This window comes from Enoplosus armatus, chromosome 6 (genome assembly GCF_043641665.1).
Source record: "Enoplosus armatus isolate fEnoArm2 chromosome 6, fEnoArm2.hap1, whole genome shotgun sequence".
NCBI lineage: Eukaryota > Metazoa > Chordata > Actinopteri > Centrarchiformes > Enoplosidae > Enoplosus > Enoplosus armatus.
The window spans coordinates 13,292,640-13,353,816 of NC_092185.1; the positions used below are offsets into that span (position 1 = coordinate 13,292,640).

Consider the following 61,177-nt stretch of genomic DNA (forward strand, 5'->3'; position numbering starts at 1 on the left):
GCTCAGGCTAAAGTCCAGCCAGACAGTGCACACACAACAAGGAGAAAACTACACTGCTTCTCCTCTACAACTCAGTTCACATGTGCATTTATCAACATTACATGTATTAATCTCAGTAGTGTAAATATTCTGTACAAAACAATTCCTATTCACTTTGGTAGAACGTCTTGACTGATACCTCAAGGAATAAAAAAATCACTTTGTCCCTGAAAAATGTTTAGATTTAGCATTTCTTTTTGGGTTGTCTAAATCTGAATATGATTGATGGGCGTGATTGGGAGTAAAAACTGACCTTTAGGAGTTTCCTCAGTTTAGCTTATCTGACTGCACCTGAATCTTACACTAACATTTGATGCTTTCTCCATTTAATGTGTTCACTGGAGAGCTGTCAGAGAAGCATGCAAGAGATGCATACAGATATCCAGGCTTCACTTTAGCATACATACAGTATGAGTTAACATCAGCAGCATCAAACAGGAAACACATTATCACACAAACTCGTGGTCCTTGAGTGTGATTAAGAAAACGGGTCAAGATGCAACTTTTTATCCAATAACACTAAATAATGAATCTGGAAATCACGTAGCTGTACATGAACAACATAGTCGGATGTTTGAAATTAGTCTGTACTGTACATATTAAGTCATATAACTAGGTGACACAAGAATGCAATGCACTACAAACTAGCTTCTTCTTTATAATGACAGCACTCAGAACTGCACAAAGGAGGAATGTGTGTCAAGAGGGGCTTGACCTCACAGCCCAGTGAAAGAGTAATTCACTTTCACTATGAGGTTTCTTGTTCTTGTAGTAGAGTCTGGAAAGTGAGACTGTGCTCATCTGTTGAATACTGGGGGTTATAATAGGCTAGGTCCCATGGAAGGGAGGGGCAGGGGGCATCCACTGGCAATGTAATGCTCCAAGCCCCAATTAAATAATATTCCAAACCTTCTGACCCCACGTTTGTGATCTGTGCTCAGCTGTCCCCTCCCTGGAAGTATCACACGGTCAGCTCAGATCTTCTTCGGCTTACGGCCCAGGTGGTAGTAGTAAGCCATGGTGACCACCAGGAAGAGCACTCGACTGAGGAGCAGGAGGATAGCAGAATTGGGCAGGATGCCAATCTCCACTAAGGTGACAGATGTCACTGAAACCACAGAGGAACATATAGTACTTTAAACATGATCTTTATTATAAGCAAAAAGGCACATTGCACATTATATTCCTAATATTATCACCCTCTGGAAAGTGGATCTTAAAAGGATAGGTTCATATTTTTTTTAAGTCTGTCCTAAAAGAATACTCACATGCCCACATGTAAGTTGAAAAAGTTATCTGTAGCTGCAATTGTCAGTCTGTGTTAGACAAATCCAGTGGATATCATTCAAAGTTGCAGTCTTTTTAGCACAAAATTTCCTGTTTGTGTTTCCTTGCTGAGCTGAGCGGAGGGATACTAACACAAAGGGGGAACGGTAACTTTGGAAGAAACCAACTTGATTTGCATATCTGACTGTCAAAGCTTCATATTAGCTTAGAAGTCATTTTTCCACAGCATCAAGACTGTGGAATTTGTCTTCCATCACTTGCAGTGAAATTGCTTTAGGATGGGATTTCGAGATCAAAAACTATTTCAATGTCTATATGGGCATGTGAGTGCTGTTTTAAGATAGGTATGAAAACATGTGAACCTATCCAATAGTAAAATACAAGGCTGTAAGTCCCCACTCTGAACACAAGAGGGCAGTATCAACATATACATTTGCAAAATTCTTGGTTTGTCTCAAACAAAGTGAGATAGAAAAGGGGGTCTCTGATAGTGCAACTCCAACAGCTAAATTTAATCACCTAGAAACTGGACAGCAAAGTAGCAGGCTTCACTGAGCAGAGTCCACTGGATGACGATCTTCTCTGCTGTGTAGAGACCGTTCCACATGATGAGGGCCAGGCCTGGAAAGGGATGTGATAAAAAAAGGAATTTATAGGTTCAGGGGCATGGGAATGAAAACAGAAAAACAAAAGCCAAAAAGAAGAAGCCCAGGAAAGAAGACTGCCAGAGTAATTCAACTAACAAAACTACTATGAGAGCAGTTTACTTGCAGCTGTACTTCAACTGTAATATGTGACGCCATGTGCACACAGTGATAATTGGCCTATTGATTCCGTTGAATGCTCTGACTCATTGATTCTGATAAAAGCCTGTGCTCAATCATTTCATTCCCCGCCATTCTTCCAGTTCATTTTCCTGCATTCCACTCCCACTCCCACACACACACACACACACACACACACACCAGTGAGGTGATAGAAACGAGCTGGGGAGGGGCAGAAAGGTGGGAGGGCTGATGGACTGTCTCCTCTCCCTGCCAGGTTCCATCTGTGTGGCAGATGAGACCCCATCCTTCGCCCCCTTTACTGCTCCTCGTCTTGTCAGACGTCATCCTTTCTCTTTGTAATCCCCACAGCCCCGCTGACATTTAAAATGAAGAAGCCCATCTCTTGCTGGCCTTATGAGATTGAGAGCTGGCTCATTCATATCTCCCTTCACAGTGCATGAATGTGTTTAAGGTTTTATCTCTCCTCAGGCAATGCAGTAATCATACAGAAGCTTATTTTTGATTTGATTTTGAGATATGCATACAATGTGTTCGAGTATAGTATGGGGTTTCTCCTTAGTATTCCCATAATCACGTAAGTGTTGTGAGGAAGGAGGAGGAGAATATATTAGATAGGAGCACACAATATTGGATCTATGTCTATATCGGGTCTAAGCTGACATTCTGACATATGTTATGACTTAGCCGAAAGTGACAACCTGGCAAAATGTATTGAATATATGCTAAGCCTTTGCTCTCACCATTCTTTATTTCCCTGCTTACTTTCCCACCAAGGAGCAACCTGTGTGCTACCTGCCTCTCTGTCACAGCCACTTTGTGCCTCTTCACAGAGCCATCACGAACCCTGCAATCACTTACTGAGTGACTGACTCACCGACTTGCCTGGCAGCCTTGCTTCAAACTAAGGCCATTAAAATAATCGCTTACATCTCCAGGATAATTTTTCTGTGAGAGTGAAGCAAAGCACACATGCCGTAATTACCTGGCATGTTTATGAGCATGGATTGTCTTGGATGTGGATGGCGAGGCACGGAAGAGCAAAAAAAAGCTCAAGATTGAGTGAGCGAGCAGCAAAATTTAAATGTAGAGTAATACACTGCCTCCTCTCTGATTTCTAGGCCAACCCACACACACGCAGTGCATGCACTGTCCTGCCATCCCTCACTGTGTTCCCACTGGATTTATAGCTGATATATGAGGCCACAGAAACAGAAGCAACTGGAGCCTTTGCTGTGAGTATTCTGAAGAATTGGTCTCTGTACCCGTCAAGCCCTCAGAGTGAACTGTAGACGCAAAGAACTTAATGAAATTATACAGCGTCCTCTGTTTATAGCCTGAAGGAATTATTTTGCACCAAGAAGAGAGCTTTTTGTACATGATCTGAATGTGTGTGTGTGTATCGTGATGAATGCATTAAAAGGCATTATCACAAGAGACCGCATGCAGTTGAGCAGCATATATTTTTAGCATGTAAATAAATAAATATTACATTGTTGTATGTTTGCATCATTGCAGCACAGTGAATGCACTCCCTCATGCATAGCTGTAGTATATATTGTACTGCAGCTATGCATGACGAAGCATGAATAGCTTTATGTACTTATAATCAGTGTGTCTTTCTTGCATCTTAGAAGCGAAGACTCACTAAGCAGTGCTCCTCCATAAAGGCGAACGGAGATGTTAGTCGTGGAAAGCTCCTCCTCGAAAACAACCTCATATAGCTGGTTTGGAAACACCAGGGCCTGTGTAGGAAAACAAAAGCACAACACAACTCTGTCATATCAACACAACAGCATTCTGTCCTCCCAAAATGCCCCCAAAATGGCCCTGAAATGCAGCAGCATTGACAAAGTCTTCCTGTCTGTGAGTTAGAATCACTGCATATGTCCTGAACACTGAGGATATTGAGCATTTAGGCGATATGGCCAACAAAGACGGAACTGTTTCTCCAGATGTCCCTGACTGATAAGATGGAAAAGAATCTACAGTAACTGCTGGGTTTGCATAACATGATTTTTTCCTATTTTTAAAATGTAGAGACTATTAAAATGTAATGAAGACTTTTTAGTCATGAATATGAACTTGAATTTAAGCAACACTTACCATCAGGGCCATAACTGTAAAGCCCACTGCTGAGATGAGTATCCACACCCTAAAAAGAGAGACACTGGATGACATACTATTTCCTTCCTGCAACCAAAACTGACTGTACATTTGTTTTCTCAGAGTTTACACGATGTTGAACTTTACTGGAAGTGTTACACAGCTGACCACACAGTCTGTGTTAACTGTGAGCTGTTCTGAGCAGTTGAAATCTCACCTCAGCCCGATGGGCTCTCGCACTGCAAACTTCAACTCATTTCCAAGCATCTGACTGATCTGTGAGCGAGCAAGGCAAGACAAAAGAAAAAGGAAATGAGTTATGAGAAGGGAAATGTAATAGCAATCATGTAATCTTAACAAATATCTATTATGACAGACTTCAACAAAGCACCACATAACCGAGAATAAAGTGCTCTCCACGGAGATGTATTTCCTGTTGTCATCACATCTGTAGCAAGTTACTGGAAAAAGGCATATTAAACAAGGCAGTGGAGAGAAAAGAAAAGAGAGGCAGAGTGTCTAAAGGTCCTATTAAGATGTTAATTAGAGACTGTAAATGTCTTCACCTCCTTTATCCCCCCCTGAAGATTAAAGAGGTATGTCATAACAACATCTTGCAGTGAATTATTCTGATGAATAACCAACTACCAAGTCTATGCCAGAAGAAAAGCCTTATTTGCTACAAATTAACTTAATCCTAGCAACACGAGTACCACGCAATACTAAATTTATAATCCTGAGAGCCCAAAGCATTTAGTGGGAGAACATTTTGACAAACTGAGAGCAATTGTTCATTTCAGTTGAGCAAAAAAACTGTTAATATTTCATGAAATGCCATACAGAATGAATCTTATAATTCAGCAATATTGAAAAGACACATTCAAGCGTTTCCCTAGTGATATCTCTTAGATGATAAGCATCTCTTATCACAAATGCAAGAATATGCTGGAATGGTAATTACTGGCAAATTGATTTTCTAACTCTGTTCCATCAGACCCCAATATATTCACATGAACCTCTCCCAAAAACTTAAATATAAAAGCATCCAAGCATACTCTGTGGCTTCATCTAGAACTGTCTGAGGGCTGGTATGATGTAGTGATGAAACAATAAGCCATTAGTCAATACACAGAAAATGGATAGACGACACGTTTGATAATCAATTAATCATGTAAGAAATTTACCAAAGAAAATTATAACATTTGCTGGTTCCAGCTTCTAAAATGGGAGGTTTTGTGCTTTTGTCAATTTGAATATCTTTGCATTTAACAAAACAAGCAATTTAAGACATCGCCTTTTGACTGCATTTTTCACAGTATTCAAATGAAAATGATCTCTAGACAAAACCAAAATCAGTGATCTAAAGCACCTCGCAGTATGCAATGTGTACTCTGCATTTCAGAGGAATTGTGGTGCTTTTAAATTCTAAAGCATCCCATATCCAAGTGCAAAGAAATACCTAAGGAGTTATATAAAATGGAAAGAGACAATCTATGTGCATCTGTGTGTATATGTCTGTAAATATATGGAAAAAAACAAAGGAGGTGGTTTAGAGAGCGAGAGCACTGATTATTTTTGCATGGGAGGAGGATATAACCTCAGAAATTCTGCTGACAAATTCAGATTCAAGTTCTTTTAATCCTAAAACCCACAAGGGCCAGGAGGTAAACAAAGTGTCCCAGATAAACCACACAGACGGCCAGAGAAAAAAACACAACAACCCAGTTTTCTGCCTCTGACAAAAACAGATAAATTTAAATTGTTGAATTTCTTCATCCAAAGCCTTCAGGTTCTTTCACTCCCCCAATATCAGTGATTTCCCTTCATCATCATACATCTCCTCCCTCAAAAACTTTTCTTGTATTGCAGTAAGACACAGCATCACTAAAACTAAAAATACACTGAAGCGTGAAAACAACCAAAATAGAGAAGATGAATCATTTCACAGTGTTTACAGGGAACTCACTATCAATTGGAAAGTAGTTTTCTGCTTGATGAGGCCGTGAAATGTCAGTGAATGAAACAAAATGATTCATATGATATACTAGAAAGACCAAGACAACGCTTTTCAAGGGTTTTGCCTTCTACCATTTCCCAACATGTAAATGTTACTGGGCACTGCATCTGGGGCATTTTCAAAAACAACTGTTGTTCCATTGAATGTAGTCAACATCAAAATGTCATGAGAAATGCCCTCATGAATTTAAGAGAGGTTAAGGTCTAAAATATAAAAAAATTATGCCAATATAATTGAGACATAATTTCACTTCAAAAGGCAAAAACTTGCAAGACATGCCATCATATGACTTTTCTTTCTGTCTCTTGCAAAGAGCTGAGATATAACTCTATTTTAGCATTCATCGACTTTCATCATGATGATATGATCTTATCATGTTATTGTTTTGCAAAATTCTGTTATCCACATTACTTTTCCCCTAGCAAGGTGTGAATTAAAAACAAAAAAAATAGCTGAAAGATTTATTTTACACATGAGAAGAGTCTCATTCAATGCAAAACAGTAGTACTCTGCTCATAGTTTTGAACATCAGTTAATTGATAAATTTATGTGAGTCTGCATACATTTACCATATTGTAATGTATATTAATATCTGAAAACATTCTTGTGGTGTGACAATGACTTCACCCACATCATCGCCCAGCCTTACTGTCACAGCTTGTTAAGTGATGCACACATCACTCAAAAGCAGTGAAACATATACCATGTATACAGAGTGAAAACAGATAGAGAAAACTAGATATTCTTGCATGTGTGCATTTGCAGCATACTACCATGCATTCACACACAAATGGAGTGATATTAATGGGCCAAAAGGCCTCCTTTAAGTAGCTTCATAGAACTGGCGTTTTATGATATAAAAAATAGATGAGAAGAAAGTATGAAAAGATTGAATGTGTCGTAATTGAAATGGAGAAAAAAGGAATCCAATTTTTTTAGTTTCTTGAACATTTCCTCCCGTCTATGGTTGCTGCTAGCTTTTATCTCAGAGCAGAGCCTTTAAAGAAAGACGCCCTTGAAGTTAAACTCCTAAAAATATTAAGATAAAGAGTTAAAGACTAGACCCATTACATCTCTCCTTGCACTGCAGATGAAGTGCCTGTACATGAATCCCGTCTGTGCCAGCTGTGATCATGTGATCAGGTGAATCAGCCTTCCTGTGCCATGGTTTCAGGGGCTGTTTTTGACAGGAACACATAAATATTCATGACTGGCATGAGAAATACTCAAAGGGAACTGAGCGTCAAATGATGGCACAGGGCTGGCCTGGAGTGGAATAGAGCGGAAGGGAGTTGAGGAGAGAGAGAGAAACAGGAAAGGGAAGAAAGACACAATGCTGTTTGTGGAAAGAGACGCTTAATCACAGCTGCTATGGCCTGGCCTTGTCATCAGTCACTCAGTCAGCTGCATTCAGTAAACAAAGGGCAACTTTGAGAAAGAAAAATATACAGGAGAGGTCAAATCTGCTATCCACCAACCTAAAATGTGTCATTTGACTGATAGCAGTTGTAAGTTTGTGCAGTCACATTAAGTAGGTGGTAATCACCATTTTGTATGTCTCTGGGAATCCTCTCGGACATAAAATATATACGCAGAACACTGTGGTTTGTCTTATTTATGAACGCTGTAAGTGCCTTGTAGTTGCTACTTGACCTATGCACTAATGCACTAAAGTAGTGTATCAGCAAGTTAAAGAAGCTGACATTGTCACAACGGGCAAGAAGGGCAGTATCTCTTGGCACAGTTGCACTCACATATGGTAGCATAAAGCCTCTCTCTCACTGAAGTCTAAGTAATAGCAACAGTATTCTTATCTCCAAGCAGAAAAAGAGGCAGGAAGAGACAGTCAGGGGACTACAGGAGCACTTCCCTCCTTTGTTTACAGGGACCATGGGGATAAAGCCAACGGTTTCCCCTCCAAACCAACTCTTGCTATGCAGCTAACCTTACTGTTGGATCCCATGGGTCTCTTTGCAACAAACACTTGTGGCACGGATAAATGGAACAACTAAAGAGTACCAGCACAATGCAGTAAAAGACGCGAACAATTACATTGTAAGAGCAACAGTTTAATTTCTAAATTAGGGTCAATGCCACAGTTAAACAGAGAAACCTACTATTGAAAACAGAATGCACAATAGATCTCATTAGCCAAAGTATTATGTTACTGTACTTTGCATAGACTGTTGCTGGATACCCAGTCAATCATTACAGCCAGTATCTAACCTCAAGAATCTTTCTCACATCAAATCAGCGTAATTGGCATGGATGTTGAGGCATTAAGTGTTTCTCTTTCTTTCTCAGTATATGTATCTGTGTCCATCAGTTCGCAAAAGGGACCTGAGTGGCAGATGTCTGGGTAAGACTTCTTGCTAAAACATTTAGAGAGAAAACAAACACTCAGGGGGGCAGAGAAAAGGGGGTCGAGATCTCATCGCAAGCTATCAGCCACCACCGTATGCCTCCTCCCTTCTGTTCTGTTCCCTTCTCCTACTTGCCTGATTAATATTTCAGTGATGAACAGTCTGCTCTGCTGATGATCATTCTAATGCAATCTGATAAAAAAAATAATAATGGGAATCTCTATATTTGAGCCCTCTGAAACAGAACAAGATATTATTGTCAGTCTGCAACTGTGCAGCTCAACATGCATGTTTTTGAGTCTCCTGACGCGTTTTTGGTATACACATCACTGTGTAGCGTCTATATGAATGTGCAAATACATGTGAGGGAGAAATATAATACATAAAATGCAAGAGGCAGAGAGTCTCCCAGGGGAGCCAGTCACATCTCAGTGGAGCTGCTGGAGCTCGTGGGATTACGTGATCTGGATTCATTGAAGCATAAGGAGCAAATGCACACAATGGGACACTATGAGAGTGATGAGCCAATTAGCAGTCCATTGTGGCTTTTAAAAGGAATCCATAGCTCTTCTCAGGGTTAATGAATGCATCTGTGGTTGAGTGCCATTTGTGCTTATGCATTGCTGCAATATTATCTATTTGAGGGATGACAGTTTAACACATGTGCTTAAATGTATAACTAAGTTGTTTGTTGCACTAATGCACTAGCTATTTGCCTTTGTTTTCTGCATTACTGCCCATATTGAATAAAAATGACATCATGTGACATAATCTGACCTTTGAGCGGTGCACTTCGCCATCATCATCTTCGCCGCCAACTCCAAGGATCTTCCGGCTCTTCAGGCGGCTTATCAGGTCTGTCTGACTGTGCTTCTTCATCAGAGGAGGGTGAGGTTTAGACGCCATGTTGCACACACCTGACAAAGAAGTGGAAAGAGGGGTAAGGAAGCAGTGGGTGAGTGGTAGTATTGTTGGAGGAAATTAATGAATAAATGAAATAGAGAAAGAGTAGGAAAGAAGATGGGAAAAGGAGAAAAGAATGAAAATATTAATTTTGAGTGACCAATTATGTAAGAAACATCAGTGGAGCTTTTCCTCTGTTATTACCCCTCACTCTGAGGAAGACAGCTCAGACAGGAAGACGTATCTACCAATCTCCCAATAATCCCCCTTGAGGACTTGACTTATGTAACACAATTACATAACACGGGTCTAGCAAATACAGGCAACCCATAAAACCTTCCTCTTAAGTCAGACTGGAGGCAGGAGCCAGATGTCCTCTAGGTCTGCCGAGAGGCCACCAGACGCAGGTGCCTGCTCAAACAGCCAATGGATCTGATAATGACACAGGCTATTGTTTTACACACACACACACACACACACACACACACACACACACACAAACTTGAATAGAGCTGGGCTTTCTGAAGACTGTCCGACTGACATCGTTCAAGTTCCACTGACAATATTGGTCGGCCTGTATTGTCCGATCTCTATAATCTCTATTGTCCACACAATAATCTCTAACAGATATCTGCATATGAATCTGTAGACAAAGGACAACATTTTTGGCATTGGAAGCATTCTGGTATATATTTGTAGTCCGACTAGTCATGTTTGAGCGGGTTTTAGTTGCATGCAGGTAAACGTGTGGAGGGCAAAAGAGGTGGAAAGCATTGGCCGAAATGCAATCTCGGAACCCAGCGGCTATCATCTTTTTAAAAATGTATTTACATTCATATGCAGATATCTGTTTATAATAATAACATAATCAGTTTCTCGCGTCTCAAGTTGCTAATCTGACCGTAAACAATGTCCAGTGCATAGAAGAGGAAGTCTAGGTCCAGATATGCGCTGGCTACACCTGAAGCCCCGAAACATTAGCCATTGCCTCCAGAGGCTAAATTGTCGTCAGACGATAGGATAGCCGCTGGGTTCTGAGATTGTCTACACAGCAATATGCCCTAACCTTGCCTAAGAGACATTTATATTGCATTTGAAATTAATACTCAATGGCCTTTATTCAAATAATGATTTCATCATCTAATTTCTTTCATTGTTTTAGTTTGTCAGTTGCCTGATTTAAGCTGTCAGCATGATCTATTTTTATCCCCACTTGCTGCTGTGATTAAAACAGACTAAAGCTACACTGTTACACAGCCAGTTTTTCAAGTAATAAAAGTTTCATAACTATGGAATTATGAAAAAAACAACTCAGCTTTTGGCAAACTGCATCCTGCTTCCTCCTGCATTTCTTTTAGTAGTAGTCTTCCACCATTAATAACTTGTTTAATGAATATAGCCATTATTATCAATAATTATTTCTGATCTATACATTCAAACAATAATTTCTTCAATGCATAAACTGAGAAATAAATATAAATGACAAACATTTGCATGCCATTTATTTGTATTTTCCTGCCTATGCTGGCTGTTAACTGTGATAGCAGGATACACTGCTGCTGTCCTATTGATCAGTGTTAATGAATAGTGCCTGTGGATTCAATGGGGACAAGCAACAGTCAAATCAAAAGAGATCATCATCATCAACTCAATAACGTAACATCCACCGTGGATCACCTGAAGGCAAAAGGGCATGCACAAACATGTGTGCACCCACACACAACGGGACTGCTTGTTTAAAAATTGACGGCTACTCTCAAGCGGAGTAAAACAAGAGCAATTATTGAACTACTCTCTCAGGGATAAGGACAGCACGTCTAACTGAAAGCTTTGTCCCCAGGAAAGGAAAAAAAACGAGCAGTGCTACCAGGAAACAACACAAGAGTGCTCAGTTTTCCACCAATTAGGAAGTGTATCACCACAGTTAGAGGCATATGGTAGGCATCAAGTAAATATAAACAAATACTTAGTTGGAGAGGTGTTGATTCAACTATATTAATTAGTGAGGCTGTCCACTTTTATTGATTACCTAGTAATTATCCTATTACTAGTTAATCAATTTAGTCAATTATCCAGTAAAACAAATACTAAGCACTTGCTGGTTCAAGTGTCTCAAATGTGATGATTTTCTGCTTCTCTCTCATATTACAGTAAGTTTAATATATTTGTGATTTCTGACTGATGGTGAGAGTGGAAGACATACATTTGGCTACATGAAAAGTTAAATATAAACAAGCTTAATTGATAATGTAAATAAACACATGCTGTGTTGTTGTTTATTTACATTATCAACTTGGACAGCATTACATTGTAAGGTCCTCAAACTTCCTTCCCTCTCATGTCTCTCAGAGAGAGACAGGTGGGGACTACAAAGTTTCAGTCTACAATACATATGGGAAGCCTTGACAACATTCCCTTGCATGCACACATAGGATTGCAGAGGTCAGTGAAGGTTACACAGCATGTGTTCAGGATTCTGTTGTCAAACATAACACTTGGGCTCCCACATGGTACATGAGACACTAGACTTTCCCTTTTCTGTAACTATCAGCAGGAAGAGGTACCACAGAAAAGAAACAAAGAAGAAGGGAAACTTTGGTACTCATGTAGGTAAACTTTTTTTTTTTTTGCAATTTATTTGCAATGTTTTAAAGAAGTAACATCATTTCACCAGATATACAGTTTGAAAATTTGGTAGCTCAATTTGCAAAAAAAGTCTAATTATAGAGTTTGATTCAAAAATCCATGAGACACTAAGAGTAAGTTTTTTTATGCTCAATGAATCAGTGCACTCACAGAATGATTATGATTAGACATTTGCTTCAGGCTAAATTATGTTAATTGTCAGATGAAATAGACTGTCTATTAGCTTAATCACTAAAAAGCAAAGTAATCAATTTTCATGCGGTAATGTGTATCATGGTGGGCCATATTTGCTTTATTAAATTGCATCCTTTGTAAGATGATTATTCTATATGCATACATTGCTATATATTCCTCAGCCCTACTGTCTCTACCTTTAAATCCTTCCTCATTTCATCCTGAAAAGTGACCAATTGTATCCTACAACCTCTCGCCTATTTACAGAAAAGTAAAAAAAGGCAACTCATCCTCCCTGCTTTCATCATAACAATAAGACAGACCTCACTGCATGCACTGGCAAATTACGCAATTTCTTCCACATGCTAAAATACCCTTGCATGTCTCACCCTTTGAATCTCCCTACCAGTACTCCTTGCCAGAGTAATGCTGAAGGAGTTGCCTAGCAACTGCCAATGGACCAATCGCTTCTTCATTATTGAGAACACCTTTCATGATTGAAACCCCCTTTGATGATGAGGTCTCTGCTGAGAGCCAACGGTAACTCCGCCGTCGTTCTCCTTGCTGTCGTTGGTGACATTTAAGCATAAATTAGACACTTTGATCCCTATTCAGTCAACTGGAGTGAGGACATGCTTCCCTAATGAGTGGCTTCCTGTCGGCATAAAAGACTTTAAGAGAGACGAACTTAGTCTTCAAAGCTCAAAAGTAGATATGTGGTTGGTAAAGTACAACTAAAACTATAGCATGGTACACCACATCTCACCTGAATGATGAAAGAAGGGTCAAGAATGAAGAGGAGAAAAAGGTATGAGTTGTGTAAAACAATGAATTATTGAGTGAGCTGGACAAGATGAATAAAGAGAAGCTGAATTTAAGAGTAGATCAACTGAGACAGCAGTCCATTTTTAGGCACCCAAGAATAAAATCTTAACATTCACAGATGTATCGAGATGCACCTGGACTAGATAAGTGTGCAAAGGACAGGTGCTGTCTACAAGGGTGGTTTGGTTTGTTATTAAAGTACAGCTTCAAATGGCATCCACCAGAACACTTCAAATCTTTACAATACAACAACCCAAATTTAATAATCAGTGTTGAGTTATAATAGGGATACTTTTCTAGAAGACGCAGACATTCCTGAAGTAATTGTTTAATGAGAGAATGCTATTTCTATTTGGGAAATCCTATTTACCATTTTAAGCGCATATATTAGTTGAAAGAATTTAAAGATGTGGTAAATTAAAAACACCCTGACTAACATAGAGCACACCCACTCAACAAATTTCAGCAGCATGAGGGTGGTTAATGTCTTGCTTTAGAAACAATCAAAAACCTTGATCAGCATATCAGCAGATCCCTCAAAGGCATTGCATGTGTAAGGCTGACATACATAAAGCAGCCTCAAGGGTTTAGAAAAAAATATAAGACTCAGGTGTATTAGTGATGCAGCCTGTAAAGCCTGCTATTGATGCAGTCTGAAGAGACGGGGTTTGTTTCACTTTCTGTGATCGAGCATGTCTTTGCAGAATATCAATGCATTTACCTCCCTGTGGGGTAAACAAACAGAGTCTTATCACAGAAGAACATATAAATCAATCAATGTGTGTGGGCAAGAGGAATGGTTAGTCCACCTGGAGTGAAGACTGAACCAAAACCTGAGTTTAGTACCAGCAATAACATGAGTAACAACTACTCTCTTAGTTCCTTTGCTGGGGTTTTGCGACATGTGCTGTGGAAATAAAAAGCTGCTTAACATAGGAGGGAGATATTGTGGGAAAGGTGTGAACTCCCCGAGAAGTCTCTGGTTGGTGACTAGAAAGACGTTCTTAATTGTATCATACGAACAAAGCAGTGTGTGGGTGTGGACGAGCAACTGTGAACAAATGTGTTACTCAAAATAAGAAAGCAGACTTTACAGCCTACTTACCTCCTCCTCTTTTCCATAAATAACATGAGACACAGTTGCCCAATGGCCTCTAAATCCCCTCACCATCATGTTTGGAATATCTAGCAGCACCATATAGTGCCAAGAGCAGATAACGCACAAAACAACACCTCTACTCAACAGACTCTAGAAACAAGTGTGAGCAGTTCATCCTCAATTAAATGTCTGTCTCTTGTGCACACTAATTTTCTGACCTTAATGAATGTATTAACTCTCATGGTGACTATTAATGATATGGATTCTCATTGCCTGAGGATTCCTGGAGCTTCAGCACTGTACAACTTTAAGCTGAGAGCAGGAAGATCAAGTCTCCTGTGATCTGATGAATTAAGATCAAGCATCCTTGAGTCTTATTGGATTCCAGATGTCCTAACGATGTTAAGAGTTGCTTGTTTGTGTTGTCTTACTAATGCAACAGACAAAGCCACCCCCTCTGCTGCTGAAGTTGGCGCTATAAACCAGGAAGAGGAATCTGGAGATGTGGAGAACTACTTTATTGCAGCATGGCTCTAGGGATGGTAATGTCTGTTGGTTGGTCAGTCGGTCAGGTCCACCACTTTGGTGCACACTGAAATATCCTAAAACCTATTGGATGGATTACGATGACATTTTCTACAGACATTTATGGTCCCCGGAGGATGAAGCCCACCGACTTGGGTGATCCCCTGACTTATTCTCTAGCACCACCATGAGAGTGACATATTTGGATTAACTATTGAATGCCATTAAATCTAGCACAGATATTCATGGTGCCCAGGGGATAAATCCTATTGACTTTTCCTCTAGCGCCACCAGCAGGTCAATTTTTTCACTTATCCAGTGAAATATCTCTAAATCTACCAGATGGAAAGGCACTACATTTTGGTACATACTTAAATGGTTCCCAGACATTGTACCATACTGACTTTGGTGATGCTCTGACTTTTCATTTTGTACCCCTATCAGGTTGACATACTGTATGTGGTTAAGATGTCTGGTCCTTTCATGTCTTACCATTACGTGGGGAAAGTAGCTGGAAACATTATCTGACGACAATTTGTGTCCAAAAACCAAAGGATTGTATCACTGATTATGTGTGACCACCTCTAATCACTGGGGAAGACTGAGGCACAAGTTTTCCTTGACGCAGGCCAACATGACTGTGTAGTGCCCCAGGGCAAGTAGAGCTGAACAGTTGGGCTCCACTTTGAAGTCTGTGAGTGCTCAGCGTTTCCACAACAACCTCAGATACCTACTCAACAGTGGCAAACTGATTTCAGTCCCACCACCTCCAGGATATGCTTACAAGATATGTTTTTGGATAGATACCTGTGGCGTGCAACCCCATGATCAGAACCAACGGTGTCAACAGTATTTCCATAGAACAGGAACAGCATGAGAAAAAGCATTGTTCAACTTGACAATGTGTTGGGCAATCAAGGTTTGTCCTAACTGTGAGCCTACGCTTCTTTATCTAAAAGCTTTACTTCATTTTCTTTTTTTTCAGTGTTTTTCCGCACAAACCAAAACTGAATGGCAAACGGCTTAGAGAATACTGTAATCCTAAATTTTGTTATAACCCTGGATTTCAGTTCTAAGTATTCGTCTAACAGATAAAAGCCTTAATGTTTTCTGATCCACTCGCCTTTTAGCTGCGCTCTATCAGAGGGGCAATTAAGTCCATTTCTCCCACACAATGTTCACTTAACAATATCCACATCAAGAGAGATCAACTTTTATAAAGCAATAAGTTAGCCTCCGGTGGCTGACCTTGGTGACAAACTCAACATTTATTTGATGTAATTCTAAAGCAGATCATTCTGTTGATAAAACCCTTTTATGGTTTTGTCATTGTTGTATGAATCAGTTCCACAAAATCTTTACACCTTTTATCTGAAGGACAAAATCTCTGCCGGAACAACAAAAGGTGTGAAGACGCACTAGTGGAAGGCTTTTAATGTGTTAACAGACATTTAAGACTGCAAGGGAGGATCTGACCTCATTATAGCTTCAACAAAGTCACTACAGCCAACCTAGTGCTGCTAAGAGGAGTAGATTAAAAAACACTAAGTCTCATACAAGGTGTTGACACCTGGGCTGTTATGATATCCTGTCACCCCCAGTGTTGGTGTATCATGGTATGTAGTATGTTACTGTTAATTCATCTACACACAAGAGTGGACAAGATTACATAAATTACAATACCATGTAGCCTCAAATTTGACCATAGAGTTGAATCAACACCGCTCTGACACAATCAGAACAAAAACTGAACACTGCATGTATTTCTTGTAATCATATTGTAATGAACATTAGATTGCACAGGTGTTGAAAATATTGTGACAACCTGTCTGTTAGATGAATTGTAGGCTAAGAAACAAAAACACAGGAGACAAAAACCCTTGCACGTCACAAAACTACAGACAGATGAACATGATGAGTCTTAAATGGTGCCTTTTCTCTTCCTGTGGCCTGTGTGATCACACATTTGACACATTCAGTTGAGCGTGACATCAGTACAGCTAAGGCGAGGGGTAGGCACTGGTAACAGAAATCAGTATACATTATACCGTGTAAGGGAAGAGATCAATCCTGTAGATGTACCCAGCTATCCGGGGGGCTTTAAACTCAGATTTCTTCAAATCGGCTGGTTTCCCTGCCCGGCAGATGCTAGCTCTGATGTAGTGTGAATTAAAAATGAGGTTCGGTTGCGGCAAAAGGGCAGAGAAAATAGATGAACACAGAAAGCAGTGCTTATGACAGCTGGCAATAAACAAAGGACAATGGAGAAGGCAGTGGATTCCTATCTTGAGTCAGAACAGGCCACCAATGCATACCCTGGAAAATGTACATGCAGTCAGTCCGAGGAGAGAACGGCTCCTCAGTTACTATCAATGGATTATTGTGCTGAGTTGAACAGATTAATACTGTTAAATCATGTGGGGACAGTTACCATGCATTGAAGTAGTCCTAATGATTCCTGGGATTTGGTGTTTCCCTGCGTAATATTCAGTTATTACATCATACTGCAGCAAGGGAAATTACCCTCTTGTTGGCTGACTTTCTCCAACGTGATTATATAAGAGTCTTCCTAGAGTGGATCTGTGGGGAGTCAGTTACATACAAAGTCAAGTATCCCAGGAGTCATTGTCACTGTAATGAAATGTTGCCACTATATCTGTTAGGGTAACGTTTTTAACAACACAAATCTGTTGAAAAACCTAGTTATAAGAATTATAATTGAACACTACATAACTACACTCCATACAAAGTGTGATATCAATCAAGAATGGGCATTTCTAAAGAACAATTTCAAGCATTGTCCTATGAACTCAGCTGTAGGGATTGTGGATAACTGGCAGTACAGCAGTCCAGCTGGGTCTCCCTCCTCCTTGCACTACAACTACTCCACAAATCAATTACAAGAAGAAAATAATAAAGTACTGTAATACATTGTTTTTGTGATGCTGGTTTGAGCACTGGTGTATTAACCTTTGCTTTTACTAAAAAAAAATGAGGTCCCAGAAGTAAAAATGAAGTAAATCTAGCTGGATTGGTAAATATATATTCTAATGTAACAGCAAACATGTTACACAAGCCATAAGACATTCCTATACTTTTGGACACACTGTAAATGGAATTAACATTAAGGCTACCAACAACCCATAATGCAACACTCTCCAGTAAAAGGCTCACTCTGTATGAGCAGTAAGTGCCAGTACTTGCTCCACTCAAAAAGAAGTGCAGTGATTATGTAAATGTCTAGCCCTCTAATATGACTCCCACTTATTCAAACTTAATTTCCAGAAAAAAATATCTGTGTGATATTTGTGTCAATACTAAATAAGCAAACCACAGCAAAGGACTGTAGCTCGACCTGACACACCTTTCTACTCCAACGCATGAACACAATGTATAATTTAATGGTGTGTAAGAAGGACAGGTGGTTTATTTTTACCATCTGTTACATTGGGCCTATGTGGGGCACAGAACTGAGGGGGGGGGGGGGGGGGGGGGGGTCTGTAGTAGTGATTGTTTAGTGTTTCTATCTCTGGAGCCATCTTGACATGGCATGCTCGCTGTGAAGCCAACGCGGGAGCAGCAAAGACGGGGTGAGGTAAAGCAAAGCTGACACTTAGTGCGCACACGCAGCTGGGAGGTGAATGATCTCCTCCAAGGAGTAAAACCATCAGAGCTCGGCAGGGATCCAGCAAACACACAGAAAAGATGTCGAAAATGAGGTCCTGCCTTCAAAACATACACAGCAACCTGATGACACGAAGCTTCAAAGCTCTGTCACTGCTGTACTACAAGGCACTGCTGTGAGTAACAGACAACCAATAATTATTACTACTTATATATAATTATTATTTTTACTCAGTGATTAATACTTAGGGTTATTGCTAATTTCTTCATCTCTGCAGCAGCATATTATTGCACTGTCTATGATTTTAAGTTATGAGATAATTGCACAGAGGGGCAGGTTAGAAAGCAGGACTGCTCACAGAGGAATTAAAATTGTGCCAAAACTGAAGAAAACTATGAAATTGTAATTATTAATCTACACATACTGTATACACTCAGTTGCCAGTGTATTAGGTCCAACTAACTGCTGCAATAAATCTACTAACAACTGAACATTAAAACCTTCATGAAGGTAGGATTTGACTGTTTTTATGTTATAGTATTGTACTGTATCAGTTTTATCTAGGTGTACCTAATAAACTGGAATCTGAGTGCACAGTATACATGTCTCTGCAGAGTTAAGTCAGGAGAAATGAAGGCCCGGGTGTAGACGAGTCACAGGTAGCTGGAAATACCAGATGTCAAATGCTTGTTGTCCAGGGTAACTGTTAGCCGAAACGAATTAACTGATCTAATGAGGCAGGCTTTAATGACACACAATAAATGGTTATTAGTGGATAAAACTCTGTACACCCAATTATTTTCCCCTCAAGACTGCTGGCATATTACAGAAGATTTTTTAAGCCTTTCAAGGGTAACCCCAGACCCTCCACCACACAAAGCACAATCACAGTAAAAGGGGTTGTGTTACTGCACTTTGTGGATTAAGGTAAATTACATATTACAGGAAGATCATGGTAAACTGCTGAACTGCAGCACTTTTTCGCTTGTGGGTATCAGAATTATTACTCGCATAGCCTTAAAATGCAGGCAGACACAGTGGAGCCTTGTTAAGTGCTGTGAAATTAATTTTGCTTGGGAGAATAACAGAGGAATTACTATGGTTATGGGATTGTATTGTATCTACAAGTACATCTTGGTAAGAGCTGTGAGAAATCTGCATAGCTGTTTAATAAGTAGACGGTTATATTTTGAAATCACAGCAGTGGTTAGAGACTGGAGTTTAGAGATGGTGGTAATTCTGTTCAGTTGTTATCATTTCTCTCCTGCAGTGTGTGTGTGTGTGTGTGTGTGTGTGTGTGTGTGTGTGGGGGGGGGGGGGGGGGGCATTAAAAAGTAGGCCTTTTTCAATTGTTTTATACTCAACTAAATAATTTCATGTTGTGTAGCTCCCTGAGGCTAGTAAGGTTAGAAACATGATCCAAATGTAGGTTTTATAACTAACAATCATTTGGAGATCTTATTCTACTGTCAATACAATTTAGCAGGCAGGTTTTTGGACATACAGCCCACTGTGAGCTGTAGATAAAAAGATTATTTTCCTCCCCTTTTGGAGGAATAATTAAGGGAAACACACTAGAAAGCACTGTACATAAATTCTGTGGCTGCAGAGGAGCAGCTTTAGTTTGAGAGATTAAGGGGAGAACAACACAACTTTGTCTGTGTTTCTGACCCTAAAATCTGAGCCTCAGGGTGTGATGTATATTGATTTTCCAATACTATAAGACTCAAAGCACTACACATATTTTTTTTATAGAAAGAAATGTAGGCCAAACCACCATGTTGGTTCTCAATCAATCAATCAATCAATCTCAAACTCCTTTTTATCTGTATGCCATTTTTATAACTTTCCTTTTTACAGTCTTCCACTTCTCTGATCTTGTTGACCATTGTGCTGAAGAACTAAAAGGGGAGTGTGATAATCTGCAATTTCTAAAAGTGGAGCAAACATGTTTCTGTGTTCCTAGGGAAGCCCACAGGTCTGGGGACATTTACTTTCTTTCCCTGTCAATGAGTGAGTGTTAGAGCAACTGAGCTTTGTGGCTGGTTACGTCCTGGAGCCCACAGACTGTGAACAGCAACAGAATGGAAATCCCCTCTCTCAATTAATTTTGACCATACTTACTATGTGAAATACTTTAATATGTGCTACCAAGGACAACTGCTTTTTTGACATGGTTCAGATTGATGATGCATTTCCATTATCACAAATTAATAAGTGTCAGTTTCACAATAAATTAAACAATGTTAATTGCAAAGAGGATTGATCACTGAAGTGTCACATTATGATTATTTCAAGCCTTCCCTGATCCCTCCCTGCTCATGGTCTTGCTTGCTGAAGTGCTACCTGGTTGCTAGGCAGCCCTGGTGGATGACGAAGAGTACTCATTTGAGGGTTCAATCTGTGTCTCCAAGGATCTCTTCATGTGGAATGAATTGCACCGTAAAAGGTCAAGACATGTTGTTATGTTAGCATCTAGTTAAATGTAGTTTATTGCATTAAATGTTTGCATTTCCATCCTCTGTCATCTAATTTCCTCTCCTGAACATGTGTAAGAGAGTTTGTCATATAATCCTATGCTCATCATTCCAGACACGGTAGGGGTAATGGATGCACACACACGTAGGCGGGTTCGCACAGCAATAAACACACTTCTATTGCCTAGAACGTGCAATTAAGCCAAAAAGACAGTTCCACAGTAACAGCCAACAACATCAACATTAGTGGGCGTAGTTGCTGGTCAGCTTTTCAGTATTAGGCCTGAAGCACACCAGGCCAAGCACAACAACTTCCATCATGTTGTCACACACTTGAAGATTGGGCAACAACGTGGGCTCGCTCACTACATGATAAGTAACTGTGTATACATAACAAAGAATCGGCATTCAGGGAAAAAAGACAAAGTTTACATTCTAACATTAAAGCGATGACACATATACAAACACAGTCTTGTTTGTTACTGATCAAGTTCGACAAATGTTATTGATCCACCAAACACTGGAAGTTTGTCACCTCATCATTTAATGTTCATAGCCTAGCCATCTATTTCCAACTCTGATTTTTAACTTACTTTTTACTGACTGAATTTTAAAGTTGTGTTGTTCCAAGAGCAACAAGGATTGATGATGTTGACATTTGCTGGCTGGCCGAAGTGACAAACCACCTTGTTCTACAGCTCATACTACAAGAGCAATGAAGCAAATATCAAAACAAATGGGACAGCCGATGTGTACCTCCCTCAGACTTTAGAAGCAACACAGCCAGTAATGACTTTGGCTGGGTCAACTAAATCATCTGTTATATTATAGAGTTTCTTGTCAACTTAAATGGCTTTAGAGGGGTCCAGAACATTTTGTCACAAATACCAAGTAGTGGAGAAATGCCACACACTGCTCCATTTCTGCTGCATGTTTATGTCTCAACTGGCAGACTGATATCTAACCATGACCACAGCTAGGTATCAGTTGAAAATTGTTGATATCAGTGCCTATACAATACATGAGTTTTGGAAAAGATACTGATCCAAAACTTAAATAAACATGTCTTAGTCCTCTTTTCTTTGTTTATCAAAATACGCCAAACAGCTTAATGCATCATTGTTAAATGTAATTAATCAAGCAATAACTCGCCGTAGTCAGTAGATTAGAATGTCAGAAGAATGAGACAACCCTTGACTCCAAGCTTACAGCTAACCCTCTGTCTAAAACAAAGAATGTAATTTCATCAGACTGTCATTGTTTCTGTTACTCAGCCCTGATGCAATGACAAAAATACTCACATCAATTCCCCCTATCAGTAAGCAGAACACCTTCCACAAACAGTGCTATACACACATCTGCACCCATACCAGCACAGGCACATAGCATTCTTGTTACTATTCAGACTCTGTGATTGGTTTGTCCATCATTCTCCCACTCTGCAGACAGAGCGCAAATAATAAAAGGTGCTCTGTGACAGAAAATCAATACTTGGAACACTGCATGTTACAACCTCCATAAAACCTCAACCTTCCTCGCGTCTGCAGAAAATACACAGCAATCTTGCACGGTACCTCTAAACAGCATGCCATTCAACACCAGCCTGTTTAATTACACAGATAACATAGCAATTATGTAGTTTTAGTTTGTTGGTGGACAGCACTGAATTGTGTAAAATAATCAGGTCACAGACAGCAGAATTCCAGCCATGTCCTTTGAGCAGTCATAACATTTCTTTATGGAAATGTTATATCCCTGTTCAGGATGTGGAACGTGGCCTTCAGCTGGCCAGGAGTAGTAGACACAGCCCACTTTAGTAGGCAGACAGGCCTAAATAAAGTCTTTGTTTGTCAATGAGTACTGGTTTTGTCTGAGTCATAGTTTGTCAAAGCTTGAAGCAGAAACTCTGCAAAACGTCCCTGAACTGTGTGTGTGTGTGTGTGTGTGTGTAAGACCTTTGATGTAGGGAAATTACCCTTTTGCCCGAAACACATTCAAGCCATATTAGAGTGCCAGAAAAAGCTCAGACAGCTTGTTACTAAAACTGTGGGCAGAATTTGCTCAATAGCCCACAGCTCAGCAATCTGTGAAGACATAAAGCAAATTAGATCATTTTTCACTTTCACAGTGGGGGAAAACACTGTCACTGAATAATGTGTTTGCTCTGAATATTTCCATAGGTAAAACTACCACTGGGCCATTACTGCCCATTTTTGTCACACTCTATATTGTTAACTCCTCTTCAGATATGCCAAAGCCTCTTGGTAAATGTGAATACACCCACACAGCTTGATAATCAGGTTTTTACCGAGAACCACAAATGCCATGAGGGCTCAGCTGAGTTTACACAGAAACAAATGAGGGAATCAACCTTAGCCAGTGGCAAATCAATGCCTGCACAGGAAGACTGATGTCCGAGCATGATGAGGTAGATATCTAATCGGGAAAAAGGTTGCATTTGTCCCCTGGCCCTATTAGCTTCAGTTTATTTCCTTGACAAGGGCCTGTCTCTGACTGCATGATTGCATGATTTTAATCTATTTAGACAAAAATGTAAAAAACCTTTAATAAATCAGTTTGGAAGCTTCTAACTACAATTTGCTAAGAATCATAAATTTGGATGACAGAATTTTGTGAAACAACATCACAATATGATCATATCAAGACATGATTACACTGAAAGTCAATAAACTATAATGTTGACTTACTGCCCAGGCCTAATATATACAGACTGTCTGCCTTGGCCTGCCATAGAAAGTAAGCATGCTCAAGACCATAATCAACAAGCAGCCTGCACATGCTATAGGAAAGAATAACCAATATACAATTTTCGTTTAAACACAAAAATTGTATGTGATGGATGAAATTTCTTAAGGCAGGGTTTCCCCCAAGAGTTTAGTCGAGATGGTAAGCAAACCTCAGCCTGGTGTCTTATCTGCACTGCAGCAGTGAGTTTGTTTCTCAAACATCAGCACATTGTGACCAATTGGGGTTTCTGTCTCTACTTTTTCCCAATTTGTGAAAACTTAAAAATGTTTTTTACCTCCAACATTACGAAATGCTGCTCTGATTAATTTAGTTTTACAGACATATACATCACAACTCAAGTTAATGTGTTAGAATGAAAGAAGTGAGTACAGATTGGAGGCTATTGTGTGGCACTGGATGAAATGAGAGTCAAATAGTATTTCACTCAGTGGGACATTTAAAACTGCATGATGTTTTGATCATTAACGTCTGTCTTTAACAAAGCCAGTCTTGTAGAGCCTCTGTGTTACAGTTGCTGCTTGAGCTCTAGTACTGAGAAAAGGAAGTCGGAGTTCAAAACAAAAATGTCACATTAGGACAGGAATTAGATTTTTCCTGGCAGTGTCAAGCAAAAGTGTTTGTGGATCTGACACACCTACACAGACATAACTGCTATGTGTGAGTGTGTGCATGTCTAATATGTGTTGTGTGCAGGGCAGGGCTTGGTTGGCATCGAGGCTAAATTATATTTCACCCTGAATTTCAATAATTTTGCACAACAAGGGTCTTGGTTGTTAGCATTCATTTGCATACATCGGCATTGAATATGCGTCATCCTTCAGGAAGTGTGATTTATTACTACTTCATTTGTACAATATGTCATTATCTATTATGTTTAAAATTAAATAAAAAAACAAATATGCTTCTCTCAACATGAATATAGTTCAGATATGGGAAAGTCCAATGTTTATTCAGAATGTATGTGGTGGAGGTATGGGTGACATTTTGTATTGGAACCACCAGCATCGTCACTCTGCGCAGCATGTCAAGTGTGAAAGGGTATAAAACAAGAACTCCTGTCGTTGAGTTACCATGTCTGAATTCTGTTAATTACATACAGAACAGTATACACAGTTTAAATGCAGTATAGTTAAAGCAACTCACTGTGGATGTTGTTGAAGAATTTGGACATGGTCTAATTTCAGCTTTTACCATGAAATCGTATGCAGGCTGGTTGTCATTTATAAAAAATAATATACTCAAAATGAGAGGAGGAATAATCAATTCACTTGTGTTTCTTGGAAGGAAACCTTTATACTCTGCCATGGTACAGGACTGGGCACCACTGGTGAGACCACTGGTAACCAGTCTGGCCAGTTATATTGGTGCGACTCCACTTTTGAATGTTTGCCTGTTTTCTTAGTCTTCTATGATAGCACATTGATTATATTTAGGTTTTAGACTTTTGGTCGCATCAACTTGGAAAATGTTGCAAGACATTTTCTAGTCCAAACGATGAATCGAGAAAATAATCGACATATTAATGCAAAATGAAAATAATCATTAGTTGTACTTTTCAGACATTACCCAAACCAGTAATTTTCTGTTACAGTGAAACTACTTTAGTGAAGCAACCTCCAGATGAACCCGGCAAGTTAAGTGATCCATAATGCAGAACATGAGCAACAATTGTCAGTTTAGTGGGAGCCAAATGTTCAGTGATTAACTGTTCTAGTGTCTAAATGGAATCAGTGAGTAAATGAAAAAGACAGAACGCCTGTAGGATGGGGATTAAGCAACCTGCTTAGGGATGGTTCTGAGGTGATAGGGTGAGCCTATGGAGAGATAAAGCTGCCGCCTCAATTCGTAACATTTACTAGCTGAGATATTTCCATTTCTTTCAACATACTGTAAGAGTTGAGCCCTTCTAGTGAAAGGTTGCCAGGAGGTCAGTTAACCAGACCTATTATGCAAGTGTTGAAAATGTTAGACGTGATGTATGAGTGCTGCTGAGGAGAACTGAAAGGTGACTTTGTCCAAATGGCAAGGGGGAAATGTGAAACCATGTTTAAAAAACTCAAAGCACACCCACACAAGCAGCCAAAACAATAACAATGCTCCACTGTGAGCATGAATACATACAGACTCGTAACGTAGCTCTCTGAACAGCTGACCAGCACAGCCGAGCATATTCCTCATTTTGACTGACTGCAGGCCTTTTACTACAGACATATCAATTACTAAACAACTAAATATCAGTGAAGTGAAACAGAAACAAAACTTTTACTTACTGAATGCAGATATTATGAGATGTGGAGTTCACACCTTACTCCTTACTCCAAACCCTAATCGAAGACAATGATGCTGCTGCTGCCGAATGTCCTGTGGGGTCCCCTAAAGTTTACCTGTCAATTGAAAATTATACCAAACATTTTAAAATGAAAAATGTCTTTTTTTTTTCTTTAAAATGTCTTCAGCAACTTACAAACACCAGAGCAGTCCCATAAAAGAAACGGAAATATATTTTGAGCAATCAAAAGAGGATGGAAGAAAGTCAAACAAAAGATGGCAGCACATGTTGTACAACATTACAATATGAATTAAGGGCTTATCAAAGATAATGAATCCAAAATGAGATTTTGCTGAGTTTATGCGGACAGCTGGAACTGCCTGAAGGAAATTACTTGCCAAATATACACAGAAATGGTCCACAGTGTTTTGCCACCACTCAACAATGGAATTGCTTTTCTGTCTTCCCCAGATGTAATAAATGAGTTGGGCAGCCTATCACCACCATAAAACAGCAAAGTTTGAAAAGCAACATATGGTCTTAGCGTCTCTAATCTTGTCCACTGGAAATAAACAGAAGCACATCTGCTGTAGGGCCTATGGCTGACCCACTGTCACACCAGACAGTAGGAAATTAAAAGATGCCAGGAGGAAAGCCATCCTCATTGGCGGAAGAATATTGCTGCTACACAGTAGTCCCTAGAGACAGACCAGAAGTCAGTACAGAAAGATTAAGCTAAATATAGCAAACCACCATTTTGCTGAGGTAAATCATATTTGTTGCTATTTTCAAAATAAATCTAAAGAGACAATTACCAAAACAGCAGTAGAAGAGATCCACATTTAGAGCTGTGATTGTAAAAGAAATACACCATCTACCCATTCTCTGAGTATCAAAAACAGACAGAGTAATAATAAACAAAGTCTTGAGGCAAAGATCCATGTTTAGAGAAAAATCCCTATGTGCTTCTCTGCCTCAGGCCGCATAAATGCTACCCTCACACTTTCAATGGCCTTCAAATGTACATGTACATTTTAGGCCAGCTAAAAATTACAATTATAATAGTTACAGTTAGTTGTGTCATTGCTGGATTGTGTTGTGAACGGAAGTGTTAATTAATCACTGAGGGGTTAAATCAAAAAAGGGGTCACCATCTGCTTTGCCTACCCAGCATGCAGCATGCTAAGAGTGTGTGAAGGACCTGTGGGACTGCCCAGTGCTGTACTCGATGGCGTTGCCTGCCTCAGTGCCTCTTCACAAAAACTACACAGAGACACATAACCATCTACATATGCTGCTGATTAACTCTCCAAGGATCATTTCAGCCTAACAGCCAAGCTCCGCCAAGACCTGGTTAACCCTCTGTCCAGTCTGGTGGAGTGCATGGGGGCACATTCAAAACTTGCAAAGAGAAAGAACTCTTATTTTTCCACTCAGTTTTGTAGTAAATATAGTACTACTTCCACCCCTGCAGTGAATCTGCTCCCTTGAATAGGGAGGTCTTAATACAATCCATTGGTCAGACAAGTATTAAGTACAGTTGTAAGACAACGTGTACCACTTCTAAGTGACACAGAGAGCTGTGCTGTTGTTCTGCATGAGAGCCATTAGTGAGAAGAGCTTGCAACAAATGCTGAACGAGTCTTTGAGGGTTGGCTGAGGTGACAATATCCTGCAGTCACAGGCATCCATGGAAAAAGAAAACAGTCCAAAAGGTTAACATCAGGCCAGATCTGACCCATTTACCAAAGCCACTACTGCATTCAGAAGGTAGAGTGTTACTATTTTAACAGAGAAAATGCCTAATGGTTTGACCATGCTTTGGTTAAAAGGACAGAGATTCTGATGAACACGTACCTCAGCCAGAAAAATTGCTGATGGCTACATCAGCACAGCCACGCTATCTTCAACAGACATCCACTGCTGCCCACTCGACATCAATTTTATTAATTTTCCACAAAGCTGAAAACTTTGTCACCATGGGCACAAAGAACAGAGAAGGAAGCCCTGTTTCATCTTTCCTATTTCCTCGGCCAATTAGAATCCCCCGCCCGCCCACAGAGCCTGGATGACATGTTGATTCCTGATCACAGGGCGATTACAGAGAAACTGTGCGAATGCTGCCATGGGAATGAGGCTTGATTCATGAAAAAGAAAAACCAAATAAGCAATTTACAAGGCTTCGTGCTGAGGGGTAAAATCCCTCATTTGTCTCCTTATTCGACGTCGCATATAAGGAATGTAACAGCCACCATGTCGCTTCCCTCATGTTACTGTCTTCTATTTGACCCAAACCAGCATTTTGGGTTAGGTCTTGTTGTGTGTTGAAAATGTTTGTAGCATTACAAACGTGGGCATGTTGATGCACAGTCATGCATTAAGCAGTGGTGTCATTTTGAGGGAAAAATACAACTGTTCATTGTCTGTTCTTCGTTCTACAACACACAAACAAATATAAAAGTTGGAGGCTGGAAAATAAATTAAGCTTACATTTCAGTAATCCAATAAACAATCCTCACGGGAAATAGGATTGAGACTTTCCCTGCAGACTGCTAAACAGTATGACTGTATGTTCCGAGAGTGCTGCAGCATTGCTAAACTGCACTTGGGACAAGTCTTGACACACCAAACACTAACCTGAACTGTTAGGTGTTAAACAGACTGTCACTGGCTGATCTATCACTCCCAAGAATCTCTCCAACACACATCACTATCACAATTTCAAGGGGAAAGTATGAATTTGAAATGTGTACACTGATACAAACTCCTCTCATTTTTATATAAACATTACAGCTAATGTGTATGTCTCCTCTGAACACAGCTGGTGCATTGGCATTTTTTTTTCATGAAATCATTTTAAGTGCTGCTCAAATTGGGCAATTTCTATCATTGAAGTATGAAATATCCAGACATTAGTGTGTTTTTTTGTCTTTCACCGCCCCACCACACCAGTTAGTCCATTTTCACCTGTTAACTCTGCCTCCTCCTTTAGAAAACTTAACATTTATTCAACATGTTAACCTATTTTAAAACATAAAACCTACAATTTATTAATTAAATTGTAAAAACTGTCGGGGGGGGGGGGGCTGAGTTTGGGGTTGATCAAACTCATCAGGACAGACAATGAAAACACTAACCTCTGTTATGTTTAATAATGACAGCACATTTTTCAGGCTTTTAACTGGGTAACAATTAGTTGCTCGCCAACGTTAACCTTTGGCTGCTAAATAACTTCACATTTACTGGGTGGGGTGTAGCAGCGCAGCCGTTAATACGGTCATGGAGCTAAACGATAAAAACAACCAGACAATAAATGAATGGGTTTATCTTCTTATGAAGATAGGCGTTTAGCGTAACGTTCATTGTATGTTTTTTTTTCTTTTACGGTTTATTTGACAGAGCTGTCCACCACGCTCAACTTCACTTGCCCAGCTTTTGAAATGTTACCCGTACTAACAAAATCCACATGAACTAGTTACTTCTACAACAAAACAACTTGACCGCCAAATGAAATAAAATATCTCTTACACAAACAGTCGATAAGCTCGTCCAATCACGAGCTCATCGAAATGACTTATATTTTAGCTAGCAGTTCATGTTAACTTAACTGTCCAAGACGTTGACAGATACAAAACATAGCTTGAAGCTTCTTAAAGTAAAACTGTAACGTTAGTTCGTGAGAAAGACAGTGGTGAAGATATTTTTTAAAAGCGCAGAAAATACGTGTAACTTACAGAGGGGAAGCGGAGCGGTCTCCGGTGTTTGCTTCTGGGAGTAACGTTAGCCGTTATTACGGTGGGTGGGCAGAGTGTTTAGTGTGGAGGAACATCGCAGAGCTCCGTGCTTTCACAAACCCCGGAGCAGCAAACAATCCAAGGCTGCTGGACATTACCGTAATAACACGTGCTCACATGAAAGCGCGCATTGGATTGTCTCTACCGTAATACATAGACTGGCACGAGAGGGTAAATGTGGTCCTGCATTAAAACTCTTACTTAAATAAAAGTACAAAAGTATTAGCACAAAAATATACTTAAAGTATCCAGTGGTTGAAAGTAACTATTTACAGTTACTCAACTACTGTTCTTAAGAACAATTTCGAGGTACTTTTATTTTCAAGTTTTACTCCTTTACATCCATTTGACAGCTTTAGTTACTAGTTACTGTATAGATTAAGATTTTACAAACAAAACAAATATCAATTTATAAAATATGATACTACGCTATTGATTAAACTATACAACAGTACATAAAGTAGTTGCAGCTGTAACATTCAAATGCTGCTTATGTGTTAAAGCATCAGTAATGATAGTCTAATAATGTGATACATATATAATAATATAACTCTCTGAAAGGGGCCATTCTGCCCAAAAAGTAATTTTACTTTAATACTTTAAATACATTTGGCTGTTAGTAATTTTGTACTTTTACTTAAGTGAAATCTTGAATGTAGGACTTTTACTTGTAACAGTATTTTTACAAAGCTATAGTGCTACTTTTACTTAAATAAAATATATGACTACTACCAAGGAAAGTATCAAAAACAAAAGTACTCCTGCGAGATAGCCCATTTTAGAATAATATATATTATATTACTAGATTATTATTAATGATGCATTAATATGTACATCACTTTAATGTTGCAGCTGGTAAAGGTGGGGCTCATTTTAATTACTTTATATACTGCTGGGTGGTTTAATCAAAATAATATATCATAATTTATTAGTTGATTTTTGCATTAATAATCTAAATCTGAAAAGTAACTCGTAACTAAAGCTATCAAATAATTGTAGTGATTTATCTCGTGACGGGGCCTGACCCCTGGGTTGGAAACCACTAAAATAAACTACCTAACATATATGTATACAGACATGTATACATGCACATACTGTCACACAACCACCCAGTAATCTATTACATTACCCAGTCAATATTTTTCCTTTGCTCTATTTGTATTTGTTTACAATTTACAGAAAGACTTGACTTGTAAAAAGACATTGTATGTTGTTGGTCATTTTTTAAATATATATTTATATATACAAACATTTATTTCACCTACTTGTATGTACATAGTAGTTCTGTTTATTTTTACCTATCTTTGTTCAGGTTTGTTGTCCTTGTTTTCAGCGGTATGTGTGCTTCTATCTTCCTGTAAATTGTTCCGTGTTTAACATTGAGAACAACTTAAAACCAGGGTCAGATTCCTTGTATTCCTTGTACGCCTACTTGGCCAGTAAAGCTGATTCTGAAGTAGGTTTCTGAGTATTTTTACATTGTTGTATTGGTACTTTTAGTTAAGTAAAATTTCTAAATACTCATCCACCACTATTGTACAGTGAAAACAAATGTCTCAATACAACAAATGCATGTTAATTCTGAACTACTGTTGTATGCTCCTGTTTAACAGCATGTCATGTACCTCACTTAGGATATTCCTTCTTACTCTGCACAAACATATTTTGACATGACGCAACCATCCCCTCATGTCTCATGTTGTAATGTCTTCATAGGCAGCATGTTGCCTTGGTCCTCCCTTTTTCTCCTCTTCTGTGTCCACCTTTTCCTCTGACCAATCCGTGACACACTGAGTAGTCTATGAGTGGCCAGTTGTTCCTCTCTGTCATCTCTGATATGTGTTTCAGAGTTGCATCTGTAGATTCATTCATTATCAATACTTTTTATGGCAAAACCACATTACTGAAACTTATGAAACATTTATATTTGAAAGGTGTTGATATTAAAGGATACGTTCACATTTTTCAAGTCTTAAAACAGGTCAGGTGCCCATATGTACACTGAAACCGGTTTTGCTTGCTGCAACAGAAAGAGAATTATAGAATTTGTCCCCCATCATTTATATTGAAATTGCTTATTGAAAGGATCTGTGTAGGGCCAGTGTGAACAGGGGAGGTGATTACAGCAAGCAAAACCTCTTTCAATGTACACGAGGACTTTAAGACAGACTTGAAAAATAGTGAACCTATCCTTACATAGGAAATATTTTTGTGAAGTTTTACACAATGAATATGATGAACAAAATATGACAGCAATGTGAGAAAATGAGCTGTGGATTTTAAGAATTTAACACAGTGGCAGGCATCAATCACTGAGTAATCTTCTTCTACACAAAGGTGATGGCTTTAATGTGTTATTCCCTGTCAAAAATATACAATGGCTCTGAGGTACAAAACATCCTGTACATACCTGTGTGTATATATATATAGATTTCTGTGCATACCTGTGCATATATAGATTAATTGTATACTTATATACTGTATTCTCGATTCTCATTTAAGCCAATCCAATGAAGCACCTTTAAAGCATATATTACCAGGCACTATTATTGAGAGTTATGGTCCTTGTTCTTTCTTTTTATCTATCTATGTATTCAGAAAACAAACGAACAGTTGGTGGAATAAGCTGCTCCTGCGTCCTGAACATCTGCCTGGTATTTCATCATCAGGCCTTTCTTAATTTTGCAGAACAGTTACAGTTTAACAGCCTCCTATTTCCACATTTTGTTTTCAGAGCCTGAGTGGAAAAAGGCAAGGGTTTTTTTTGGATTAAAGTGTCTTTGTAACAGCATCAAGGATCCCCGTGCAGGTGCTAATAAAACAAGCTCCTCAGCTTCGAGCAGAGGTGCTGAATTAGTGTTGGAGGAAGGACCTCTGAGGATTTGCTGGCAGAAGCAGAATGAATAGTGTGGGAGGGGAAAGGTTCACGGAGGCTGGCAGCAGGATGGAGTAGCACACATTAAATAGAACAGCTTTATGGTAACACGCTGTACACACATTCCTGAAAGGATCTTTGAAAGAACAGACTCACTGACACAAAACAGACTCAACAGAGTGATCAGGTGTGATGTAGATGTTACAGTAATATCTCCAAGTATTCATAATATAGCCAAGTCTAGGTATTACCAAGGAAGTCCACTTCCAGTAATAGTTTACATTTATACTTTTAAATGTCTATTTTTACACACCAGACGGGCCATGCTGTTAATTATCAATCTCAGTCATGGGAATAACCTATGAAAGGATATGTACATCTGAAATCTGGACATGGTCATGTTTCAGTAGCATTTTCACCTGCATGATTACGACACCCATCCTTTAGTGGTTTATCAGGATATTGGATATTCAAGGGAAACAGTGACATTTGAGAGGGGCGGATAATGGCAGTGGGTGGATGTCGCAGATGAATGGCAGGCAGGGGGCAATTTGGTGAGAGATAGGAAGGGTAGGAGGTTGGGTAGACTGGCATGAGAAGAGCAAGGATATGTGGACACATTCTGAGGGAGAAGACATTCATTCAACCTGTAGTTATACAGGGTGGTCCTATAAGATCAGCTCACTCTCTTTCGCATGGAAACCCTGTGCAACAGTTAAACAAACATAAAGCTTACAAGACTGCAAATGAAGAATGAGGATAACATGGAGAAATGGTAAAAAAAAAGAAAAAGAAAAAAGGAAGAGAGGCAAAACACATGGCCTGTTTTCCTGGAAGTGCTTCATAAATGTATACTGAGGAGTGCAGGTCTCTTCTGACTGACAGAGATGGCCGACATACATACATACATTCCTGTACAAGTCACAGTGGCGAGCTCTAAAAATTCTCCTGATGTGAGTCAGAGTGCTGTGATACAAAACATCTAAAGACTGAAGTGTTGATGGTGGAGCGGGCATGTGAATTATATCAAGATTATTATGGTTCGGGAGGAAAGACACGAGGGGTTGAGACAGTAATGTTTTCACTTTCATTTTGTTTATTTTGACATTTTTCAATTCGTAACCATATTCAGCCTGCAGACACAGCAACGTGCACATGTGCTGTTTGAGCAATGAACGAGAAAATATGGGCCTCTAAGAAAGGGGCTGGTATGTGGGAGGCATGTGTGCTTTGTCTTCACCCACACTGAAACCTGTCAAACAAACAACGCTCTTCTTCCACCCCCAACCTGCAGCAACCAATCGGGTTTCAGTATCACAAAACTCAATTTTTTGCTTCTTGCCCAGTCTTTCTCAAATGAGATTGTCTGGAACAAGGTGCTTGATTACTGTGGATGAAGAGAGCTATTAAAACCTCACGTACTCTCATAGGTTTGAGATCCGAGTGACTTTTGTCTTGTCGTTAACCTTTTCCAAATAATACAAATGATTGTCCTTTCAGATTCTTTATGAGAAGTCGCAGATCAACTCCACCTTGGTATCACCAAGGTCTTGTTATCAGCTCCCTTACAGACATCCAAACCTCTTCAGCTAATCGTGTTAGACAGCCCTCTAGGCATTAGTCTTAAATTCTCCTGCTGTGCTTCATCTCACTTCATGTCTAATGATTCCAGGGTGTTTTTAAAGCATGAGCTATCTCTCGCACATGGTAATCATATGGCCTTATAAATGTATTAAAAATCTTATCCCTTTAATCCTCCCTTGCCTCAAGAAAGCAGGATATGCAGTTTAAGTGCAAGATTGTGATATTTGTTTCATTTTAAGGAATGGATTATTTAGGCTTGTAGCCAGCGGGCTGAGAAAACTGAAACCAGTCATCACAACAGGAAGACTGTGGGAAATCGAGGACAGGACAGTGACTTCCTGGAAAAGAGCAAGAATCAGCCAATACTGTCCACGGCCAATAATGCCAGGTGAAAGGATGTGTTGAAGCAGACACTATACAACAGGAAGAAGACAGGTGAAGTCCCCCGGGGGATAAAGCTTTCTGTTCTCTAGAGGAAACATTGTCCAAAATGGTTGATATCCATAAAGTTCACTTTATCAAGAGTACAACAGCCCCCTTCTGTCACATGTCAATACAAAGGTGGTGGTTGGAGAGATGGAGTGGGGAGGAGGGTGCATGACGAGCAGCCGTCAGCTGAGGTCTGGCTGTTAATTTATCAGTAAGAATCTCCAGTGAGGCGCAGCTTTAGCCCAACAGTTGTTCGAAATTGGAAGGAGGCAAAGGTCAAGTACTATTTAAAAGCAGTCCACTCTCCCCTCCACTCTGTCTGCATGCAGGCTTATTGACCCTCCTCCACCAGACTGGACAAATGTACAGCCTGTTAATCATTCCCTTGGCTCATCATTTACTTTGAGATTAATCATTATTTTCTCTATCCGATGCTGGAGAGAATTAGAGAACTCACAAATCCAATAATAATTAGGACACAAACTGAATTACCTTTCCACTGAATAACTTCCACAAAAAGTGAATCATAAGAGACAAGAAAACAGAGCAATGTCTTTGTGGTACACAATCGAGGCGTTACACTTTATAGGTCTAAAGAGGTCTGCATCCTAAACACTGCATACAGATTACATAGTTGGGTATATTCAAAAACATTAAACAAATGGAAATAGTCTTTTGATATGAAGGAGCTCTCAGAGGCTTTGGCACATTGTGCTGCTACGTGGGATCCAACTAAATATTTAGCACCTAAGCTGCTCTTCTTATGGGCACAATGGTGTCCCTTCTTTCAAGTATAATTAAATTTCATCTTTGCCTCAGCCAAGGGCTATTTTGAGAACCTGGTTCTTATTTAATCCAAGCAGGAGAAAATCATTAACGCAAACAAAGGCTTAATTCAGATTTTTACCTCACAGCTTTGACATGAGGCAGAGTAGTTGACTCAAAAGGAGCCAAATCAGATTTTATATGACGCATGAAACATAAACGTTTCACGAGCTCAAAGATGTCCCAGGGGTTCCCATGTAGGAAAATGTAAGCTTTAATATAAGGTGCCAACAGGTCTCAGCTAGAGCAAATGCAAATAACTTCATTAAAAGCAGATTAATTCTAATTAATTCTGGTTTGACATTAAAAGAGGTGTTGACTGCGACATCAGCTGACTGGATGCACAAAACAAAACTGTAACACCAACAGCGTTTGAACCTTTTAAACCAATAGATGCAAGTGTAATTGATCAAAACTACTCCTATAAACAACCACATCTATTTGATATAATACTGCAGATGATATAAATCCAGGGCTGCACAGGATTTCCCTCTGGATCAACACAATCTTCACCCTCTAGCATGAATGTATGACTCCCTGCACGCGGCTGCATATGCTATATTTCATCATTAAGGAATAAAGCTGATCAATGTAAGAGGTATATAATTTCCTAGCAGATGTGGGCTAGCTTCTTCCCTCTATCCATGAACACTGCAGATAGATAATCTAACACACTGCAGCATGCACAGAAACTGAGTACTCTTTAAATATTTTATAAAGACACTTTTGTTTTGCTAGTACAACACAGACTCGGAGGGTTTAATGAGATATTTATAAGGTGTATGAAAAGGTAACATTCAGATTTTTTTTAGACAACTGCATGTACCCACAATATGACTTCCATCTGTGTCTAATAGCCAAGAATTTAAATTGTATGGCTGAGAATCACAGCGTAAATCATGATATGATATGATCATGATATGACAATATTTTCCTTAAGTTGACAGTGGTGTCACTAGACAGGCAATTCTGCAATATCTCACAAGAAAAAAATTAAAAAGGCTAAAGTATTAGCAAGCATATTAGTGAATTAACCTATACTGTATGTACCGGTATACATTGCATAATGAAATGTTCAGTTTTGAAATGTCTCAACAACTGTTGAATGGATTATCATATCATCATATCATTATTATTATTATCATAATATTTAGTACATATTTTCATGTCCCCTTCAGAATAAATGTTAGTAGCTTTGGTGAATCCTTAACTTTTCATCTAGCGCCACCATCAGGTCAAATTTTTATTTTACCTGCCAAACTAATGACATTCCCATCAGCATCAGCTGTACTTTGTGTTTAGTGCTGATTTGCTGTTAGCACGCTAAAACACGAAACTATGACGGTAAACATTACACCTGTTAACCATCAACATGTTAACATTGTTACTGTGAGCGTGTTAGCATCCTGATGTTAGCATTTAGTTCAAAGCACCACTGTGCCTACAGCTTTACACCATTCCCTAACCCTGACCTAACTTACCTTCACGCTGCCTTTAACTCCTACTCTCACCCAAGTAAAGAGCAGATAATCGGTGGCTTGGCCTGGCCTTTAAAGAGCCGCTAACATAGCTGCAGACTCTTGTTAACACACGCACACACACACACACACACACACACACACACACACAGACTCAGGCACAACATGAATACATAATTTCAATATCAAAGCTATTATCTGTTAAAAGGTTGAACTTTCAACAAGCAAATGAGCTTAGAGAGACAACGTATGCAGGAAAGGAAATTAATACTGTACCTCTGCTTCAGTAATGCAACGTAAATGACTGCAATGCTAGTGCTATTAGTCTTGCAAGCATATAATTTTGTTATTAATACATAGTAAAATGTGCAAAAAGTTGGGTGAGCATTCCTATGGAAACCCAGTATTCATGTTAAATTATGTTTTGCCCTATAAATATGCCTTCATAAACCATTACACCAATTTCTATCCCTAACCTAATGTACATTTCAGCTGCCTTTAACTCCCACTCTCACCCAAGCAACGAGCACATACTCAGTGGCAAATAACTGGTTCCACTAGTCTTCCCTATAGTCACTAATTAGCAACCCATCCGGTATGAGAAACCTTTCTTGAATTATGTTCCTTGGCCTTGGTGCGTGAGTGTAACAGGGCAGGTAGGTCTACAGGGTCATCAGGGGGGTACCCTCTCAATAACTGGTGTTTGTTGAGTTGGGCCCACAACACAGAGAAGGCTCAGTGTGTTCCACCCCCCACCCCACCACCCACGCTCCTCTGCTGCCAACTCAAAGCTTATTCCTCTCAATTTTCATACGTCATTTCCCATGTTACTGTCAGCTCCATAAAATACACAACACGCTTTGTTTCTAAACACAAGACAAGATCTGGTCTTCGATTAGTGGTGGCTATCCCCCAAGAGACTGTGAGCTGTTTTCCTCCATCTACTCTCATTTTCCAGTCCCTCCCTGCCTTTACTTGGCCCACATCAAACCTATTCAAAATTGCTTGCTGCCTTGTTGATTTGTTCACCCTCACGAACAAACAAAATCCCATCTTGTTTCCTTTTTGCATTCAGTGAGTTTACTTCCTCAGCACTTGGTCGTGTCTCCAGGTGTATTACTCTTGACACAAACTTTATTTTACACCCTGACAGAATGTGCTGAAGTGAAGCTATACCTGGACGTAAAGGACATGTTCCCTGCCTATCCATTTACTAAGATTTCAGCATCTTGAACTGTGGCCCACAGGGAGATGTAAGTGTGTGGTAGAATGTGAAAAATAGATTACAAAGGCACCAACTTGGTGCCAAAGATAAAGGGGGAAGATTTTAAGTTTTTGGGCCGAATCTCTGGCAAGAGAGAGATTAGAGAATGAAAAATTTGCTCCTCAAACAAATGTCATGAGTAAAGTTTGTGTTGCTTTAGCACCAGGTCCATCTATTCCCTTGATATCTAGCTGAGAGTAGTTTAGACAACCTCAGCTCATCAAAGACGTTCTCATGTTAAGGCACACATTGATTTGTCCCGTATCCTGCTGACCGGCCGGTCGTTGCGTCGATGAGAAGAGAGAGGACTGAGAGTACTGTATCTTTCTTTCCGCTGCACAGGAGGTGAAATGAGACCTTAGCTGACACTTGAAGTCTGTGCTCTGCTTGGCGAAAATATGACAGCTCTCTGGCAAGCGCATAATCGCCACAGGGGACGGGGGTCACGTTCCCTCCAACGACCCCCCCCCCCCCCCCCATTGTCATAATTTCCCCATGTACTTTGTTCTGTGTTTACTGAACATCCAACATGTAGCTGCTGGTTAAAGAGAAATACATAGCATTTGTTTTTGCCAAGCTCTTATACGGACTGTGTTCCAGGTGTGTGTGCAATTGGATACGAACAGGAGCCAGACTGACTGGTGAGACGATTGTTTTGATTGAGTCAGACTGTCTATATAAGGAGCCAAGCCGACCTGCTGATTCTGGTGTGGCCTCAATACCTCAGGTCGTATGAGCACAGGCACAGCTTCATTTCCCAAATCAGCAACAATGACCATTAATGCTTTATTCTAATTTGCTGACAGCTGTTCCTTATGTGTCTATGTACATATACAGTATATACTGTATATATATACCCCCCCCCCCCGCCTTGCGCTTTCAATCAAGATTTCGCCGTTGCTCTCCAGGGACACAGAAGGACTGCCGACATGTTCTCACACACAAAGTCAATGTGATCAGCTCCTTCAAAATGTTATTTTTATTAGGCCAGCGATATCTTTAACGTCAAATAGCTAAAACCATATTTGGAAATAATTCTGAGTTTCTATAAACCTAGATGAATATTTCCCATATTTTCATTTTTCAGTTAAGGTATGCTAAATAGATTTTCAAATGCTTTCTTCTGTGACTGTCTAAACTTAAAGCGAGACACACAGTAACTGTTGGAAAATTCAGACCTGTATCAAGAAATAACGTAGCATGTAGAAACATTTGAAAAAATTTCAAGTTTCAAGTTTATCAGCATTTTGGTTCCAATGTCGTTTGATGTCGATGTCGATGGTCAGTTGGTCACCATTTTAATCCAGCCTGAAATATCGTAACAACTATTGCTGAGATATTGTGCAGACATTCATGTTTCCCAGAGGACGAATCCTACTGACTTCAGTGATCCTCCGACTTGACCTCTAGCACTACCATGAGGTTGACATACAGTATGTGGTTTTGAGTGAATATCTTAGCAACAAGTTGGACTAGTAGTGGATGGATGGCCATGAAATGTATTACAAGCGTTCATGTTGCCCTCAGTATAAATTGTTGGTGATCCCTCATATAGCGCCATCATCAGGTCACAATTTTAATTTGTCAAATACTTTGCTTTATGACCAAATTTCTGCAAATTAATGACAATCCCATCAGCCTCAGCTGTACTTTATGTTTTGTGCTAATTAACAAACGTTAGCATGCTTAAACACAAAACTAAGATGTGAACATGGGACACATTGTACGTTCTAAATACCAGCATGTTAACATTGCCATTGTGAGCATGTTATCATGCTGATGTTAGCACTTAGCTAACCTAGCATGGCTGTAGTCATGTTCTGTACTGAAATGTACCAAAAAGACAATATGGAGAGTCAGTTTTTCTTGGCAAAATACCTGCTTGCTGCTGTTTTTATTTCATTGTTTATGCAGAGCAGTACTTACAGTACTTACAGTAATTACATTTACAGCGCCTACACTGGAAGATAGAACACTTCTCTTTTTGTGATTTAGGTTGTTAAGATAAGTGTTTTGTTTGAAAAGTTCTATGTGAAGTATATTATTTTTTACATAAGATATCCTGCTTAATGCATTGTTAAAGCCCTCATGGTACTTCAATGACCATTGTGGCTAACACCACCTACACACTTACCTTGTAACAAAGCAGACAAAACTTTCTGATGTCTGCAAAATGACTGAAATCTGGAAACATTATTGGCATAAAGTTTGATGTTATTACATAAACGTATCCTTTGTAAAGCATCCAGTGAGGTGATTTTTAGTCATGCTCAAGTGAAATGAGGATGTAAATGAAAGGCAGGGATGGAGGGGAGTGTATTCAGGTGTGACCAGCCCCAGGGACACAGATGTTATTCACATTTCGCCATGAGACTGAATTTGAGATGTGAATAAATCACTCACGTCAGCAAAAGCTCGGGGGAGACAAATTACAGTGTGAGAGGAAGATAGGGAGAGTGAACAGTGTGAATTCATAATGGGCAAAAAGAAAGTTCAAGTGAAAAAGGAGAGAAATAGCAAGAGCAGTGAAGATTTTAATGAGCATGCTTCATTAGTGGGATTTGAGATGAGATCATATTTCAAGGTTTTTTCTCATCAAAGACAATGAAAACACTTATACAATAATGATTTGTAGCTTTTGTAGACACCAAGACCGGAGATGCCCTGACTGCATTATGGGCATTGATAATAACAGTGTTCATAAAAACAGCAATAACATCATGATTCATATCGAATATTCATCAGTGAAAGAAAAACATTCCAGACTGCTGAAAGTGAGCCCAGGAAGAAGGCGGCGGGAAATGGAAATGTGGGATGATTACAGAGAGGATGCAATACTTTGCACCAAAAAGGCCTGATTGCACGGGCAGAATTCACGGTCTCAGGCCTGGTTGTCACATCTCCTGGTCACAAAGCTGCTGTGTGTGGAAATGCCAAACGTTCACAATAGTTCAGCGCATGTGCATCTGCTTGGGGTTAAGAGCTCTCCTGGCTGACATTTTGATGGTGTCGGTGGAAGATGAATTTGATGACACATCTCCCGGACTCACCATTAAGGCTTCTGTTCTCATATAATAAATCAATGTTAATTGTCTTGATTGGCAAGGCAATATACTTATTTGCTTTCTTGCTGAAAACAAGGTCAGAGGATAGATACCACTCTCATCTGTCTGCTAAACATGAAGCTACAGCCTGTCTGTTATCTTAGCTTAGCATAAAGGCTGGAAACAGGGGGAAATAGCTATCCTGGCTTTGCCTGAAGGTAACAAAATCCACCTGCGAGCGCCTCTAAAGCTCACTGATGGACAATCCATACAAAACATAAAAGGTAAAAACAACAGTTTGAACATACGGATTAAACAAACAAGATAGAATGTGTTAATTAATGTTTTTTTTTTCTTTTCTCTTGCTATGTTTATTGTGACCACTATCCACCTAAATAGGCAAATTCCTTGTATGTGAAAACCTACTTGGCAATAAATCCATTTCTGATTCTGATTCTTTAAACAGTATCTCGTCTCTCCTTCTCTATGATGGCCAGCATTTCACTGTGAGTGTGGCCGGAATAACTATGAATACGTGGTCGGACAATACATCATACAAACTAGTTCTTTTCTAGCATAACCTGACCCTGATAGGTGCTGATACGTTAACGGCGCACAGAACCAGGCTAGCTGTTTCCCCCTGTTTTCAGTCTTTATGCTAAGCTAAGCTAACCAGCTGTAGCTTCATATTTAGCAGACAAATATGACAGTGGCATCAATCTTCTCATCTAACACTCAGAAAATGTCCAACTATTCATATTCCTATATCTGAGTGTCATACAATAGTGTGAGGTTCTTATTTTACCAGCAACAAGAAATATTTTAACTCTCACTCACACACACACACACACACACACACACACACACACACACACAGGTGCACTGACATGAGTACTGTATGTGTGTTTGTGTGGGAGAAGCTATATATGAAGAGGGTCACAGGGGTCTATGGCTTTGAGAAATAATGAACTGAGAGACTGTGAAACCCTGCTCTGAGTTGCACATGAGCACAATGGAAAGAGACAAAACAATCAACTATCACTGTGTGTGTGTGTGTGTGTGTGTGTGTGTGTGTGTGTGTGTGTGTGAAGTTAAAAGATTAAAAAACACAAGAAAGCTCTGTCTCTGGTGATTGTGTGTGCACTGAGCAACCTGCAACCGTGGCCAGAACAAGACACAACCTCAGAGGTGAAAGCAGAGAGATCAAGAACCCCAACTGTGTCTGTCTGGAAAGTGAAGTTTCAGGATGATTAGAGCCAAGAAGTGGTTCAGTTCATCTCTGCAAATACTGTTTCATTAAATCCTATAAAAAGGCCATAAGGGAGTCACACAAAAACAGCTAAGAGGAGCCAAAAAGTTTAGAAATAAGCACAGATGGTTTGAAAGAAAATCTGGTAGTCTCTTTATTGACTGGCAGTTCAATTAAGCGTATCTGAATTACCCTCATGGAATAAACCCAACACATTGGGCACTCCAAACAAAGACAATAATCTTTAATACTAGTCACTGTAGATCTTCTTTGCATAATATGAGGATTCTTTTTAAAAATAAAGTCACAGAAAGAATGGAAGGAATCACAGGAAGTGATTAAAAAACTATATGGATCTATGACTCCAGCAGTGGAGGGGGCACTATGTAAGCTTGAAACCCATCTTCCAAGTAGTGTAGAGGTTTATCACTTTTGCTATATATATAAATAGTTTTTCCCAATTTCAAAAGAAAAGTGTTCAGTGCTTACTATCAGAGGCTATACGCTGCTTTATTCAACCTTTCAAACTATTTTGCCTTCCTTCATCAGGAATGTTGCCTCTAGTTTCCTTATATACAGTTCATTGATCAGCCTTGTGACTTAAGGAAAATAAATATATAGGAATTTAGAAGGTATGTTTTGTCAAAGAGAGTGGGAGATTCAGAGAACTTGCATTTCAGATTTCTAAGTTTGGCACTTTAAGCCCAAGAGGGTTCAAAAAGAGACTATGAAGCCATTTTTGTTGAATCCACTGTATTATGTTTGCTCTCAAAGCACAGGGATGTTTTGAGAAAAATAGATAATTAAGTTAAAGGTTGAATGTGTGCAGAATTTGTTTGCTTATTTAATTTGCTGCTTGTATTGAAAAATTGAGATTCATCATTCAACCTTTCATCCACTGATGGTGAAAAATGATCTTCTTAAAAGTTTGGTTGCAGTATTGTATGTTTTTGTATTTGTGGCCATAGAGAAGAGTTCTGCAATGTGTTTTAGTTTTGATGGAGTTCACAATGGTTTGCATCCTCAAGGTTAGAAATAATCAGAGGCTATAGGCAGCAGGGTGTAACTAAGAAAACCATCGAGGGTACAGCATGTAGGGCTCACCCGCTCACGAGAGAAAAAAATCCCTTTTTTTAACATGTCCTTCAACGAGACACTGAATCCCAGCTGCATCCTGAGGCACTGTTAGCCACTGACCCTGCACTCTGACCTTCCTGCAGAGGGGCCAAGTGAAAAGAGCAGCAGGGCAGACAAATAAATAAATAATGCTAAACACACTGCAGATATTCTGGGAGGGGGAGTATAGTATGTGGTGTGGAGGAGGAGACAGACAAGCACCATACAGCTGACAATATAGAGTGTTTGAAAAAGATGCTGCTGATATTCCCTCCTAATCCTAATGTGCTGACATGTTAATGGTTTAAGGGCAATGGTATTAAATAACAGCCAGGGACAGACAATTGGACAGAGAACATAGTTGTCTGTCATTCAGGTGTTCAAATTAAGATAATATAAGGCTTTATTGATCCCCAGAGGGGAAAGTACAGATAAATAGAGAAAGTAAAAAATAAATAATAAGGGGCCTATAAAACTAAAATAATAGTAGTAAAAATAGAAACTATACAAGAACAATTAAGGACAAAATCACAAGGCAAAAGTGACAGTGGTGCGATCCAGCAGTCCAACTGATTATTTCAGATTACACTGTGCTTGATCGGCGCGCTTTAATTTATTTTCATGCATTTAGACATTCTACATTCCCACTTTAATCACATGAGACTGAACAATCGCACAGACAGATGTGAGATTTGTGTTTCATCAAATTGGATTTTATCAATTCAGCGCTGGCTGACGGACAGATACAGAGATAGACTCGCTCATGAAAGTCATGAGGCGTTTTTCTGTGGAGCAGTCCAGAGTAAATTGATTTGCCTGGGGAAAAGGTGAAGGAAAAGAACAGGCACGTCACTCAACAATGGGCCCATCACTTCTTCTGTCTCAGATTTCCATGGACCGCGCCAAGCCTGGCAGGTGACTGGGTCAGACACGTGAGACTCCCCGCTCACCTGAGCTCACCAACTGTTGCCATGCCAACAGAAGATATGGCCACAAGGCATGACGGGTGTGTGCATAGATTGTGCCAAGCCCTGGTAATACTTGCATAGGCACAGTACTTGTGTTTCCCAAACTAAACTGAGTAAAATCCATCCTCCGTATCTACATTTTGTGAGAGGTGCAAATCACATTTATTTAGGCTTAAAGTATTCAGATGGTTTTCTAAGGCTTTTTAAAAAGAGATCCAACCAGATCTGTTTTCGGAAATCTTTGGTTGTTCTAAGATGACAAAGAGTTTTTCATATAGCCATCAACAAGCAAAAAAATCTATAAGATAGCAGCTTTGTTAATTTAATACAGAACTATGACACAGAAGTGCTTTAGATATCTGAGGGCCTGTCAATGTCTCTACAGTGAAATTAAAGTGATGTTCCACCAAAAATAAGTCTTTTTATCTATCAACGACTCTTCATCTGTAGGCTTGAAAGGTAAAATACACTGCTTAAACCACATTTGCCGTCTTTATCGAAGGAACGTGTCACTCAAATATAACATGATGGGTGTTTCTAATCATTTTTGAACAAGAATTAAGTTCTATGGCACGAGCTATATCAAGCTTTGGCCATGCTTTGGCAATACTTGTTTGTGGGATAAAAGCATCGCTAGTTCTGTTTTTCCATAAATAATTGTTGACAATACAAAAGGATAAATAACTAGAATTACTTTTGTATGAAGAAAATACAGATGGAGCAGCTGTGCTTTGCTGATAGGATACTAATGCATGTCCATCTCTCATTTTAGAGGGGTTTGTAGAAAAACCCCATGTGTAAACTTTAGGACTTAAGTATAAATAAATAGTTAAAAAAAAAAAATAAAAAAAAGGCTGGCAACTGCTGTATATCTCAAAGAAGATAGTAGCAGCATGTTTGTTATGCATGAGCAGCAACATCTCTGCTGCCTGTTGACAAGCTGCTAAAGTGGAGTGCGAGCTGATTTCTGCCCTCTCTGGAGGAGGCTGTTGTCCTGTCATACTGCTAATGAGTATATGCCTTCTAATGAGCACAAACTCAAATTAGCATATATCCAATTACTTCATAGCTCAAGTTCCAGGCTCTATTCAACTAGTATGTTGTGGGAGCAGATGATTACTTAAATGGCATAAATGCTTGATTTCAACTATGCTTGATGCATGCTCTCGGTGTTGCTAGAGAAATTAAGCTAACACCGTCTTTCTGGTTAATTAGTATATGGGGTAATCAACTGTCATCTTTTTCTTTGTAAAGACATTAAGTGAGCATCTGGATTTTTCAAAGATTTTTGGGTCATTATTTTCCGGAATATCGGATGCTCTGTGACTGTAAAGGTAATACATGAAAGGCACAAAATAGCTTGTTGGTCTACCAGAAATGCAACATTTTGCACGCCGAAATGGACTTCTCGTGACTCAAATCAGTGGGTTTGACTGATCTTGACCCAGGAGGTAAAGGTTGACTCGGGGCAGATTTTCCTGTGGAAGAATGCAAATTGAATTGGCTACCGTCCCCAGCCCAGGAGCAACAGCAATCTGTGCAGCACAGCCACTATTAGATCCACGAAACACAGAAAAAGAGGTTTTAATGTTCAGGGGCCTACATCAAATGCTGCAATATATCAAAGTGAACTTGGAATTGCTTAACCTCTGAGCAATCTAACACAAGGTCAACGACAAGTCAAAAAAGGCTATAACTAAAGTGACATTTTGTGGTGTGAAGAAGACTGTCTAAGAGGAAGGCTTGCTGCCAACCTTCTGTTTGAGAACGTCTGACCTCTGTAATTTCATGTCATTCCACTTTCCGCCCTGACAACAATGATGACAGATAAAAGCATGCAATCTAAAGGAGAGTGCTGACTAGGAAAGCTTTGCAAATGAGACCCACTTTGATCCTCTTAATGTACTGCTTCAGTATGAATCGACTGGAGAAGAAAGGCATTCCCTGCACGAACAAATGAGATTAATGTAAGACTGATCTCAATAGTTGGATGAGTTTAGATTCCCTCTAATTAAGTATTGATTTTAAAAGCAAATAGCACCCTCTATTGCCTTGACATCTGTTTATTTACTTTTGATAACACCAGTGGAAAGAAACAATATATATCAGTGATCAAGACATTATTTCCCCAGAAGCTTACTGTTATCTTAATTCAAAGGCTTTTCAGGTGCAAGGCAAGGCCACATCCTCCAAGTAATTTATCACTGTACATTGCCATGCCACTGACATGGTCACTTAGGTATTTGATTGTTTGAATATGCATATGCTACCTGCACAAATATCTGAGTGCAGGTAGCACAGCAGCCAGACGTAGGTAGGGGTATCCTATTATGCGAGGACATTTTGACAAGTAGATACTTGGGCTCTCTCATGGGATCACTAATGAAGACCCTGTCCCTTGTTATAGAGATGCCCCATTAGTCACCAATGTAGCTGTCTAAAGCGCTCAATGCTTCATCACGCACATTTTATTCCTTAATAACGATGTGACACATTGTTCCCTGCCAACATACTATAAGCCCTTACCTCATTTAATTTAGTGGTAACAAGTCTGGGAAAGAGCCTGGCTGAGTTTGAGAGACTATTGGGTGGACAGGGAGAGGATAATTTAATTATCCTGACTGTTAAAACCTCCTTCTCTCTCCCTCTCAGACATGTCTTGCATCCTGCCTTCATGTGCCAGCTGGGGAAGAGAGAAATAAGGCAAAACCCACAGAGGATTTCTGACTACCTTTTGATCATGTGGCTGCAAGTGTGAAATTGTTGCCATGGTTGACTGGTGCACCTGCGTGGATTCAAGTTTCTCAAGTGTCTGAAATTATGCCAAATAAAAGTCTGTCAGAAGAGGAAGCAGAAATATGAGAAATTAGTTGTTAAACTATGAACAAATAATTGCAGGTGTTGATTAGACCTTGCTCTTTACAAATCTCTATTCCCCTGAGCTCTTGTACAAGCTCAATTAAGACTTTCATTCAATCCCTTTCAAAAGTACTTAAAGTACTTTTACTACCGTCGATCCTGAGGATTTTAAGCACCTCAATTATCCAACAAGTTTGAATCAACCTTGATCCATGGCCAGCTGTCCCTTAACCACTGGCATGTTAGCGCTCTACCAATCATCCAGAGGTTTATGGGAACACCACTTTGATCCCTCTCAATGACGTCAACCACACAGACCCCCAGTCAGAATAAATGAGCCTCAGAGTTGAGCAAGGAGGGCAATTTAACAACAGTAGCAATCTGTGACGCGAGAAGGAGTTTGTGCCAAGGGCAGTGTTTGTTGTCGGTAAAGCTCACATGCTGTGGGGGCAGTGAGAGTTCAGAGTTAGCACACCAACTGCCACCTGTTGAGGGGAAACACGCCACCCACTCACACACCTGTGTTTCTATTTAAAACGCAAATAGGAAGTATGAAGGCAAGACGTGATGCGGGTTTTACTTTGCTTTTTAAAACATTTCATTTTATTACTGTAAAAAGACAATGGCTCACTATAGGAGCAAAGAGGTGTCAAAGATGAGATATAAAGTACATGTTCAATACACATACACATATTCAAAATGGAAATATGATACAAATCAACTTTCTTTGACCTGCACTGATAACTCTGTCTCCTATGTAAAGACATGTTAATTTGTTCATTAACAATCTAAAATCCAAAACATAAAAATGAAAATCCTGATACCAAAAATATGCTGTTTGGAATGTGGCATGTATAATGTAATGAACAGCATTTCTGGCATGGTACAATTTCTGTACTATCAAATGATATAAAAATACATTTAGGGAGTTTGCAAAAGTATAGCATTATATACAGTGCATGACAGAAGCATCATTTTTACAAGAATTTTACGAATTGGCACATTTTTAATGATGAAATTGTTTGAACATATAAAAAAAAGGCACAGCACTTTCATGTACTCTGTACATTTTCAGCAGAAACGACACGCCAGGGTTAGGTTAATGCATGGTTTATGACTGGAACAGATCACAGATGGCCAGGTGTGTTTTAGACACAGACAAGGCTGGGTAAAGAGGACCAGTAAACCTGTGCTCGTAGGAATGCATTAAAGCTAGACCGCCCCCTGGTGTCACATTAAAGAATGATAAAATCCCTCCTTCAAAGTCGAGGAACACTCCTACCCTCTGCAGCCCGTCTGCATCCACTGGAACCGCCACCTTGTTATGCAGAGCTTCCAGCTTCCTTCTGTCACAGGCCAGGCACCAGGAGTACGAGTTGAAGCCCAGACGAGAGCTGTCCTTTTGGCCTTTCCTCTCTATCTGACCCTCACACAGCCCCACCTTCCAGCGGCCTTCATTCACAGACACGTTCACCTCCCAGTACCAGCGACCCTCCTCCAGGGCACCGGAGGCCAGGACCTGCGGGTAGGAGCTGAAGCGAGCCTCGAGCTCTGTGTAGGGCTGCTGGGCTTCACTGTAGATCACCCTCCTGTTGTTATCAGACAGCTGCAGCTTGGGATGGGCTGTATCTGCATCCAAGCACGGGATGGTACCATCTGTATGCAGGAAAGGAAATTAAGATGCTGATTTAGAAGAGAGGATTAAGACTAATTGAATATGCCACCTTTGGGCCTACAGGATACATTTAGTCCTTTGGTTTAATTAGCTGTGATTCATCAGTGAGTGGAAAGTAAACAGGTGTTTGTATTAAAAAAAGCACTCGTCTCACAGAGCAGTCTGTAGAGGTCTCTGTCTTTGCCTGGCGTAGTGATGACGACAGTGTCCAGCCGTTTCTCGGTCCACCTCTGCAGACATTTCAGCCGGGCCCGATCCACTTCCTCTGGAGCCTCGAACTGGTCCACACAGCTCCCCATGTTACTAGTCCTGGTGAAGAGGAGCAGAGTGAGTAGTGTAGTGGGAAAATACAACAGAGAGCAAAAAGAAAACTATTACATTTGTTTTTCCTGAAAAAAGGACGCTCAAAAACCATTCTCACGTTATACATCTATTCTGTTATTATTAATATGCCTGTCAACAAAAAAATCCATTTATTTCTTTTGAGCTGTGCATAACCTAGCTAAGGGCAGCAGAAATGTTGTCTTGTTCATAAAAATGTAGGTGTTTTTTTCCATATGTATTTGAGCAGTCTCAAACAGAGACAACATTAAAGAGTTGGTTCACCAAAATTGCAAAAAAACCAAAAACACATTACATCTCATTACAAAGAAACATATATTTTCACTTGCCTCAAGTGGTGTCCAGCAATGCACATAGTTTTGTTTAAGATGTAAGTTGAAAGTCATTTCGTTTGTACTCAGAGCACTACATCAGTGTACCCACTACTCTGGATAATCCACAGAACACATGGTCAACAGATTTCATAGGGACTATCTCTATGGAAGGAAGTAGTTCCAGGTAAAAGTGCTCTGTGGATTACTCAGAGGAACAGAGGCACTGAATTTTTTAAATGTAATTCCTCAATGCTGTCAGCCTCAAAAAGAAAATTCAATTCATCTCCACTGTATTGGGAATGGAGGCAGAGACAGATGTCTCAAAAGCTTGACACATAAAATCAAATCTATCTGCATGGCTAGACACCACGAGGCAAGTGAAAAAATGTTTCTTTGTAATAAGGCTGAATTGAACCTTTAGGACTTTCATAAAATGTTCATACAGGATGTCTACCGAAGCTATGCTTTGTTGGCAGCACATTTAGCTATTGACAAGTTCAACAAATTACTGCTTTGCATGCCACTAGGTGGAAGTTGAGAGGAAATCACTTACAGTTGGGCTATCTTGCTGTATTCCTGTCATGCGAGAAAGAAGAAAAAGACATTTCCTTTTGTAAATTTTCATAAGCCAACAGTAGCTCTTATAGTTTACCAACAAACAAACAAGAAGGTTCTTCTCTTGAGATCCAACACACCATAATGAAGGCCTGTTCCTGTATGCGTTTGTCTCCCTTGGCATCAGCCAGCCCCTCCAGGGTGAAGAGGCCTTGCTGGATGGACTGCAGGGAGCTCCGGAGGCGGCCGAGTTTCTCCTCTAGTCCCCCTAGAACCCTGTTCTCCTCCTTCGTCACATGCTGAAGAGCTGATTGCTCCTCCTGCTCCAGGGCCTCTCTGATGGCTCCATACTGCTGCTGCACCCCTGCTCGCGCCTCACTTAAAACTACCTGAACAGACATAATGTAAATTAACGTCATGTAATGCAATACTCCTACCAGGCTCTTCTCATTGCAGTTACAGGACTCCTATATTATTATTGGTCTACTGTGCAATCAACAGAAAAGAAATGTGAAAAATTTGAATTCATTTGTTTTCACAAGCAATATGTGCGGTGGCCGACAAGGGCAAGGGAGGACAAGTCTGATATGAAACAGTGTGCATGACAATAGAAATGTGTTATCCATTTGTAGCTAATAATATCTGCTTACCAACAAAACTAAAATCTCAATACAATGCTACAGCTTCATTATGTATACTGTAACTTTTTTTCTTTCAAAACAAGCAGATTAGTCTGCATAGCAGTAAAAACATGTTCATCACCTAAGAAAAAATCTTGTCTTGTGATTCTAAGCAATTAATCTAAATACATGAATGACTTAGTGAGAACTATAGAGTTAAATATCTTACTCTGAAGGTCTCTTTCTTCTGTGTGAGTTCAGTCACTCTGTTCTTCACTTGCTCTTCAGTCTCCTGCAGCTGCTTGATTTCTTCCTTCAGACTGCCCTGGGGGAAAATGTGCACAGAGATTATAAAAAAAAAAAAAAAAAAAAAAAAAAAAGCACTTATTTATTGTATTGTTTATGTTTACATCTATCTCCACAATTATCGTGTATCTACAGAATATAAAGTCACCACTAACCCTGAGCTCTCGCTCTGCCTCCCTGATGCTGATGCAGACGTGGTCGCGGTGCGAGCCTATGACAGTACACACCGTGCACACACACACTCCACACTGCCGACAATAGATACGGTTTATCTCTTGGTGCTCCTGGCACCTCCAGGGAGACATGTCCTCCATGGGAGGGACCAGGGTGTGATTCTGGAAGACAGGGGAGTCCAGGTGGGGACGCAGGTGCTCTGTGCACATGGAAGCTCCACACACCAGACAGGTTTTCACAGCAGACTGATATCCAGTTTTGGGGCAATAATGGCAGGTCACGGGGCTGACATTTTTGCTCTCTGACCTGGGTAAGATGCCAACACGACTTGGGGATGCTGAAGCAGTGGCAGGATGTTTGGTGGATATCGGAGGAGACCTGCTGACATGGTGTACTGGAGACTTATCTTTACCTGGAGATGAGACCCCAGGAAAGGAATCAGAGTTGGCAGGTGAGGCATGAATTCCTGTCACTTGTGTATCTTTCTTGGGGGTAGCATAAGGAGGTGAATCACATATATCTACTTCATCTGAGCTGTCAGAGTCATCTAAAGAGACGATTTCTGCTGATTTACGCTGGTTCTGGTGGATTGAGATGTCATGTGGCACATCACTTGCAGGTACTGCCTTGCTGTCAGAGTTGTAACTGGAGGATGTGCCATCACCACGCTCAGACTGTGTAGATTCTGGGTGTACTGCTTTCTTGGACGTCTCCACACTAGTCGACTGCCCAAGTTTATCTGAGAGGGAAGTGGTGGGAGTCTCTGTGTCATTGGACCGCTCACGGGGAGATGCCACAGTTGATCGCTTTAAGTCAGGTTGCTCTGATACAGGTGTGCTGGCCTTTCTCTTCCCAAGAAGCCGGCTGGTGAGTGAGGGCCTCCCCAATATCGTGTCAAATATGTTTTGTTCATTATTACTGGATGTGCCTTTAGAAATAGAATACAAACAAAGCAAAACCGGTCAAAGGGACGCTTGACATAGCACTTTTACATCAATACTTCACAGACACACCTGCAGGTTGCCTTCTGCCCAGCACAACTTTTACTGCTCCACTTTAGGTAATTCAAGCAGTGACTATCTAGTTTGTTTGCACTCCTGTGAGTTATTGTGTTGTAAGCTCACTTTGAAAAGCCACTGAGTTGGTGGCCTGCCATGACTGAATGAATGTAACTGATAGAAAAAACACTTCATTTTACTGATGACATTTGACAAAGAAACTGTATTTACTGTGGTTTGGTCATGTCGTGGCCGATCTCTGATCCACTTAATAAGGTCATTATCAACACAGATACTGATCCTGGATATCAGATTGGTATTCAATTTAAAGTAAATGTCAGTGCAATTGTGATTTAAAGCATCTGCTTGATTCCCATCAGTCATAAGCAGTGAAATACAAATGATTTAATGTGGAAAGGGGAAAATACTAAATAAATCATGACGCTTTATTACAAACACAGGAAAACTGCATGAACACATACTTGTGACTCTCAAACTTTGGCCTCAAAATGATGATTAGATTAAGCATCTTGACCCCTGACATTACTACCATTAAAGTACACAAGAGCCAATGCTTTTTAAAAGACATTTTAAAGATGTGATTTTACATCCTTTTGCGGAAAACGTTAAGAACGTGGATGGAATGGCATTTTCCGGTCTATTTTTTTACGCTTTTTTATTAGGGTACCAGAAATACAAATAATCAAATAGCTAGCTATAGCATTAGCAACCACCTAAAATAACGTTATATCGTTACAATAATTAAGCACTAGCATGTTAAACGGGAACATGCCGATGTTTCGGTTTAAGGAGAGACCCTGTTAACTGGCGACTTTCAGCAGAATGCGTCTGTTGTTGTCGTAGTTACGACAGCTGTTGAAAGGAACTTGCTCTCTTGCGGTTTTTAACAAATTCCGTAACATCGAGCAACGTTCAAATGAGACACGTTTCCTCAAACAAGACTCGGTGTGTTTTGATGAAAAAATAAAAAAATCTATTGCTGCCGTAACTACGACAACAACCGATGCATTCGGCTGAAAGTCGCCAGTTAACAGTGTCACTCGTTACACCGAAACACCAGTTTTAATATCTAACGTTAGCTAGCTATCCAATGGGTGCCTTACGTTAATGTATCAACGTTAGCCGGCGTTAACCTCCACGTGTATCCGGCACCTTCATAAACTGTTGTTTTTAACCGCCGAGTTTCATTCCCAACGTTAACCCAGTTAGTCTGAACTCTACCTGCAGTGCTGCGGGGCTGAGCACCACGACTGTTAGGGGCCGTCCGTATCAACTTGCAATCAAACGGCAGAGTCTGGTACACTGTTTTACACCTCCATTCCGGACAATGGTACGGCCCGTTCGGGGTAACACTCCACAAGTCTCCAATACATCGTTGGCAGAACCGGTGGTTACATTTCAGAGTGACGGGGTCCCCTGTCAGCTCGTCGCACAGAGGACACCTCGCCGGAGTGTCCAGTGACGCTCCCATTTTGTTTTGGCAGATGTTTGGTTTCTGTTTCCGCAATGACAACCTGCAGAGGCGGGGCTACATTTTTGAAATCCGCTCCCCCTCCCGGAAATGCATCTCTTAAAGGTACAGTCCATGGATTTATAACCAGTATTTAGATCAGTTATCAACGCCACACTATAAAAAATATTCCATTACGAAAATACTATTTAAGTAAGAGCACAGAAGTATTGGCAACAAATACAACAAAAAAAATAAAGTGCTGCTTTAAATACTTGCTGGTACTATAGTTTAATCCATGCATCATCATATATAAATTGCTCATAGTGTAAAATAATAATCTGAAACTACTAATTACTACTACAACAACTACTAATTGTTGCTTTAAAAAATGTAGTGTAGTAAAGACCACAATATTTCCCTCTGAAGTGAAGTTGCATAAAATGGAAATACTCAAGTAAAGTACACCTCAAAGTTATACCTTTAAGTTATACCTTTATCATTCGTAGTAACTCTAATCCTCAAAATTGTACAGAGTAAATGCACTTTCCTTGGCATAATATATGTAATAGATATAATATAATAAATAATAAATATAACACATCTATGGTACAGAGTCCTGGTACACTCCAGTCAGTTTCAGCCATCATTGGTTTTGTGATATGTGATTAGTTGACTTATTAATTTCAGAGATCTGCCAGAAAACCAATGAATTGCATTGGTGTTTTCACAATAAAGTTGTTTTTCACAATAATGTCCCAAGTGCTGCTGGTATTTTCATCATCTTTTTGCAAGCACCTTTGCCAGAGCTGAACTACCTCCTAAAATTTTCCCAAGTAGCCTTTTGTATCACGACTCATCAACTAAGACACTCTATTTTACATGTACTAATTGTGATTTAAAACAAAATTGTGCAACTGTTTCTAGCATGAAAGGGCTGATAACTAACAATTAACCTGCCAATGAAATTGCAAGTCAAAATACTGCAGTCTTTTTGTGCACTCTCTCGTTGTGCTGCAATGAAATGCAATAAAATAGAATGAAGTTATTTCACCCCCTGGTTACCTCAAATGATTCCCATGAGGACCATGAACCACACACATCTTCTAACTATTCTTTTCTTTTTCTGATGACAAAGTCATCTGAGCTTCATGAAATAGGTTGTTGTTGTTATGCCCTAAAGCATCAGCTGCAAACAATAATGGCTAAATGTGGTATTTTCCCACATGTTTCTCTCTCCACAACATTCTTTTCTTTGTGGCGGTCTCGACATGTGACTTGGATAAAAAAGCTATTGTGACTTGTGAGTGAGAGGTTAATCTTTCATAATCTCAACGAACTTCTATCTTTCAAATAAACTGTGTTCTTACTTGTGTTGTCTGGAAATATTTGGTGAGAGTTGTGGCCTATTACCTGACAGCTATATTTACATTTTGTGCTCTGACTTTTGAATGTGATTATGGAAATTGAAGGTTAGCATTAAAATAAAAATAAATCATGTTTTATTGCGATGGAATTACTTGAAATTACTTTTAAATCCAAAGAGCAGAACTACTTTTCCTCTCAAAGCTGCAATTTTAAATTAAACAGTTTCAAAGCTTTCAGACTGTGGCCACATCCAGTGACCCGTCTTGCATTATAAAAGCACTCATCAAGCGATAAAATCTTCTGGCTCTTTGGCTTTTTTTCCCCCTCAAACACATTTTGAGTATTGTGCACCAACTTGTTATGTAATATAACCCTAACCCTTAATTTAGGCTATATATAGTTTTATTTCTAATAAACAATCATGATAAGAATGTTGTAATCAACAAATATATCCATTCACCAAAACCTACAAGTACTTTGTGTTTTGTGACCAGTTGTTTTATTTCCCACTATATCCTGTACCTTCTAAAACAGAGGGAGTACACCTGGCAAAGTTTGTATTTTTATATAATTTTTTGTCCTTTTGCAGCGTCCTTCTCAACAAACCAAAGTCATAACTGTCAAATGTCCCTCACAGTGGCCCTATAAAGGGGTACTCCAGCAATGTTTTATTGCACTTCCATAAAGTTGGGGGACAGATTTTTAAAAAAGAATAGTCAAAATTGATTAAGCAGAGGCTGAGATATCCTGACTTTTTTAGTTCCTAGTATGGGTCAAACTCCAAAAACACCATATCCTACATTTCCCACAACTCAATAGTGTCTCTCATTAAACCTTCCCTGGCTATGCCCAGGTCTTTAAAACCTCACATTCTGGGACTGTAATGCAGGGCTTCTGTTATAAATCTGAAATGTTCTCAGACTTTACAAAGTTCCCTCCAGTGCCACAGAAGAAATTACAGTAAACAACTGTTTTCACAGGCTGAGTAGCACTGACCATAATATTAATCTAATCTTCATGCGTAACATTGATGGAGTGGCCCTATAACAATAATTTTGTCAAAATGAACAAAAAAAGCACAACAGTGTTTTACAGTGAAAATCTTTATTAAGTGTTCATATATTCTTAAAGGAATCTATTTAATTGCTCTAAGTTAACCTCCCTCTCCATATTTGCTAATTGTTGGTATCTATAGAATATCTATTTACACAGGAACATATCCACAGGTGAGGCGGGGACAGGCCTTACTGATCCATTACCACTAGAGTTCACTCCTCAGGCACACCAGTCACTGTACAGAATACGCCATCATGTTACCCTGTATGTCCCAACAAAACAAAGCGAGTCAAAGAGAGAGAAACAGAAAGAGAGAGCCGGAGACAAAGACAGAGACGGACAGATTTAGCTACACAACAGGACAATTGTGTGTGAGGCTGGCATATTGGTTCACTAGCCCAACAAACACAACACACTCACACCGACACTCACGTATGTGCATGCACTCACACTCACTCACACACACACACCCACGGACTTCCCTGCACACACATACAGAAGCACACTCACACAGCAGCTACGAGTCCTGCAGCACACAGTCCTAATAGCCCCCATCACAGTGTAGATACCACAGACTAGAAAATATTAGACTTCTTCTCAAACTGAAGCGCTGTGCAAAGTTAGCTAGCAGGGCATTGAATGGAAATAGGTAAAATTCCTAGGACATCTTTAATATTCACTGTACATACTTTGTAATACAAGTTTTTTTCTCTTTTGGGTGATAATATTCTTATAAAATAGTCTTAAATATCTTTTTTTCTAGTAAATGAGGAGGAACAAAGGGGCATATGAGCAAAAGAAGAAACTGAAACTTTCATTTCATTGTCAAACCTTACATATGAAACACAATAGATTTACATCAACCCGATATTATCTGAAAATGAGCCGTTTCTTCTTTTCACAAATAAAACATGACACACATTCTGACGGTGGTACACACGGCTAATTGTTAACATAGTTTAATACTTGTAATTACAGAGTTTGTTGATGTTTTGTTTGAATGTACTGTGTGTGCATGTGTTACAGAGTTGTGTTTGTGCGTATGAGTGAGGTGGTGTGTGTGTGTGTGTGTGTGTGTGTGTGTGTGTGTGTGTGTGTGTGTGTGTGTGTGTTGTGTCTGTGCTCGTACTGCAAGTGTACAATGTCAACCCTGTGCCTTCTCAGGTAGGTAGTGGGTAGTCCATATACATCTCAATGGAATAACAGTCTCTGCCCCTGCCATGGTCTATGCGATGTTGTGCAAGGGTTAGCTCTGTAGACACACTGGGATAAAAGTGTGTTGGGCTCCATGTAAGTGCTGGGGATGATGATTTAGGGACTGCAAGCAAGATGGGTGGACTTCAAGGGTAGGTTACACTGGGTTTTTGGCAGGTAGATGTGAAAGGCAGGCTGGCTGGTTCCATATCATTCCTCTCCTTCACAGACCTGGATGGCCTCCCTCCTTTAAGCTGATGTTGAGGGACTGCTACTTCATGAAGACAGACACGTGGACATTTAGGAACCTGAGAGAAACAAAGAGAAAGAGACACTATTTTTTTATATGATGGTATTGAGGTACTTGTAGTTTTTTTGAGTATTTCCATTTTATGCTACATTTCAGAGTGACTTTTTCTCCACGACATTTACTTGACAGCCCTAGTTATTAGTTATTTCATAGATTAAGATTTTATACACTAAACCTATGATAGAGCTCATAAAATATGACATTATTATAGATTAAACTATAGTCCAAAGTAATTAGAATTAGCTCCACCCTAACCATCTACAACATTAAAATGCTTCTTACATAGTAATACATCCGCAATAATGATCAAATATTATTATAAATAAAATATAACACTGACAGGGGCCATTCTGCTACTTAATTTTGCTACTTTAAATACATGTAGCTGATAGTACTGTACTGTTACTTAAATACGATTTTCAATACAGGACCTTTATTTGTAATGGAGTATTTTTACATTAAGGTATTGCTACTAAGGAAAGGGTCTGAGTTCTTCTTCCACCGCTGGCTGAAGGGGGTTACAGGAGGTAAAGAGTGAGGAACAGTAGTTTTGCTCTGAAAAACATTGTTGTACTGCACATAGGGGCACAGATTACATTTCATGGCTGTCAAATATTATAGAACAATCATATTGTGCATGATGTCTTACATAATGAGAGGCGGCTCTTTGTCATACATTTATAGACTGACATGTATATATTTCAATATGTATGATTTGTCCTTACTTACCTAAAGATTTGGTTAGGCGTTGCCTCCCTCTGCAAAAACAGAAACACAGAGAAAAATATAAAAGTGCAACAACATGGTTCTCAAGGTCATGCTATTAATAGACCCCCATGTTCACACATTGTCAAACGCATGCATCCTTCAAAATGACTGGTTGTATTGCACACAAGCACCAGGAGATGGCACCACGGATGAGCTAAATGGTAAAAGATTATTGAGCTGTAATGAATAATGCATAAATGGTAGATTCTCCGGAGCCGTAAACTAAGGAATGGTACGTCATCGGGCCACAAAGTGAGGCTGTTTATTGACTGGTAAAGCCACCGATAATCCCATTCAAGTTTTCTCTTCTATGGCATTGTCCATAGATCTTTCATCTTGTCTCTTTATCTCATATTAGTCATTTGAAGGTCACTGTAGTTTGAGATGAGAAAATAATAGAAATTGCACATACTAGTTCCATCCAGAGATGATTAAACAGGGCTCCATGATGATGTGACACGTGTGTTTCTCTCATAATAAAAAAGTGACATTCCTAGCTCCTTTAAAATAACAGCTTTCCTTTTTCCTTTTCTCTCCTTCATTCTCATTCTTTCCACTTTTGTTTAATGGGTTGTTGGTTGCCCATGCCTGTCTGATTCCATTACAAGCTACAGGGCATGGACATGCTAATCCCATTTCCCACTGGGAGACATGCCTGAACCCAGGCCCTTTCACAGCAAATCACTGTGTAGACCTGTGATAGTGATACACAATTACATATGCATGGTTACCAGTGTGTGGGCCAAGCCATTTCCATGACTAAATCATCACATCCCCTGACTGTATAGTGGATCTTTGGTGGGAAAGTGAGTATGTCAGATATTCCTACTGTCTTTGCATCATTGTACCTACAGTCAGGAGCAGATATGCGACTTGCAAGATAGTTATGGTTAAATAATATTTAAGATATAATTTTAAGGATGTTAAAATCCCCTTAATAAGTAGAAGACAGGGAAGGGGTTTGTAACCTTATTTGTGATGGCAGCTGGTTGAATCCTCACTTAACCTTGACAAAATATACATTGTTTGAAATCATAAAGCCCCGTGACTCCATCTGTGTAAACCATTTTATATCCCAATATTTCAACTTGCTAATTCTGTAACTGTGCATACAAAATGAAACAGTAGAATAGCTGTGATCAGCATCGATTAGATCACTTAGTTCCCTTTCAGAAGAGACCATGATCATGACTGTAATCAAAATGGGTCAAGAACAGGAGGTATTTTATTTTGGGTATGTCATTTCTAGGCTTGTGGTCAAAGATGGGGTCCACATGGTTGCTGATTGCATTGATGGTTGCTGATTTTGTTTTAGTATATTAAACCCATTGTTCAAAAGCGGGCCCATACAGTCCAAATGTGTTCATAGCTCCCTAAATTTAGTTATTTTTATAGATGCTGCTTCAAAAGCTCATTACATCAAAACTTTGGCTTTCATTTGTCATAAATACACAAGTCTACTGAGTGTGATCCTTTTATGAATTCAGCTCATATAATCTGTTTGCCAGACCAGCGTATGTTTTATCACTACCTTAATGAGTGTACACTTTATTTTTGCCGTCTGCTAAGTCACATGGGTTGTGATAAATCGGGAGTCTATTCTTGAAGCCAGCTTTAAAGTATTCTCATTTACTTTAAGTGTGTGCTTTAGCCAGCACACGTTGCACTGAGAGTGCACTTTTAGAGCAAATCGTCTGGTACCACTCAGCCAAAACAGAACTGATTCCACATCAATTACTCTGAGATTTATAACCCAGATTTAAGATAATTGGAAATTTAGGAGAATCAGTTTCCAGTTTTAGATGCATTTACTGTACATGTGAGAAATATCTATGATTTAATTTAATTAACTGCGAGAAAGGGAGCCATGTTGTTAAAGAAGCTGTCCTAAGTTCACATGCTGGCAAGTAGCAGTCCTGTTGAAGTCTTATGCAAGACACTGAATGCAAACATGGTCCTGGAGTGCTACCCCGAACCTGCCTCTGACTTACAGTGCGGTGGTAGAGTGAATTTCCCACAAGAGATCAATAAAATATGACATTTTCATCAGATTAGATAGTACATTCTCACCCTTGCTCTCAGCCAGAAGCTCTTCTGTCATGAGTCCGTCCTGCCGGTTCCCCAGGACAAAGGCCAGGAAAGAGAGGATGAGAGCGTCCAGGATTCCCATAATAGCCAAGATGTAGGCCCAACGCACCGAGCAGGCCCCCAGGCTGTATTTGTCCGTCTGCTCTCCGCACATCCGCCGGACCTCGTCACTGTCCCAACCATCCGGATAGATCATACAACCGAGCACCAGACAGACACCTAGAGAGGGGGGGTGGGGGGTGAAAAAAGGACAAGAGAAGTGGCAACATTAGGAGGGAAAGTGGATGAAAGAGAAGAAAATGAGTTTGGGGGAAAAGTGCAGTATAATAAATGAGGTCGGGGGATAATGAGATTTTGTGGGGAAATGAGAGATAAAGAAGAAGAATGATCATTTCAAGTGCTTTAAAAAATCTCTACCTTCTATTCTCTGGAGATTTTGCTCACACATTAACGCATTGATTTTCATTCCCTCCCTTAGGCGGGAAATAAGTGTCTAGAGTGCCAGTGGAAGAGCAGTAAAAACAGCAATAAACAACCACAGCAA

The 61,177-nt window shown here is 39.7% G+C and overlaps 3 protein-coding genes across 3 annotated transcripts in view; all 3 read right to left on the bottom strand.

Moving 5' to 3' along the window:
• Positions 1-962: 962 nt before the first annotated feature.
• Positions 963-29,710, bottom strand: LOC139286592 (tumor protein p53-inducible protein 11-like). Its single transcript, XM_070907458.1, has 8 exons — positions 29,644-29,710; positions 25,911-26,024; positions 9,375-9,514; positions 4,435-4,493; positions 4,218-4,266; positions 3,760-3,856; positions 1,846-1,947; positions 963-1,147 (listed from the first exon to the last, which is right to left on the bottom strand). The coding sequence occupies exons 3-8, from the start codon at positions 9,501-9,503 to the stop codon at positions 1,014-1,016; spliced, it is 570 nt and encodes a 189-aa protein (XP_070763559.1). The 5' UTR covers positions 9,504-9,514; positions 25,911-26,024; positions 29,644-29,710; the 3' UTR covers positions 963-1,013.
• An 18,270-nt stretch (positions 29,711-47,980) lies between these two features.
• On the bottom strand, positions 47,981-53,870 carry LOC139286906 (tripartite motif-containing protein 14). The gene is made up of 7 exons (XM_070907844.1): positions 53,621-53,870; positions 51,362-52,308; positions 51,130-51,225; positions 50,421-50,669; positions 50,279-50,301; positions 49,224-49,378; positions 47,981-49,050 (listed from the first exon to the last, which is right to left on the bottom strand). The coding sequence occupies exons 1-7, from the start codon at positions 53,868-53,870 to the stop codon at positions 48,506-48,508; spliced, it is 2,265 nt and encodes a 754-aa protein (XP_070763945.1). The 3' UTR covers positions 47,981-48,505.
• Positions 53,871-57,738: 3,868 nt separating this feature from the next.
• Positions 57,739-61,177, bottom strand: part of LOC139286290 (LHFPL tetraspan subfamily member 3 protein-like) — a 22,601-nt gene continuing 19,162 nt past the window's right edge. The window contains exons 2-4 of the mRNA XM_070907031.1: positions 60,608-60,852; positions 58,507-58,535; positions 57,739-57,775 (exon numbers count right to left, since the gene is read on the bottom strand). Of these exons, the coding sequence (XP_070763132.1) occupies positions 57,739-57,775; positions 58,507-58,535; positions 60,608-60,852 (311 nt within the window). The remainder of the gene's footprint in view (positions 57,776-58,506; positions 58,536-60,607; positions 60,853-61,177) is intronic.

What these genes read in the sequence shown, in the direction of transcription:
- LOC139286906 (XM_070907844.1), bottom strand. Translation starts at nt 53,870, where the DNA reads ATGGGAGCGTCACTGGACACTCCGGCGAGGTGTCCTCTGTGCGACGAG. An exon ending in AGAAGAAAGAGACCTTCAGA is followed by an intron (nt 50,670 to 51,129) that starts GTAAGATATTTA and finishes ATGTCTGTTCAG; the next exon opens with GTAGTTTTAAGTGAGGCGCG. An exon ending in AGGAACAGGCCTTCATTATG is followed by an intron (nt 50,302 to 50,420) that starts GTGTGTTGGATC and finishes CTCGCATGACAG; the next exon opens with GAATACAGCAAGATAGCCCA.
- LOC139286592 (XM_070907458.1), bottom strand. Translation starts at nt 9,503, where the DNA reads ATGGCGTCTAAACCTCACCCTCCTCTGATGAAGAAGCACAGTCAGACA. An exon ending in TTACAGTTATGGCCCTGATG is followed by an intron (nt 3,857 to 4,217) that starts GTAAGTGTTGCT and finishes TTTCCTACACAG; the next exon opens with GCCCTGGTGTTTCCAAACCA. An exon ending in CTTTGCTGTCCAGTTTCTAG is followed by an intron (nt 1,148 to 1,845) that starts GTGATTAAATTT and finishes CTGTGGTTTCAG; the next exon opens with TGACATCTGTCACCTTAGTG.